This window comes from Prionailurus bengalensis, chromosome B1 (genome assembly GCF_016509475.1).
Source record: "Prionailurus bengalensis isolate Pbe53 chromosome B1, Fcat_Pben_1.1_paternal_pri, whole genome shotgun sequence".
In the NCBI taxonomy this organism is placed as follows: Eukaryota; Metazoa; Chordata; class Mammalia; order Carnivora; family Felidae; genus Prionailurus; species Prionailurus bengalensis.
In genome coordinates, this window is record NC_057344.1 from 14,062,840 (window position 1) to 14,134,928 (window position 72,089).

The 72,089-nt window shown below is 46.7% G+C and overlaps 1 protein-coding gene across 2 annotated transcripts; it reads right to left on the reverse strand.

Annotated features, from left to right (window-relative positions):
- Positions 1 to 1,239: 1,239 nt before the first annotated feature.
- DCTD (dCMP deaminase) lies at positions 1,240 to 27,747 on the reverse strand. Of its 2 annotated transcripts, XM_043558121.1 has the most exons (6): positions 27,628 to 27,747; positions 26,025 to 26,139; positions 25,503 to 25,638; positions 5,345 to 5,461; positions 3,947 to 4,043; positions 1,240 to 2,627 (listed from the first exon to the last, which is right to left on the reverse strand). In XM_043558121.1, the coding sequence occupies exons 2-6, from the start codon at positions 26,130 to 26,132 to the stop codon at positions 2,549 to 2,551; spliced, it is 537 nt and encodes a 178-aa protein (XP_043414056.1). In that variant the 5' UTR covers positions 26,133 to 26,139; positions 27,628 to 27,747; the 3' UTR covers positions 1,240 to 2,548. The 2 variants fall into 2 exon arrangements, with proteins under 2 accessions (XP_043414056.1, XP_043414066.1); XM_043558131.1 differs by lacking the exon at positions 3,947 to 4,043.
- Positions 27,748 to 72,089: the final 44,342 nt, after the last annotated feature.

Here is a 72,089-nt window from a genome sequence, read left to right on the forward strand (position 1 = left end):
CATTATATCACTTTCGTTGCTGGGTCTTGTTGGGCTTCGGAAGTCTTTAAGGACAGACTCGTTAAAAAAAAAAAAAAAAAAGAAGAAAAGCATAAAATGTGTCAGGGAAATGGAGTTCCTATAATTTCACTCACAAATTTTGCCTTTTAAATGTAGTTCTCCTGCTGACAGTTCAGTGAAAGATGGTTTCCTTATTGTCATTTATTAGCCGTGACAGGTAGCAACACTGCTCTCAGATATAGTCTCCCTTTGCCACAATTATCTAGTAATGCCCGCAAGGCAGAAGACTGCTCAACCCTCCTACCTTCTGGAATGCTTTTCCCAAAGGCAACAGTTCAAAGCAAACCTCTATTAACTGGAACACCGATATCTGCAGAATTCTCTGGACAGGAAGATCCCACTACTCCTATAGTGATACCAGACACGAAGTCATACTTGCACTCCAGTCGCCAGGAAATCAAGGTCAGCAACCAGTCTATATGTGAAGCCTTACACACCCACACGGAGAGGATCACCACCACATAAACCACCTAACCACACTGGATAGACGTACTTCCTTCTTAGCAAGGATCTTTCCTTGTTAAACCCGTCCCAACAGGGGAAAAAAATTTTTTTCCCCTGCTAAAATTCAATGTAACCAATGGGGACAAGATACAGTATCGAAACGAAATAAATTAGATGCACTACTGGCTTATTAGTCTGCCGACATATTTACAGACGTGACATAAAACTTACACTCTTCGCTAACAGGGCTCACAACTCATAATGTACAGCCACCTACAAATCTAATGTATTTTCTATCTTTAAGTATCTTCAGTGATTTCTTTCTTCTACATACCTTTTGTTTCATGCATTTTGGAGCAGAAGGCAAGTGGTTTGGGAGAGATAAGAGAAAAAAATGGAGGAGAGAAAAGAAGAGAGATTTAGAGAATAAGGTGAAGAAGACAGCAGGAGAAGGAGAGTGGGAAACAGAGGTGTCACGGGAGGGGGAAGCCTGGGGCCCATCGGATGGCCTGCGTGAGACGAGGGCACACAGAGAGGTAAGTGAGCCTTTCTTAACACCTTCAACTTGGTCCATAAGGAAGGGTCGCCCATCCACCCTGGGGACAGCACCCTTACCTCCAACTGCTCTCCGAGCATGAAAACATATGCCGTGTGTTTCACAGACAACACAGAAATGACAGAAACGGAGAGCTAAGGACACGATTACACTATAAAAACGAACATACTTCAGTGTGGTGGATTTTAATAAGATTTTAATAATATTGGTAAGGAGCCAAGTTACAAAGACGTCCTGGAATACAGAGTACAAAACCTCAGAGACAAAACAAAAACTCGTGAGAACACAAGAGCGCTTGAAAACGGTAATAATCTCCAGGATAAAGAACCCATTTTTCTCCACAAAGCTACCGAGTGTGTTTAATAAAATCTAAAGGAGAGTAAAGACAAGGTGCACAGCCACGCCCCCAAGGCCAGCCACGCCCCCGAGTCTGGGAAGACACTGGGGAGGTGTGCTGCTGGAGGCTCGGCGGCCAGGAGCCAGGAGCACAGAGGAGCTCCCGTTACCAGCAGATCTGGACTATAAACCGACTGGAGGCAGGCTGGCTTTCCTCCCATCTCACTTACAGGGTGGGAATTCACTTATTCCCCGGTTGGAGAGCAGCCTTGGCCACGAACCGTGTTGGCACGTGGGGGCGCAGCGACTCTTCCCACACGATGGAGGAAGCTGGTGCGCGCACCACCTCGGTCCCCGCAACCCTGATGCCCCAGCAGGCGCGGTCTCGGGGGCGAAGAGGGGAGACAGGCTGTCTCCTCCAGGAACAACTCATTGTTCAGAGAAGCTAATGTAAGAGCGCTGCGTGATGAACACACTGAAATTAAGAAACAAGAACGGGGATCCCCACCCCCCCAAGAAGAATGTGCCATTACACTGCGGGCTGCAGGACAGCAGAAGCGGAGGAAGTGTCCCCCGCTCAGGTGTGCTCATCATTTCTCAGGACAGATGTGCTATCCTGCCTAGGGTTTTTGGGTGGGTGGAGGGGGTTTCAACTCCCTGAAGCAAATCTTCCGCATTAGCTACCGTCATGTGGGTCCTATTTTTGTCTTTTTTTTTTTTCTCCAAGGGCACTACATGTTCTGCTTCATTGGGGCCAGATGTTCAAGTCAGTGTGTCTGATCATCCTGCCAGGAACACGACAACAATTATTTATTTGTCCTTCCAGCACCCGTAGCGGCGAGGACCAGCTGTGAAATGCAGGGGAGCCACCAGCGTCCTAAGCAAACCAGGACACGGAGCGGGAGGCCACTCCTGCCCTGTGCGACAGGCCATCTACAGGCTTCTTTACTTTAAACCCTAAATCGATAGTTTAAACAGATGCAGATTCCACGTGACAAGAGAGACAGGAAGATTTGAGGCTTTATATTCTTTAGATGTCTACTTTTGCTGTACTGACCATTAAAAAGTTATGTGTAACTTCAAGATGAAAGGCATTAGCAGCTTCTTAGGAGAGGATAATCCCAATCTTTTGGAGATTTAATGAGATGTAACTCACTGAAGCTTCTGGCTCGGTCTGCTGTTAATTGAATCAAAGTCAATGACAATCTTGCTGCACTTTGGTGTGAATTTCCTAAACATAAGAAACAAAATATATAGAGATATTATCCAGTGAGTAGTTTAAAGCAATTTGTTTACTTTGGCTTAACCTACATTTTCTGTGGGGAGGAAAAAATTTCCCGGGATTCACTTGGTATCTTATCTCTATAGGAGCCAATTATAGTGCACCATACTGAGAGGGACACGAACCAGAAAAGACTAAGACAAAAAAAGGAATACATGGGGTGGCTCGGTCTGTGTGTTCTCCAGCCAGCTGAGTTCATGAATTATCAGGGAGTCAAAGGATTTCTAACAAGTTAGCTGCACAACATGACACCCGATTACTAGTTTTCCCACCAGATTTATCTTCTTCCTAGGAAATTTCTGCAGCCAACCTGGAATCGCTCAAAAGCAAAAAAAAAAAAAAAAGAGCAAATTTTCCTTTGCCTCTTGTACATAGCAAAAAAACCCAGCCGGCTTTAGGGTGGAGTAATTTTTAAAGTCACATTTTAAAAATGCAGAAGTAAAATAAACCCGCTATATATTTTGACTCATTGATGTACCTTCTTAAAACAGTTAACAGGACAGTATTTGCGGACTGACTGTATTCTTTTAAAAACCAGTAAACAGTGAATATCTAATTATCATTATTATGCAAACAATCTGCATGTAAAGCCTCATAAGGCAAAGCAATTCAAGAGATCCGTCACATCTAACCCCTATCCCTGGTGATGAACAGAAGTATGTTACTAATTACAGCACCCCACTGCTGACCACCAATACTGCAAAGGAATTGCTTTGAAAGCTTTCAGTCTCAACCGAAGTTTCTTACCATGAATCGAAGGTGGTAGAACTTACCTGCAAGTAAACACACCTCCCAATCTTTGCCCAGCAAAGATAAGCATAAAGGTCGAAATAACTTCAAATCTCCATTTAAAATGTTGTTGTAAAAAGCATTTATTTCTACATGGTGTTTCAACCTAGCGGGTTACTTGCGTCCTAAATTTTCAATGCCAGGGTTGTTACATTTGCAAACTTCACAGAAGTTTAACGTTAATATGGTAAAACTTGTGACGGTTCAATTTTCTCCCTACTAGAATAATTTTAGTCCAAACCCCAGAAAGCTACTAATATTTAAGGGCAAGATCATTCCTCAGGTCATCGTCAGATACTTCTGTCACTGCTCTTAAAAATCTACTCCTAAAATAACGTTGGGATCCTTGGCCCATCGCACGTAAAATGATGCTTCCAAGTGTGGAAGTCAGGCATCACAAGTAGAAATGAAACATCAGCGAGCTCAAATGTTTCTTCAGTAGGCCTTCGACGACCTTTACCCCAAGCCCTTCTGCTTACCTGAAGGCCACCCCAGCCATATCAAACAGGAGCCTCGCGGCTGTGGTCTCATCGCTATCGTGGTACTTATCAGATATGAAAATAACTTCTTTGATACCTTTGACACCGAAAGAAGCCCCATTAGTAAATGCACAAATAGATACGGCAACAGAACGCAGACATATACCGAGCCCTGTCGTGTCTACGATTCATCACCTTTTCCCAGTGTGCTTACACACAGTGTCCAGTTACTGAAATACATATCGGCCACTTTCCAATACGGCAGACGATGTTATCTTTAACCTGCCCTCCAGTCTTTATACATTTTTTATTTTTTAACACAGGCAAAGTAAAAACCTGTCAGGTAGTCGAGCTTTGGTCAGGTAGTCGAGCTTTGATCCGATTAACAAAGTTTCTTTACTGAGGGCAAATACTCTTCAGTCGCAAGACAACTTCTGTCCGCTCAAGAGGCTGATGCAGGGGAATGGACATGTTGGCGAAAATCAGAGGCAAGTGCCATCATGGTTTCCACGATGGTTCTGCAGACCAATTCCAGCCAGCTCCATGGACAGCAGATTTGTTTTCTTTTCCTGTCCCGCAGGGCAGGGCTAACTGGAGGGCACCTGATACACCACCCTGCTCCTCCTCCAGCCCCTGAAGGGACCACAGGAAGCTGGGTACACGCGGGCAGAGGAAAACTCCACGACGTTCTTTAACAGGGGCCGGCCTCTGAGTCTGATATCACCAGACCTCTTCTCCTCAGAGACCCCCGGGGCTCATGATGAACAGCCCCTTTAAACCACACATCTGGCTAACATGATAAGTCTTTAAATCTCAAGCTGAGAGCTTTATGGAGATAAAGCGTGGCTGAATCTTAGATGTGACAGAATGAAAAAGGTGAACTATTCAGAATACAATGGTGTAGATTTATGGTAACTGTAGCGTAAGGAAAACTTAAAGTTGTACCGTTCGAGCCTTATGACATTTATATGCGGAGATACGTTTAGGTCCTAAAACATCTACCATATATTAATACAAATTAAAATTGCATACGCAGCCTCCCAGCTGACCTTGCTTCTGACAGAAGTTCATTCCTCTCCCTCCCCCTAATCTATGCACACTATGTCAGAGAACAGTAAATTGACGGTAACTATATGCAACGCCGGTGTGGTTTTTTAGCAGCTTGCAGTTCAGGTTGCAAACTAAATTAAAAACACGCTAAGAATCGCAGAGGATACAAGTAGTCTTAGAATACCTGGCACCGTTCAAAACCAAAACACAGGAAATACCTTGCAAAGTTGATAGTGCAATTAATTTCGGTCCAAACAATAACAATTTAAGACCAAGCACTTTTGCAATGAGCCGCCGATGAGCGGGCAGCGACGCAAATGTGACAAATGGAACCGGCCCAGCTCCTACCTGCCTGGATGATGAGCTTAGCACATTCATTACAGGGAAACAAGGCAACGTACATAGTACAGCCTTTCACGTCGGCCGAGTTTTTGTTCATGATGGCATTCAGCTCGGCGTGGCACACTGCGGGTTCGAAAGAGAAAGAAAAGAGAAACAGCATAACTCACGAGGAACGTACCAACGCTGCCGAAGCATTCCACTCGCCCCTCTGAAGAAGACACATGGAACAGACTCGATTTTTTAAAAAGTGATTAGAAACGGAAAGTACCGAGACTACCAAATGAGGGCCGCGTGGTCTAACAGGTTGGCTTTTAGCAGTAAAACCGTTCAGGGGGGGCTGCAGCCCTGGGTCTGTAAGCACCTGGCGCGGCCAGGAGGGGCCAAGGTCAAGTATCTCCACCCACCCTAAGCACGGCAATAGCTCATGGCTCCACAAGACCCTGGGGTATGGAACTGCGCACATAAAACGGCTCATTTGTGTGTTGCTACTCACATGCAAGGATATTCGCGGTGGCCGTTAGGAGGGCAGGGTGCGATTTTAAGAGCAAGAGAACCAGGAAGTGAAGCTGAGTATTTCTATCCCGAGGGATCCGCTTCACCCCATGGGTCTCGGCCCACATACACACAAGAAGAATGCCGGCAGACAACCAGCGGCTTTTCGTTCAGAAGGAAACATTCATCCACTTAATGAAACGTCAAGTTCTTGCCACACTGGCCCGTTCCGGCAGCGATCCCCAAACAGCGATCCCCACACGGGCCTGAGTTCAAGGGTGAAGGGAGCACCGCCTCTCCTCTCCCACACCTGGAAGCCCACCCATCTTCCCCAGCCGTTGGCCAGGTGCTCCCACCTCCTAAGCTTCAAGGTGCTCTCTCCTCAGGGGAGCACTACTCCCAGCCCTGATTCTGTTTAGAATCCCCTGCCCGCTCAGTGAGGTGGCCGCTTTGCCCTCTTCTGTCGTTATTCAAGTTTCTGGGTGCATCGCTCAAACCGTATCATAATCTGCAAACCCGTCTGCACTTGTCTGGGGTGTGGCCTGCCTGGGATGTGGATTTCTAGGAGAATCGCCCTCATGATCCTCATGTGCAGACACGTTTCAGAAACACTGCGTTGCAGAATCCTCTGGTAACTCCAAGGGGACTTAACACACACTAAGCACACAAGCGGTAAAAGAAATAAATGTCTGTTGAACAAATTAACGACAATCTGGCCGTGGTCCAAATCATACAAGACTGCCAGAATTAGAAATATGGGGGCCCTCCAGGGGGGCCCCCCACCTTCTCCAACCCACCAACCTCTACACTTAACACCCTCTTCTGGGAGTACTGAAGCTTCAAATGAAGAGCAGCCTAAGCTCGTGGCTCTTGTCCGCATTAGCTGTGACACACTCGGTCCCTGAATTGGTATTAATATGGCTCAGCCATATTAATTATTCTGGCTCAGCCAGGATAAAGCCCCTGGCCCACCTTCCGCCCCGGGGCCACCCGCTTTTCAGGTACCAGTAGAATTGCAATGCCCGCCTGTGCCCCTGTCCTGGGGCCCTCTCAGGAAGCATTGGGAGGGCTCCTTTTAGTCTCTGAATGCCACGACCGAGGGGGTCTTGGTCATCTGTGTGGAAATGAACAGTTGCTGGGCATTGTAAGGAATTCTAAAAAAAAATAAATAAATAAACTGCGCTTAATCAGATCACAGCCCATTGGAGAATAATCCCCGCTGGCCACAGAGGGGCCCGGGCCACCATCCCCGAGATGCCACGAGAGAGAAAAGAAAGGCTCCCAGGCTCAGTGGCTGTGAGGACACTGGCCTCAGAGAGGCCCCTTTTGGCCCCCATTTCCATCCCTGGTGACCGGGTTGTTCCCAGGCTGGGATTAACAACGGCTCCCTGTAAAAAACAATTAGTTGAAATTGTTTCTTTTATTTCCCCCTCGAGGGCAGAGACCAGTCTTCTAGGTTCTTTGTAACTCCCCCAGAGTCCAGTGCGGTGCCATGAACATAATGGGTGTTAAATATTTATTGAATGAATAAAGGAGGAAATGCAGATTCCAATTATTGACGGTGACATTGGGAAATGCAGGAAGGCCTCTTAAATTCAAATATCAAAACTATGCTTTCCCATCTAATAAATATTTTTTGATGGTGCTGGTATTAATATTCAGAACTACAGAGTTTCCGAGCCTGTTAGGAAACACTATTCTAGTGCTTTCGTTTGAATCTCTAAAAATGGTCACAGTGACTCCAACTGTCTTCCTCGAATTCATCTGAGCAGTTTGGGGACAGAATTTAACATCGTGTGGTCTGGATTCATTAATGAAAATTACCATAGGAAACAGGTTCTCGGGGGCGGCCTCCGACATCCCTGGATAAAGGGTGGTCTACAGAAAGAATACACGGGGTCACAAACAGACTTCCTTTCTCTCAGCTACGAAATCACAAGAAGCGACATACAAAGCTTCTTGTTTGTTGGAGAGATGTGAGGTCTACTGGGCTCTATGACACTCAGGAGGCCCCCGAAAAGGGACCATTCCAAGTCCCCAAACCCGCGGATCCAGAACTGGACAAGACGAACGCAAAGCTCCAGTGTTCCATCCACACTTGACTTCCCTCGCTCATCCCTGTGCCCCCTCAACTTCGGTCCTGACAAATGCCCCCTCCAGCCTTCCCCCCAGAACCCCTGGCCCGCCAAACCTATCTGGTGAACACCAGCTTCCCAGGCTGAGGAGGGAAACCCCGGCCCAACCCTGCCCGGTGATTTGCAAACTCCTCACGCCTGTCTGTCTGTCTGATCCTGAGGTCTGAGACGTTTCTGGCCTGGCACTGGCCTCTGAGGTCCGCGCTCCACACGACCTCTGCGGCTCTGACGCTTGGCCTCCCGTCCAAAAGTGCCCTGCGTTTCCCTGCAAGACTGACCCATCGACGAGGCACCATCTGGTCAGGACTCGGGCCCCCACTGCGTCCTCACTGAGGAACGGGCAGACTCACGTGACTGTCCGTCGGATTCGTTTACGGTAGGCTGGTCAGAGTGGGGTCTGAGGACTCCTTTCACCACCAAATGCCAGGTGACCCCCAAATCTGCCTCGGGCCACAAAGAGCAAGCTGGCCTGTGAAGGGCTGGCCCCAGGGCTCTGGCCAGCCTGACTGCAGGCTGAGAACCTTCCCTCTACTCTCCACCTCCCAGGCAGGGGTGGAGGAAGCGGGAGCTTTGCGGTCAGCACCAGGGTCAAGGCCCAGCTGCCCCTTGAAGCTGTGTGACCCTCACCGAGGCATGTGCGTGCCTTTGGCTGGCAGGAGGAAGCGACGCCGAGAAAGTGAACTGCCGAGGAACTAAATAAAAGCGAGTTTTGCAAGACCAGGTAATCTAGTTTTTAGCCGTTTGCTCTTGTGTCCAGTTTCCTCCCTCCGTCTACTAGAACAGCTGGTTCTTCTCCAAGACAGGCTCTCGATGGCAAATCACGAGGCCCCGCTCCTGAGGCCCAACGGCCTCGTCCCCGCGCCACGTCTCTCCGTTACAACCGTGGCCTCGGTCTCCACTCTGACCGGGCCATCTTCTCAGCATTTTCCTTTTGAGATGAAACTGTCCTGTCTACAAGCGCTAGGCTAATTCGTTTTTAAAATTATCATCTCTTGGGGTGGCTGGGTGGCTCAGTTGGTCAGGCATCTGACTGCGGCTCAGGTCATGATCTCGTGGTTTGTGAGTTCAAGACCCACATCGTGCTCTCTGCTATCAGCACAGAGCCCGCTTCGGATCCCCTGTCCCCCCCGTCCCCCGCCCTTCCCCTGCTCTCGTGTGCACTCTCTCTTTCAAAATAAATAAATGTAAAAAAAAATAATAATAAATAAAATAATCATCTCTTCACCCAGTAATGAATATAAGCTCGAGTTTTCACTAAATCAATCCTTTTCAAACTGTAGGTCAAGAAATAAGTTTACTGAGTTACAAACAGCTTTTTCATCCCTCTTTTTAGTGAAATGTTTGAAAGCAGAAGAGATCTGAATGTGTCCATATGACAGAGGTTAAGTGCTGTTCCTAAAAACTGTTTCAGGTGTGTGTGTGTGTGTGTGTGTGTGTATGTGTGTGTTTCAGGTGTGAGCTATGTGTGCTGGGTTGCCATGTAAAAAGTATGTAACTATGGAAACCTGTTGACCTCTGTAATATGTTAGTAACATTTACAATCATTGGGGGGGGGCGGTGGGAGGGGGGAAGGCCCTGATTTATAGAATCTGCTGATTTCGGGGGTGTGAATACTCCCACATGGCCAATTTCAAGCTCCCGACAGACAGTTGGGAAGATAGAGCGCTCAGATGAGCTGGGGAAGAGCCAGCTCCCACATACGCCCCCTGGACGGCCTTATCTTCACCAAAATGCAGTCTCCCTCTGGTTGCCATCTCCAGATGGGCCTGCTCGCCAGGCCCATCCTTACGGCCAGCTCTCCGCTCGAAACCCTCTCGGATGCGTACCAGGCCCTATGGAGTCTCTTATGTTTCTGTGGGTCCTTTTCTTTCTCTTGTCTTTTGGGGCCTTTCCCAAGGTCCGGTCCTGCTCTTGGATTTTTTTTCCTGTGGTCACTAAGAATCCATGCATTTGCAGATTCTCAGAGGGCGGATCTATCGGTTAGTAGCCTAGAATCTGCATTTCCAACCCACCTTCTCTCGGCCTTTGCCTCAGGTGTTCTGAGGCTTCTCCGTAACTCTTCTCACTATGATAAAACACTCCACAGATATCTGACAGCAACAAATGAAAGAATAAATCGATCTTTTCCCAGTGCCAGCATTTTCATTGTGTTGCCTGGGAATAACGACGTCAAGAGTTGCAGAGGTAAGAGCAAAAACCAACCAGCCGGGAGAGGTTCTGTTCGTGACCTTGAGATGAACGTAGTTTTTATACTCATAGCAGGAATAGGACCAAGTATCCCAAACATACACAGGCCCTAGGAGGTATTCCTAAGATAGCTCAACTGTCCAAAAAAAAAAGGACAAATTTTCCAACTCTCTACCCAGAATTACTCATCTCTGACTCAGTTATAAGCAGAAGAAACCTCCAAGTACAAGTATATTTGATAAGAACAGAGGATGACACACAACCTTTCAATTATTCTCAACATTGTTGAAAAGGAAAAGAATCAAATGCTGGAAAATATCAGATTAATGCTTATAAAGTTCTTGATTGCCAGAAAGAGAACCTCTATTTCAGGTAATTATAAGACAATTCATATGCTGTGGTCTTTTTTTTTTTTTTCTTTTCTATTACTAACTGTCAGAATTCAGAACTGCATTAACCTTGGACCACTGAGAAGAGATTGTATAATTAGAAAACTGTATTTTTCAAATTCCCTCTTCCTAGGGCTTGATTAATCCTCACTGTCTCATGTAGGCGGTTCTCTAGAAGTTTGACAAATTAACAGGATATATTCCATCCTGGCTCGATGTGAGAGACTCACCATTTTATAGACTTGACTTTCATCTCATGTGAGACTAAGACAATATCTGTTTTAGATGGCAGTATTATTAAGGTTACTTCAATAAGTTTAAAAAAAAAAAAAACCACAAATAACGCTAACCAAAGGCTAACTGCTGCACAAACAGTGTAGCAGCACTAGTGTGGCCCTGGCCTCAGCTGCTCTCCGTGTGCTACCAGGGTGTGAGGGGAAACGCTGGGCTGGACAGAGGTGGGAGTCGGGAAAACCAAGGTTCTCTTCCTGCTGGAGAAAGTCTCCAGGTTGGTTAAAACTCCTCGTTTTCAGTGGTCCAGGTTGAAGCAGATGACTTGGTCGGGCCTGAGGGGTACTCTGGCAAGGCTGACCTAGAACGTGGGGCAGGCTGGCGTGCGGCCAAGGCTGACCTAGAACGTGGGCTCCAGTAGGGGCGGGTCGGAGGTTCACACCGGGAACACCTGCTGCCCCTCGGCAGGTGCCCGCGGTGCCTTCCGCTGATGCTCTCCAGCATGCACTGCAGGAGCCTCAGAAAGTCTCTGGGGAGCAGCGGGGGGGGGGGGGGGGGGTCCGCCTCTGCCCCGACTGGGAGGGCGCTCGGGCGAGGCGGCCACCCACACGACAAGCATGGGGCAGTTCGCTCACTGCCAGGACACAGGGTCAGGACTCAAGTGCCAAGACGCGTCTGCACGTGGCCTTCCAGGCTGAAAAGGTGGCAGGCTTCACCCTGCAATTAATAATTGACATAGGGGCACTGGGGCTGAGCGTCCGACCTTGGCTCAGGTCATGATCTTGCAGTTCGTGAGTTTGAGCCCCACATCGGGCTCGCCGCTGTCAGCGCAGGGCCCGCTTCGGATCCTCTGTCCCCCGTTCTCTGCACCTCCCCCGCTAGCACCCTCTCAAAACTAAATAATAAACATTAAAAAAAAAAAAATCATTGACATGAAATGGGGCACCCGAGTTCAAAGCTGACTTATGCATTTTAAAAAATAACTCAATGTTAATTTTTACAAGATACTCCATTTCCATCCTGATGATGAAGCTGTCGTTATTTCTTGGGGCACCCAGGTGGCCCGGTCGGTTAAGCGTCCGACTTCGGTCATTTCACCGTTCGTGGGTTCGAGCCCCGCGTCGGGCTCTATGTGGACAGCTCGGAGCCTGGAGCCCGCTTCGGATTCTGTGTCTCCCTCTCTCTCTGCACCTCCCCGACTCATGCTCTGTCTCTCTCTCAGGAATGAGTAAACATTAAAAAAAAATTTCTTTAAATCCTTTCTTGAAATGACGGTCTAAGTGTTTTTATTTCAGGGGTCCTATAGCTATCAGAGTCACTGAACCCCGGCACATCTCTCTGTCGGGGCTCAGGCGCCCTCTTCCCTGTGCTTGAAGCCCCACAGCTTTGAAAAGTCCACCGAGGGGTGTGGCATGTACATCCTCCTCTAACAGATCCATTTAGGGAACTGGGGCTTCTGGAGCTAAAATGGAATTTCAACTACTTATTTCTTAATTATTGAAAGATACCCTGACAGGGCCTCATACATCACTGCCAGCCTCCAAAGGACCCATCCTTCACATCAATAATTTAACAACAGAGTAGCCTCTACATTTAAGCACCCCCCCAACCCACCACCACCCCTACAATATCGCCCCCGAACGTTATCAAATGCTCACTATTACGGCTACCCCGAGATCCAGAGCGAGCATCCCGAGAATTTCGTGCCCAGGCAAGGCCAACTCTCTACCTTATCTCCCCTCCGTCAAGTTTCCACACCTGAAAAGTAGCGACCGGACTCAGCACGAGAGTGCCCGACGGACTGGGGACAGAGGTGGGGTGAGGAAGAGGGAGAAGCGAGTTAGAAGCCAGTTCATCAGTGCCTGAAGCCAGCCCCAACCACCCAGGCCCACCCACCGCTGGCCCACAGCCTTCCGTCCGCCACTTTCTGGCGAGTTCCGAAGCCCAGCTCGCTCTTCGGCCTCTCAGCCAGAACGCGGCCACCCCCAGCCGACGGAGCCTCCCTTTGTACCGGGAGGAAACAGTTTTAAACTGAAGCCATGTGGTGTATGCGTGTCGCGATGCGTTCTGGTCGCGGGCAGGGCACCCACGGGGGCAGGGCACCCGGCCCCGGCCCCGGCGGAGCTCAGGCCCGGCCCGGCGGGGGACACCCAAGACACATACCCGAGCACCCAGCAAAAGGCTGCAGGTGCCAGGGAAGGCGCACCGAAGAGGTCAAGTGGTGGGAACGGCCGGGAAACGAGGGGTTAAACCTGCAGGCTGGTCAGTGGACGGGGACCTGAATCTGCGGGGAACAGTGCTTCCGTGGGGAAAAGTACCTGGCTTCCGAATGGCATTTCAGAACAGAGTGGGTCTAAACCCTGGGACTGGCCTACACGGGTGTTCCAGTCCCGGCGTCGCTCAAGGACAAACAGGAGTAACAGTGGCCTCCTCCCGGTCTCCCGGGGTTACAACAAGACCCACGTGAGGAGAGCGGCAGGGAAAAGCTTTGGGAACTAAAAAGAGCACTGTAAGCGAAGCCATGTGCCCCAGAGGCAGAACTGGGCCTGTTTCCTGAGGACGGACGGCCTCAACCCTGGCTGGTCCCCAGCGATGAAGATGCGTGGGCGTCAGGTGCCCGGAGGAGGGTCTTCCGGAGCGGAGGTGACAGGTGATGGGTGACAGGTGACAGCCCGCCTGCCTCACCTGTTCCACTCCGTGTGCTTAGACGCAAACACCACTGCCCCCTGCACGCCCCCCTCCCCCGCCGCGCAGTGGAACGGGGCCTCACAACCTTCTGGCTTTGAGGGACACACGATTCGAGCCGAGACACGTTCATTATTCCAGCGTGAAGTCTGAGGGTGGGAAAAGGGCAGGTAACAGCGACAACCCCGAGCCTGGAAAACGTCCTGAGTCCGTTCTGCTAGGCCCGTGCCCAGAGGAGGTCTCGGCCAGAGGAAAGGAATTCTGGCCGAGAAGACGGACGTCAGTCACTCACTTAGAAGGCGGCCAAGTCCTCGGGCGTCCGGTGTCCCGGTCCTAGAGCCGCGTTCACACCCATCCCCGCCGGCACACCTCCTGGGGCTGGACCCGAGGCACCCGGTTCTTGGAGCCATCGGCAGCCTCTGCCGTCCCCTTGCCTCCTCCCTGCACGTCCCCTCGGCCACTCCTCACACGCTGCCTCCCCCACCTGCTCGTTCTAGGTCCCTACACCTCTCGTGGAGCCTCAGCCTCCCGGCCTGTGAAATGGACAGCAAAAGGCCCGGCATCACAAGGACGAGCGTCCGTGAAGAGCACCGCACAGAACCTCTCCGTCCCCGGGCTGCTCAGCTCGGAGACGGAGAACGGACGTTCCTCCCTCTCTGTCTCTCCTACTCTGATCCCCGTCCCCTGCCTCTGTCCTCGCTGCCTCTCGCCAAGGCTGCTGGCAGCAACTCATGGCACCCAGGGGAGCCACTTAGCCCCAATGGTAGTGCTTAGGGCTAGAGAGAGTTCTGACTGTGGTGTTTCCATTATTGACAATAAAGCCCCCAGAACTCTAATTACACCGCTTCCCCATGTGCTAAGGGCACACAATCAGGTCAGAGGGAGGAGGGTGTGGAAATGCCATCGGTGGGTAAGCCAGGCCAGCTCCCTTCCTGCGGTTCATGCGAAATACATGTTTGAGGCCTAAAAGCTACTGAAGAAACATGAATAGGAACAGACCGCTAATCGCTGCCTGACAGCTTTGTAATGCAAATATGCGCCACAAAGATCCAAAGCCTCCCTCCTGCATTAATGGCTTTCAAAGGGTAAACTGGGACTGAGCAATGAGCACTGGAATAGTCAGGATGTGTGTGTTCTAATTAATTCCAGCTCTACGAGGCCCGCCTCAGGCAACTCACTGATGCTGTTTCGGCGTGCAGAAAATGGGGCTTAGCCGACCTGACTCAGGCTTCTGAGATGAGACCCGAGCTGGAGACCCTGCCCTACTTTTCCCTATTCTGTGCTCCGCACCGCGTTCTTTTCCCTCCCCCCCCCCCAGCGTCCAAGCCCCCCCCCCCCCAAGCGCTCACCCCTCTCCTCCCTCCTTGCGGCTGAGAACCTTGCCGCATCCTTCACGGAGCTGGGACTGATCACACTGCCACCTGCCACCCACGGACCTCTGTCAGCTGCCCCGCTCGGTGTCCCTCTTCTATCGCTCATCAGTGTGCCCGCAATCTCTCTCTGCTGAACCAGCCCACGTGCGTGCTGCAAAAACTAACAAGACCTAGGCCCTCCCTTCGTAGAAACCCTTCTCTTGGCCCCATCTCCCATGCGGCTGCCACTCTAACGTCTTTTTTTTTTATGCTCTTATTTATTTATTGTGAGAGAGAGAGAGAGAGAGGCGAGGAGGGGCAGAGAGAGAGGGAGAGAGAGAATCCTGCGCTGACAGAGCGGAGCCCGACACGGGGCTCGATCCCACGAACCGTGAGATCATGACCTGAGCTGAAACCAAGAGTCGGGTGCTTAACTGACCACTGAGCCACCCAGGCGTCCCAAACAGCCTGCTTTCTTAACAACCATCCCAACCCCCTCTCCATACAGGGCCCTGCTTTCCTCGCCTGCTTTTCTTCCTTCAACAGGCTGTCCCCTCCCATCCCCACCACTCCGTCAGCGCTGCTGTCTCCAATAAGACCTGTGTGTCGCTGACCCCCGAGGACGTTTGTTAGTCTTCAACGCACAGCTCCCTCCTCCTTCGCGGGGGCTCCGAGAGATCCCTGCGAGCAGGCTCCTTCCCCCCTCCTCCACCCACCCTCCTAGTGTTGCAGTTCTGAGACCAGCCCCGGGTCCAGCCTCTGCACACGCTCCCTACGTGCGCTCACGCATTTCCATGGCACAGTGTCACCCGAATGCCACACATGCCCACACTGACGTCTCGGACCGAGACCTCTGTCCCCACTCACACCCCCAACTGACACTTCTACTGGGAGGTCTCACAGACACCTCAAACTTCAGGGGCCAAAGCTCCCCGCATACCTAGGTGCTCAGGCTAGGACTGCCCGGGGGAGTCAGACTCCCTCTCTGAGCCCCGTGTCACCCAGCCCTCTCGATGCTGCCTCCATTCCTCTCCATCTCCTATCCCCCGGACCACCCACAGGTCCCCCCCCACACCAGCTTCATCTTGTAAGCCCAAACTCCTTACCTCCGCCCCCTGCCGGCCCCCAACCTGGCCTCCGTACTCTGTGTGGCCCAAATTCTTTCCCTCCCACAGAAAGTTCCAAGCGCCCTCCTGCCCTCTCGCAGCGAATGTCCTTCCCAGCCCCAAACACTGACCAGCCGACCCTGACCTCCGGGAACCCATCGAATCCTTCAGCTCTCAGCCTAAAGGTCACTTCCTCAGAAAGGAATAAGCAACAGCATCTGTTTATTTCATTAACGTCTACCTCCATCACTGTTAGTCTGCCAAGTCCTTGAAAACAGACCTGGTACGTTTTTATTTGCTGGCGCGGGGTGCTGGCATGGGACGTGCGGAGAGGATGCCGGGCCACAGGTCAACGTCCACCGAAAAACGTATTGTGATATAAAATATAGTCGTGACTTTTGGGCGCCTGGGTGGCTCGGTCGACTGAGCGTCCGACTTCGTCTCAGGTTCATGATCTCACGGTTTGTGGGTTCGAGCCCCACATGGAGCTCGCTGCTGTCAGCACAGATCCTCTGTCCCCCTCTCTTTCTGCCCCTTCCCTGCTCGTGCACTCTCTATCAAAAATAAATGTTTAGAAAAATAAATAAAATACAGTCATGATTTTTAAACCGGAAACAAGTGACTTGGGAACTCCCCCATCACCAACAGACAACTCAAACCAATAGAAGAATGGATGATTCCTTAGTATTTATTTCAGCTCCTAGAAAGTTGTAACTCGCTCGCATAAGGAAGAAGGACAGTGAGAGATTCTGCTTCCCTTTTCCACCTAAACCCAAAATTAATGGCATTCTGAACAAAGTCTTTTAATTGCAGAATTAAAAAATTCATGCTCAGTTATCATATTCAATATTTTAAATTTACTGTGGCATCTATCATTTGGAAGAAGCACAGAGACAAAATTCACACCTCCGCTAAGTGGCCGGGACGACCCTCCAGAGCGCGAGCTGAGGGGAGAGTGTGTGAGCCCTCCCGTCTCCACTGCCTTGCTCTCACCAAGACTCTGCATTTATCACGGGATTTCCCGATGCCCGGCAAGCACCCACGTTTCAGTAAACGTGGTCGCACAGACTCACAGAAGGACTTCTGAAGTCCTTCCCTTCCATCTGGTCTAAGACTAACCTCTTCTCTCATGCAGTTCTGTACCTGCCTCCTCTCTTCATCTATTTTCCTGCACTCCGATGTGGGGTCCTTTTCTTCACTGCTCATCTTCCAACCTTTCTTCATCCAATGTCTTTGAATCTCCAGGTTTGTGGGGTAACCTATACTCTTCGACTGCCCCCTCCTGCTTGTGCGTCCTGTCTTGTCCCATGTCGATTCATCTTAGGACTGGAGCAGATTTCCAATCGCTGGAGGGACAGAGTGAATAAAGCCTGTTTCTCTCCTTATTAATTTGTCCCCACACATGATGTATATTCTCTCCATGTCACGGCCTCCAGCGGCGTTTTGCAAATCTGCAGCTTTCCCCCAGTATGGCTTCAGAACCCCCTGGGACCCTGTGAGCAGAGAAATGGCACTCTAATCCAATGTGATCCAAGCTGTATTGTTGAATTTCCTTAGAATTCTAGCACTGAAGGGGTCCTCAGTGACCATTTGTTTCATAAAGATACTGAGAAATAAACAGCAAGTAATATAGTAACATCCCCACAATCACTGGGTATAAACATACCACACCTAGAACCTAAGTTCCAGAAGCCTTGTCCAGGACCCTTCCCCTTGAATCTGACAACTGCTGTTTTAAGCACTGTGGGGACTTTCTCACCTAGTATGTGTATTAAAGACAAATATAATTGGGGCGCCTGGGTGGCTCAGTGGGTTAAGCATCCAACTTCAGCTCAGGTCATGATCTCACCATTCATGGGTTTGAGCCCCGCGTCGGGCTCTGTGCTGGCAGCTTGGAGCCTGGAGCCTGCTTCGGATTCTGTGCCTCCCTCTCTCTCTGCACCCCCGCCCCCCCTGCTGTCTCTCTCTCTCAAAAATAAACATTGAAAAAAAATTGTAAAGACATATATAATCTCATCTAAATATAAAACAAAAGTCCTATGAAGCAAATGTAAAAAGCGATACAAATATCCGCAAAAAATCTCCAGGAACCAGGTTTCACTGCATATTTCCAGGAGAAACAATATACACATATTCCATTTTGGTACCAGTATCAACAGGGTGTAGGAAAGAAAGATTCTTGATGAAAAAAATTCAAAATAAAATAAAACCTTAGTAATTCAGATCGATTTCAGAGAAGATCAGCCCAAAGCAGCAAAACGGATAAAGAACAGATCAAGAGAATAAAGACGAAGGCAGCTCATCATTGTCAGGTCCCCCCTGGAACCCCACTGCATGGTGGCCCAAAGTTCTAGACAAAGACTTATCGGAATTAAAAAATTTGAAAAAGTTGTATTTATCACAAGGAATAACGGTGGGGGGGGGGGGAGGGGGGGGCGCCTGGGTGGCTCAGTCGGTTAAGCATCTGACGTCAGCCTGCAGTTTCTGAGTCTGAGTCCCGCATCCGGCTCTGCGCTGACAGCTCAGAGCCTGGAGCCTGCTTCAGATTCTGTGTCTCCCTCTCTCTCGGTTCCCCCCCACCCCACCATTCGTGCTCATCGCTCTCTCAAAAATAAATAAACATTAAAAGAAAATTAAAAACAACAACAAAAAAAGGAATATCCACTTGCACTCAATTAATGGGCTCACGTACGTAAAAATCTAAAACAGACTGAAGGTGACCCTGAAATTTTATTGGTACTATTAAATTTCCCAACAAACCGTTTGTTTTGAGCGACGGTACCAAGATAAAACTTCAGCCCACTTCCCGTTCGTTAACTTGGAAATCACTACCCTTGGATTTTTTTTTTTTTTCAACGTTTATTTATTTTTGGGACAGAGAGAGACAGAGCATGAATGGGGGAGGGGCAGAGAGAGAGGGAGACACAGAATCGGAAACAGGCTCCAGGCTCTGAGCCATCAGCCCAGAGCCCGACGCGGGGCTCGAACTCCCGGACCGCGAGATCGTGACCTGGCTGAAGTCAGACGCTTAACCGACTGTGCCACCCAGGCGCCCCAACCCTTGGATTATTTAAGGTTTGAATACAAATTTCCATGAGGTAAACTGGTTCTTTGTAGAACAAAAGACAAATGCCGTGTATTTTTATGAGAAGGTTGGATGCCCAGAGATGAGCATTTTAGCTTTTCTTGCATATGCTTCTCAGGACTTAACCTGTTCCTATCTATACATGCTTTGTAGATATTGCTAGCGAAATAGTAATCTCTAGCTCTTCAAAAACAATTAGCCCTGAATCTATAGATTAAAACACGCAGATAAATGGGCTCCCGGCTGGCTCAGTTGGTGGAGCACACAACTCGATCTAGGGGTCGTGAGCGGGAGCCCCACATTGGGCGTAGAGATGACTTAAAAAAAAAAAAATAAATAAAATACATAGACAAAAATCTAATAAACCAACCCCCCCAAATCATGATTTATTCTTAAGACCATTTATAAACAGCTACACCTGAACGTGAAATACGCTTCCATCAAGCTGATTAATTTCCAGGGGGAGCCTCCGACATAAGCCGTTATATTTCTACGATTTGTCTCAAGCATCACACAATGAAACCTGAGTTGGCCCCTTGATTCATAAAAATAATCTACTTTATTTCTTTCTGGGGTACAGGCGCTCAAAGGTTTCCCGTTGGCTATTCGTTATTTGGTACAAAAGGTCCTCCCGGAGCCCACCGTCAGGGCCACGGCTGCGAAAAGGCCGAGCAGGGGAGGGGCGGTGGAAAGCCGCGACGTGAAATTAGAATTCTGTAGGAAAGGAAACAGCAACTCATCAAACCCACGGATCTGCCTAACAAAACCGGAGGGTGTTCAATTTCAGCCGGCTGAAGGAACAAATTTGATCTTAATTACGAAGAAGCTCTTACAAGTTTTGAGGAAGTCACAGCTTAAGAAGGATCAGCCGCCTAACTTCTTGATAAATTAGTTTCTCAGGACTAACCTTTTGGATGCCGAAGAAATACATCACACGCGTGGCAGTCAGGAAAATGTCAGTGTTCAAGGGGGTAAGGTAAATGGCTAAGTAATCACTGAAATGACATCTCTGCATGCTTAACAATATGCTAAATCTGAAAAGTAAAGACTAAATTTAAATATAAAATTTAAAGAAGCTCCACCATGCACTGGCAAAACCGATCAAAGTTGCCGGGCTGAACGATGCCTTTAATTAACTCCTCCCCAACATGATATCCTTTTCTGAGTTTTCCTACGGAAATATGAACGGACCCTGGAAGGAGCCCCACGTCTCCCATTTCTGCCCGATGCATCTCGAGTGTGGCCACCACCCACTCTGGGCACATCAGAACCACGGTCGCCTCCATGATGAGCAAGTGGGATGCGGCAGGCAGAGCGATCCTGGCTTCTCGATCGATTGGGACAGAAGAGGCGGCCAGGCAGAGAGGCATACCTGCACATCCCTTACCAACAGGAAACGACACAACAGTAAAACACAGGCGAGCTGGATGAGCACCGGAACTACGATTGAAAATGGGAAGCCTGGTTTTTCTTTGAACTGTTTATTTATTTATTTTGAGAGAGAGAAACCCAGAGTGAGCAAGCGGGGAAGGGGCAGAGAGAGACAGAGACAGAGAATCCCAAGCAGGCTCTGCACCGTCAGCACAGAGCCCGATGTGGGGCTCAATCTCACGAACCATGAAAGCACGACACTCAACCAACTGAGCCACCCGGGCGCCCCCCCAAACGGGAAGTTTTTAACAATGGCTCTCAAGGATGAAAGCTGTTGATTCCACTCCAACTCTCTGGTCTGTAAACTGTCGTCAAAATCCACTACGAAATCCCAAGGAAAGTGTGCTATCTGCATTACCATGGGTTATTTTATAAAATTGGTATTTTGATCAAATGTGCTTGGTTCTAATGAATTTCACGAAGAGAAAGGAACTAAAAATGTCAGCTGAATACTTCATCCTAGGTTTAGCAACCACCCCCTCCTAAAAATAAAAATCTTCCAAAGCTTTTTTATACGGTTAAATTAGATAAATCTGCGGCCTCCCGGTTTTTTTAACTGTCACTCGTGCGAAAAGGTGTCACTTTTCGCGCCGACTTCTTCCCGCCGCTTAATGTTACTGACATCACACTACCTTTTGGGTTTTTCAGGAAAAGACTGAGATAAAAGCAGTTTCCGTGGCAGGGGGAATCTTCATTTTCCATATTAACACTACATTATAATCAAATAGTTTCGTGACGTTTTGATCCTGAGGTTAGAAGAACAAAAACGCCCCTTAAAAATGCCTCTCCGGAGACACAGCCCGGAAAACGCTCCGTCCCTCTCTGTTACAAGCATTCTACGCTTCCCTCCTTTCCACAAAGGGTCAAGCAAGACTAACGGCTTCTAAACTTCCAGAATTAATAAGGAGAATTAAGTTGTATACGTTCTTGGTCAACCCAAGCTCCCCTTCGGAGAAATGTTAAAGCAAACCATGTGCCTTCTGCCTCATGCTAAGCACAGGCCGCCGCCACCTGAGCTCCTGACCTCCACGGAGTTACTCGCCTAAGCCTCCGCGCACTCAAGTGCATAGTGAAAAGGAGAGAACGGGTGATCCACTGTGTTCTGACCAAAGCAACATTTCAGAAGAGCTGAATTCCTGGGCCCCACAGAAGAGACAGCTGGGTAGCAAAGAGCACCGACCTCAGGATGTCTCCCTGTCTGTGTGGCATTACAGAGGTGATTTACATTTCTGGGCCTTTCTTTTCCGATCCACACAAGACATTAGGCTTAGACTCTGTAGGCACAGGAGTCCGAAGCACTCCCCAGCTTCTGCAAGGGGTCCAAGTATGTTCCACAGACAGCAGAAACATCACATGTAGCACACATACACGCTTTTTCCAAACGCACACAAATGCTGTTTAATAAAGTACAGAGTAAGGCAAAGCATTACTGGTATCGAGTAGCTTTTGTTATCCGTGGATTTTCTTACCCAAAAGATGTTAATGATCTCACTTATGTGTGGAATCTTAAAAAAAAAAAAAAAAAAAAAAAAGCTCACCGATGCAGAGAACAGATTGGTGGTTGCCAAAGGTAGGAATGGATGAAACAGGTGAAGGGGGCGTAGTCAAAAGGTAAAACTTCCAATTATAAAATAAGTAAGCCCTGGAGAATGTAATGTATAGCATGGTGACTACAGTAACAGTGTGTTTCATATTTGAAAGTTGCTAGAAAGATCTTAAAAGCTCTCATCGCACACACAAATTTTTTGTAACGATGTAAGGCGATGGATGTTAACGGGACTTATTGTGGGAATTGCTCAGCCGTGCATACAATTATCAGCAAATCATTGTATCGTGCACCTGAACTCTACTATAACGTTATACGTCAAATATGCCTCGGTAACAAAGAAAGATAGGGATAGTTTAACTAGCATTATACAGGGGTCCTGGAAGTTCTGTTGACATTTAAAAGAGGGTCCTCATATATTGAAAAGAATTAGGAAATCACTGGTCTAGAACTCTGGATGATCTCTAAAGCTCCTTTACAGGGATTAGCACATAATCTATCTTTCTCAGAGAGCAGGTCAGCCACTATTAATAGTGGTGAGGAAAGAAAGGGTTAAGCCGACTAATTCCAGACATTGTCACTTAATTTCAAAATTAATTGAAGTCTTAAAACGGAAGGGAAAAAAAGCACTTGCGTTTTGGTCAATTATCACCAAACGTTTCTATTACATCCAAGGCTATCCAAACATGTATTTCTCTGAGGCCTGAAACCCCTTGAAAAAAAAAACAAGTCTGAGCATACAGTTCATAGCCAGCCATCACTATTTAGACTTAAAGCCCATCTTTCCGTGTATTATGATGGTAGTAATACCAAATGCCTTTTAAAAACCATTTAATACCTTCTACGACTTTTATGGTACATCAAATTACAAGCCTACTCTTGTGAAAGGAAATTGTCTACATCCTCGCATAACCACGTGTCAAATGAATAATTGAGAAACAAGGGCAAAGAGCTTTGAAAACCTAGAGGTATCATATGGATAGTAAAAAAAAATAATGCAGACAGACGACCTCCGCCCTGAAATTCAGCAACTATTCAGTAAAAATTACAAAAAAAAAAAATCAGTGAAGTTGGACAAATCCCTATGTTGATTTTTTTTTTCATTCCTTCTAGAAAGGAGCTCTGAAAGGTACTGTCTCCAAGTTAGACAAAAGGCAGCGAGCGTCTAAGAACAAATACAATCGGCTACTTGAGAGGTTTCTGACCACTGGGAAGTGAGGGGCTGCAAACGTAGGCAAAGCTTTGGGCTTCTGGGTCACTGCCACAAATCTGCTGGGGCTCACAGGGACTCAAGAAGGCACAGGTCCTGAGGGAGAGCAGCTCAGGAACCAAGCAGGACCCACCTACGCCTACGCCTACGCCTAGCCACCTTTCTACAAGCCACCTCCCTGCGACAGACTGACACCTAAGAATTCCCCCATTCTGGGGCACCTGGGTGGCTCAGTCGGTTAAGCGTCTGACTTCGGCTCAGGTCATGATCTGGCGGTCCGTGGGTTCGAGCCCCGCGTCGGGCTCTGTGCTGACCGCTCAGAGCCTGGAGCCTGCTTCGGATTCTGTGTCTCCCTCTCTCTCTGACCCTCCCCCGTTCATGCTCTGTCTCTCTGTGTCTCAAAAATAAATAAACGTTAAAAAAAAAAATTTTTTTTAAAAGAATCCCCCCATCCGCCAGGAGGACTGAGGCTTCACTGTGTGGACCGGGTGACATAGTCACTGTGCTCGTCATGTTTCAGCGCAGACCTTGAACACATAGACCTTTCTCACTTTTGCAGTTTTTTAAAATGTTTTTGTTTATTCATTTTTTTGAGAATGAGAGACAGAGTGTGAGCGGGAAAGGGGCAGAGAGAGACGGAGACACAGAATCCAAAGCAGCTCCAGGCTCTGAGGTGTCAGCACAGAACCCGACGCGGGGCTCGAACCCACAGACTGTGAGATCATGACCTGAGCCGAAGTCAGACGCTTAACCGACTGAGCCACCCCAGCGCCCCACAGTTTTGCGGTTTTTACGTGGGACGTTGAACTGTACTCTGAAAAATTACCGTCACGTGTTACCTATAAACAGCTGATCACTTCCCTTCTCTCTTACCATCGAAAGCTTACAGAACCAAAATCAGGATAACAAAAAGTTTCTCAAATACGTTAGCACATTTATCTTTTCACTAGAGCTCCACTCGGCTACAGAGCTAAGGCTGAGAAAACAGGTCTACTACCTTCCTGGGTCCGGGACCCTCCTCTCCTCCAGGGCTGGAGTGAGAAGGACAGACTGACTATAAATCCCCCAATCACTCAACTGTGTTTCATTCCTGGAAAACCCTGACTGCTTTGCAGCCCCCACCCCCACCCTACCCTCATTCCTCTGTCCCTTCCCCACCTCCAGTCACATTCTTTCTTTTTCTTTGGAAAACAGAACAGTTGCCCGGAAGCAATTTAAAAAGAAACTCAGGGGGCTTATTTAACGTGACTAAGGTCCAGGAATATCCGTAAAAATATATAAATGAGGCTAATGTAGACTTAGAATTCTTCATGAGAAAACCCCAGAGGACAGCCTACTATGGACAAATCAACAAAGCAGAAAGGTCTGACATTATTCCTTGACGCGGGTTTCCTACAGGCACGAGCTTTCCCATTTGAATGGCCTGAGTCTACTTTCCTCCCAACGGAGGTGGTGGGTTCCCTTCCAGACATAAACACAGGTCCTCATATTACGAAAAATCAGCAACCAGCGTTCGCAGCCCGATTCGCCTCTCGTATAGCATTGGTTGTCCGGGGAATGAAAGGAAAAGCGAGTGAAGCTGTGGCCTGTTCCCGCCCCCCCCCCTCCCCAATCTCGAAAGTGGTTCTCCTTGGGGCTCAGATACGCAACAAATTACAAGAAGCACCCTTCCCTAATTGAACGATGAAAACCAGAGCTGGCCAGGCCATGTGGTTCCATGCGTCTGGCTTGTGGTCCACCCTGGGAATATAAAGCCCCCAGAACAGGAAGAAGAGACGGCATCATCCATTTGCTGATGCCCCGCTCACAGTCATTTCCTACTTCCCAGAGACGAGCTTGAGATTTCCTCCACAGGCAGAGGGGCTGAACGAAGCCTGCTTCTCCTCAGAGCAAAGCCCTCACCAGACCTTGGTCTGGTGGCTTTGCTTCCAAGCAGCCAGGAAAGCATGGGCAGGGCCAGCGTGCACATCCCTCAGCTACCTCTCCCGGGGGCTGTGGCCCTCTGCAGAAGCCCACCATCCACGCTCGGGTGTCGCCCAGCCTGGCGGGCTGCCAGCGAAACATACCAGGCCGGCCACAGGCAACAGATCCCTGGACCTCAGGGCCAGGCTGTGTACAGACCACTAACAGGCCCCCATGCACTGACTCTTTGGAACGTAAGGGTCGGGGGCAGGAAACGGAGGTGGTTCAACAGGATTCTTCTTCCGTCCAGCTGCTGATGACTGAAAAGAGATGATACTTTCCGACCAACTATCGTAGCTGAGCACCACCAAGGCTATGGCACCAAACGGAAGGAAACACAAGGCAGGCCTTACCGTAAGGGTACTTGGTATCCAGCTTTCTCTCTGCTGTCCTTCTCCAAGGCAACACGTCATCGCTGCACCCATTTGGCATTCCATTATACCCGATGCCGACAATCTTGTTCTCTGCGTTCACGATGCAGGCTCCGACCTACAGGGAAACGTGTCCAGACACTGGTGACGTCCAGTGGCCCGTCGGCCCCTGGACGGGCAGTAAATGAAACCACAAGCTTGCAGAGCTCCAAAGCGAGCATGCGGCTTCCGGCAGTGTGGTAAGAGCTCTATCTCCTTGCTCGCTTTCTCTGGCAGCTCCCATAAGCCCCAGGAAGCACCCCCTAACCCCAGAGCGGGCGCAAGAGGCGGTGAATGATGGAATGTGAAACATGAACGCACCCAGGGAGGCAGCACAGGAGACAGACTTCCTCTGCCTTTCAGGCGACAGGCATCCGTGGGGTCTTTCTTTTCCTTTCGTCATGTGTTCGATTTGCAGGGATCTCTGTGCCAGTGAGGGTCCAAACATTCTCCCAGAACACTCACCTGCGAATTTGGATCTTTGCTTCTCTGCGCCGATAAGAAGGCCACTGCCATGAAATACTCAGGCCATTCCAGGTAGTCATCACGTTTCCTGCAGGGAACTTCACTCATGCTGGGTCTAGACGGAAAACAACAGTTGAGAAAAGCATTTTGGCAAATCTGCTTTCCAGTTCAACGCAACCACATTTAAACTTTGGGTCTGCAAAGTTAGACAATTTCAGTTACAATCAGAAATCACGGATCATGGGACCGCAGACAGTGTCGGGCCTTAAGAAAAAAATAAATTAGGTTACTATTTCAGAAGTTTGGATTCACGCCTAGTTTCACAGTCCCAAATATTACACCTAGTCACTGCTTTCTCATAGGATCGTTTTCCACTTAGTACAAATGCCTGCCCCACAACTTGTTCTCTCCCCGATGAAACAGAGCCAGCACAAGAGAATGGGAGGGAGAAAGGAGAACATTTATTGATCACCTAATATATTTCAAACACTGTGAAAGTCAGACACATCATCTTACTCACGCCTCATTCTAGCAAAGGTAGTAACATCCCATGTTACAGACACGCAAGAGAACTTATCCTAAATCACATAGGATTATTATCCCTGCCTGTCAAATCCCACGGGAGCTGTCCCAGCTCTGATATTAACCGGATTAATTCGTCCCTTTTCTTTCCCCTTGGTTTCCCCAGCTGAAACAGAAGTTATCAACCCTGAGTACCGAATCAAATGAGGAGAAACTGACAAGTGTCGAGCCCTATGACTAAGGCAAAGTTTTAGTAACAGGGGCTCTACTCAATCCGGGCCAGGCACAAGCTGTTCTCCAACAGGCCTCCAACAGGGGGCCTAAAACTTCCCGTGAGGGGTGGGGTGCTTTCAAGGGAGACCAAACAGGGCAAGGAAGGAGGGCAACTCAAGAACTGAGAAGTCTTGAGCAAGCCTAGGCGTCTGGGCTGAAGGAAGCTGGGAATTTCCCTGTATCTGGGCGGGGCGGCGCGGCGCGGCGGTGCCTAAGACTGGGAACCATGATTATCCCGATGATGTTGCCCAAATTCCGAGAAGGCTGTAAACCCTCTCGACACCGAGCGATGCTGGACCGCGCCGGTTTGCCGCCGGCCTTAAGGGTTAGCATCCATAACCGCTGCAGGGTGGGCACCAGATCGGTGCCAGCCTAACAGGAGGTGGGAGGGGCAGCAGAGGCGAGGGACGGGAACGTAGTAGCCCCGGGCGCTTGCCCCGGGTCGGCCGTGACGCTCACTGGAGCCCCGGAACCCAGCTGCGGAAACACGAGGGACGCCACTCCAGGGCCGGGAGGAACTCCCGCTCCCCCGCGCACCACCACTCCCAGATTCCGTTCCCGGACGGAAAGCAGGCGCCCCCCCACCCCCTCGCCATGTGGGCGCAGGAAGTGACTGCCAGTCTCGGCCTCCCAGTACCACCCTCCCTCGGTTTCCTGGAAGGAGAAAGCTGTGGGGCCCTCCCGGCCCGCACCCGCATGAGGTTCACCCGGGAGCCGGGATAACCTCAGGGCTCCCCGCCCCGAGCCCCGGCCGCGAGTCCCCCACCCCCGCGCCCAGGCCGCGCCGCGTGGCGCGCAGGCCGCGTACCCGCAGGGCTGCCCCCGCCGGTCTGCCCCCGCCGGTCCTCCGCTCCGGGTCCGCGAACGCAGGCCACCGCCGCCGCCGCCACCGCCCAGCCGCGCGCCCCGGGAAAGGAAGTCGGGAGAAGAGGCGGGGCCGCCGCGGGGCCGGAAGGTGACAGCGGCCGGGCGGTCACGCGCTCCGGGGAGGGGGCCTGGCGGGCGCGCACCTGGCTGGGTGCTCCACGGCGGGATCGCCTCCGCTTCCCTGTCCCGGCCCACGGTCTGGCCGTGCGACCTTCGGGACCCCGCGCCCTAAACACTCCTCCCGGGGCCGGCTGCCTCCCTTCGTCGAGGTGGATGCTTTGGGGTTTGCCCCTGACTTGGCGCCGGCTCCGGGATGCCCGAGAAGCCGCCCCGAGGCCGCTGGGCTGGGGGACCCGCGGGGTCGCCCCGCCGACCCGCGCCCCGTGCTCCCGGAGCCTCTCTGCCCGCGTTCGTGGTCCCCGGCTTGGGCCCCGCGAGGTCCCGGCTGCTCCCGGGGCTCCGACTGCATAATCTTTGCATTTTTTCAGATCTCTGATGCTGCGGGGTTGGGTCGTTTTCGTTGTGGATGGTGAGTTTGTTTTTACTCACCAGGCTCTACCGTCAACTTAAAAGCTCTCGCTGTAACTATATATTGTTTGTAAATCAAAGACGCCCCGAAAGAGCACGGAAGTGCAACGAAACTGAAAAGGGCAGGGAGTAAGGAGACGTGGTTTTGGTCTCTGGAGTGGGCCTGCTGTGTCGCCGTGTCCTGGGGAAAAAAGGTAGCGCTTCACAGTTTCCTACGGGAGGGGTAGGGCGGGACGCTATGCCTCGAGGCACAAATGCCTCCAGGTTACATTTGCATTTGTGCTTTGCTTGGCCAGCTTAGGGTTTCCTCTCCAACGGTGTGGAAGGGCCAAGTGCGCTGAAGCCTGTTAGCCCTTCCCGCCCCACCGCGGTGCGCGCACATCTCCGCCTTCCCCCACCGGGTTGGCCCAGTATAACTGTGCACTGTGTTACAGCTGTTAAAAAAAGTTCAGAGGTACAGAGCATGGGTCAACAGGTAAGACGATCAGTGGCATTTATGAAGCTCCACGCCCCAAGGAAGTAAATCTGATTTTCTTGAACTTCATTATTCTATTCAAACGTGTAGCCTCTAATCCTGGAGGAACACGGGTTCCAGCACAGAGAATGACAAAAGAACCCTTTCTGTTTTACACACAAAACCTGAGGATGTTGTCAGCACACCATAAATAATAGCGACTGTAATAATCACGAGTTCTGATCGGCACATCCCAGATCTGAGCCACTAAGCCAAACAAAAGCTTGTTAACTTTATTAATTTACCCTAACGGGGCAAGAATGATGAGAATACACAGTTGGTTCTACCTAATTTCTCACTCCCGCAGACATACCGTTCTTCATCATCATGGGCCAGCCTGTAGATTCAATAATTAAATTATGTACGGCTTTTGGTGGATGCGGGGAAAGCAGAGAAAAATACTTCATGGTTAACTACAGATTTTTTTGTTTGTTTGTTTTGATAAGAGTCAGGCTTGAAAGAGCTACACAGATTAAGATGATGCTTTTTAATGTCAAGTTAACTTTACTTGGCTGGCTTGTTGCCACTAAAATGCATTCTATACGGAGCCCTTGGTTCCCCTCCCCCCTCCCAAATCCACTGCTTGGTCTTTGTCAGGCTCATCTACAGTCTTCGAGTCTTCGTGGATTCATTTCTCTTCTTAGCAATCTCCAGCCAATACATCACCAATTGCTGCTGGGCCTTCAACCACAATATCATTAAGCTTTCTTCCTTCCTCTGCTCTATAAAGACTGTCATACATAATTTAGTTACTTCTCATCATTCTCCATTTTGGTCAGCTCACACACTCCCCTCTGCAATAAATTCAGGATCCTGCTTGCTGCAAACACATTACCCTGAATGTTCCTGCATTTCACAGCAAGTCTCTGGCCTTACAAGATGACATCATTCATAACACAGGAAACCCTCCTGATTCATAGTCTCAGAACTTGAAGTTTCAATTATTCTGCACCAACAGCCAACCCAGGCAGCCAAGGAGGAAGAAAAATGCATTCCTTGGTTTGTCTTGCTCATTAACACCTTGTAACTCCAAGCGTGACTGTAAGTGTTAAATCTCTCTTGCTAATACCTTGTGTTTTGGTTTATAATTGAGGATCTTTCTCCGCCTACCACAGACCCACAGGCTCACTCTGTTTTCAGCCACCTCAAGAGCCAGGAGAGGGGGCTTCCCATAGGGGTGAACACAGATGTTTGTTAAGGACTCCTGTCTCAGGCTTGGTGTGGCTCCTCTGTTTATGGGACTGTGGGTTATCTATGCCTGATCTATAGTATAACCTGGAATATATTACAGTACCTCAAAAGTGGGGGATCCAGATTAAAAAGATAGAATTCGGGGCACCTGGGTGGCTCGGTCGGTGGAGTCCCCGACTTCGGCTCAGGTCATGATCCCATGATTCGTGGGTTTGAGGATTCGAGGATGTTGTCAGCACTCCATAATTAGTAGAGACTGTAATAATCATGAGTTCTGATTCACCACCGTCAACGCAGAGCCCGCTTCGGATCCTCTGTCCCCCCCCTCTCTCGCTTCCTGCCCCGCTCATGCTCCTTCTCTCTCAAAAATAAATAAACATTCAAAAAAAAAAAAAAAGGAAGAAGAAGAAAAGAGAAGGTAGAAGTGAAGGCGAGATTCTTTGGGGGCTGCCTCAGATGGGGCTTTGATGGCATTCATGAATGTCTGCTCTATCAAGATACTGCTTACCACTTCCCCCCGCCCCCCCACCTCTTCTTGCCCGAGAAAGGATGTGGCTTGCAACCCAGAAATAGAGAGTCTGGAAAGCTGCCAGTGTGTGCATCAGGGTTATCACGGGAGAAGGGCACAGGCCTTGGACTCAGACCAGAGTCTGAACTGTAGTTCCATTTCTGATTGCCCAAATGACTTTCAGAAGGGACTCCTGTTCTCGGAGTCTTTGTTTTCCTCATCTGCAAATTCGGTAACATTCGATCATTCAATCTTTTTTTTTTTTTTTTTTTTTTTTTTTACTAATTGTCTGCGTGCTCAGTGTTGCGAACACCAACAATAAACAGGATCAGCCAGTCCTTGCCCTCACGGGGCTTACCCACTTGTCTCAGAATGTCGTTGCTGGCTCAGTGAACACAATAAATGTTCTGATGAGGGGCAGCTGGGTGTCTCAATCGGCTGAGCGTCTGACTTCGGCTCAGGTCATGATCTCGCAGTCTGTGAGTTCAAGCCCCCTGTTGGGCTCTGGGCTGACAGCTCAGCGCCCGGAGTCTGCTTAGGATTCTGTGTCTCCCTCTGTCTCTTCCCCTCTCCCATTCACATTGTGTCTCTCTCCCTTTCCAAAATAAATAAACATTAAAAAAAATTTCTTTTAATGTTCTCATGGAAGTTTCCTTTTGGGATATCTTGGTTCTTAATTCAATAGTCCTGAGGGTCAAAAATTGTTTTTCATAGCTCATCAGCTTAGATGCAAAGTACCACAGTTCCTGTTTTTCAGAGGAATAATTGTTTATATTTCCATGAAGCAGTCCAAACTAGAGAGAACTGTTTAAACCTTATGCAGGGGAATGACTGGAATTATCTGCTAAACCAGAAAGGGAGTCAATGAAAATTCTAGAAAAGAATTAAATGTGTGTTCTTGTCAATACACACATTTTTATAGGTGTGTTGGCACATGAGGTCAGGGGCGCCTGGGTGGCTCAGTCAGTTCAGACATGATCTCACGGGTTGAGGGCATGATCTCGCGGTTCGTGAGTTCGGGCCCCACATCGGGCTCGCGGCTGTCGGCACAGAGCCCACTTTGGATCCTCTGTCCCCTCTCTCTGCCCTTCTCCTGCTTGTACTCTCTCAAAAACAAACGACCAAAAAAGAACATGAGGTCAGTCGCTCATGTTCAACGGAAGACACACAGACTGCAAAGTGCTAGAACATTAATATCAAAAAAAGTCAGGATTCCCAAACAGGACTTTTGTTATGAGTCAATGCACCCAATTAGCTTTATCATCACACCGCTTCAAAATTATAATGAAGATCAATGAGGAAATGTTAACTTGGCATATGCCCAGAGCTGGGTGCTTTGCTATATTGTAGGTCAGTAAATGTTAGTTGACCAAATGAAGGAATAGACAATAATTGCTTTGTGCCAAAAATTTCGGAGCATCCAACACGTAAGGAGAAGTCTTCATCTGTAAACCCTACTCACTCCTCTATCTGCTGCCTTTTTCTCCTTGCATTTAATGGACCTGAAAAGACATTGGATAAGTGAAGCCTTGAGGCTGGGGGATCAGGAACGAAGCGTGAACAGAATTGTTTCCAGGACACGTCATATCTCAGGATTAGGATTTCGGTCTTGGCCTGCAAAGAACCATCTCTAGAATCAGAACGAAAGGCGGCCCGGAAAGGCCGTCGGCTTTTTCCCGGTTCCGACGGTTCTCCCCACGACTTGCTTTTCCTCTGCAAAGCTGAACTTGTAGCCTCTTTCATACATAACTGGTTGAAGTTGATGGAAATTACATGTCTTATCACTTCTGAAAAGAAAAAAAAAAATAACCGAAAATGTAAATCTGAAAGAAATGGGCAATTTTCTTGTACCACTTTATATTTCTGTGTAAGTTACCAAGTGCCAATCATTCTTACTTTTTAAAATTCAAATTTGTCAAGCAGCCTGTAAGCTTTCAGTGTTGTACAAGAAAAGATAATGCCTCGTGTGGAACAGTCACTTATGCTAGTTCTGCAAAAGTGCCTGCCAAAAGAGAATTTATCAGATTACTGGTTTTATAGAAATATTAACGACCTCATTAAGTTGTCCCTCTACTGGGGGGGGGGGGGTCACTGCGGAATCTACTGAAAGGTAATCAGCAAGGCGTTATGGCCCTGGATATAGAATTCTTTATTGACGTCAAAGCCCCTGCTCCTTTCTTTTTTTTTTTAAATTTTTTTTTCAACGTTTATTTATTTTTGGGACAGAGAGAGACAGAGCATGAACGGGGGAGGGGCAGAGAGAGAGGGAGACACAGAATCGGAAACAGGCTCCAGGCTCTGAGCCATCAGCCCAGAGCCCGACGCGGGGCTCGAACTCCCGGACCGCGAGATGGTGACCTGGCTGAGGTCGGACGCTTAACCGACTGCGCCACCCAGGCGCCCCAACCCCTGCTCCTTTCATAATGTGTATTCGAACTACGAGAATCATTGTAAATGAAAGCCCGCGTGAAACGGTTTTCAGAAGTTGATGGCTATCACAACCTGCTTGACGTGTTGTGTCTCCCTCAAGCTACCTGGCGCGCTCACAGGGGGTAAACTTCTAAAACGCGAAAGCAAGAATTAAATGAATATTTTAGCAACGTGGTTCCCCGTGTACGTGTGTATGAAAGGTAACATCTGTGGTCCTGCCGTGACAACAGTCGATGCCGTCAGGTGAAACGTTTGTCTTCCACAGAGCACGAACAAACAAAATAAGGAAGCAAGCCTATCTTACCTGCAGAAGTATTGACACCGTTCACAGTGAGAGATTTTGCGATTCGGCGCGGGAGGTGATGGGGAGCAACGTGGCGGGCGCAAGGTCAGAGGCTTGCAAAAGTCTCATTTTTTTTTTTATCAACCCCCGTCTGCGACAGCATTTGATCGACAACCCGGAGGCAAGGAAGGGTGGAGAGCTGCCAGCCACGAAGCATTTTTGAGACCGTTTGATGGCAATGCTATCTTCAAATTAGCCCTGGACCGAGTTAAATATCAAACGAAGGGAGTAGAATGACCCTCGCGAAGCATCCTTCGGAGAGGGAGAGCGATTTAATAGTTTGGTGGTTACCGTAACTGCTACCCTGCACGAAAAATCAATACCTACACTGTGTTAGAATCACACCAACCACTCTTGGAGCCGAGCCATTTCACTGAAGAATAAACCCAGATTCGTTAAACCAGAAAGTCGGGATGTGGCGGAAGGTCAGACACAAACACACCCTGGGCTCTTTTGTCCGGGAAACGCAAGAAGATGTTCTATTTTTTAAACACATGGAATTTACAGAGCTGGAAGTGACCTCAGCAATCAGGAGTCCAGCCCCTTCTTTTTTTTTTTTTTTTTTAATTTTTTTTTTGAACGTTTATTTATTTTTGGGACAGAGAGAGACAGAGCATGAACGGGGGAGGGGCAGAGAGAGAGGGAGACACGGAATCGGAAACAGGCTCCAGGCTCCGAGCCATCAGCCCAGAGCCTGACGCGGGGCTCGAACTCACGGACCGTGAGATCGTGACCTGGCTGAAGTCGGACGCTTAACCGACTGCGCCACCCAGGCGCCCCCAGCCCCTTCTTTTTACGGAGAAGGAAATAATGGCCCAGGAAGGCGATGTGGCCTGCTCCCATTCACACAGTTGACCTGCTGAGATTTCCTCCCTGCCACACTATTTGGGCCCAGCCTTGGAGCCTCAGAATCAAACCACAAATGTTTACTAAGAGCCTCTGTGGAAGGCACTCCGCTAAGCCTTCAGGAAGCCTAAGAAAAAGCCCAACCAACGTGGGCAGAGAGAAGGCAAAGCCACATAACAGGTTAAGCAGCATTCAGTGGTCAAGCAGCAGTGAGAGGCGTACATCGACCAAGAGCTGTCCCCAAGCAGAGCAGGATTTGTCTTCTCCCTCGAAAAAGCCCTTTCTTCCCACTGGAGAAATAGGTGATGGACCCTGGGGCACCCCTGCTCCCTTCATCGTGGCTTCCATCGCGTACGATACCCTGTGTGGAGCCCAGTCTCCTTTTCACAAGTGCAGGATCCGTTGAGAGCCTGCGCGGACGTAGAGAAGCGGTCACATCTCACCCTCGAGCAGAAGCATTTGCCCTAACTATAGTCCCGCACCACCGAGGGAAAGGATCGCATCTGGAGAAGCGTGGGTTTCTTTCTAGAGCTGTGGCTCGGCCCACACAAGGAAGAGCGAGCGTCTTCTCTTTGCATTCACTAAATATTCCATGGTAATACGTCCCCAGCGTGATCAGAGCCCCCGAGAACCAAGGAGTTTCAGGCAAATGAAAATACATACGTGCACGCAAGACTGGGCTCTCTCTGCTTTGTCCCATGTAATTCAATCCTTGTTGGCATCCCAGGGATAACATTACCTCTTAGATAGACTTAACTATCTTCCACCCACACAAAAAGCATCGCATGAAATAAATAAATAAGTGTGCGCGGGAAGAAGACCCTCTAGGATTTGCAGAGCGAGGCGCCTGGACCTGGCGAAGAGACTGATAGCTCAACACTAAGTCTGGCTGCTGAAGGCCAACAGTATCTCCACAATAACTCTCACACCCCCATGTAAACTCCTTATCTTTGCCTTCCACTCCTTTATATTTGCATGGCTCCTTTCATATTCATGGCTCCCCTTGAAACCCACAGGAGTCTATTTCTTGAAAGTCTTTGTTAATAGCCCATTCAAATGGTACGCATTGGCAAAGGGTGAGATAGGATGTTTACATTTTAGGGGGCCATCTCCTTCCCAAGCCATCCATTTGTTGGTAACAGCCTGCCACAGTTGTAGCCAGAGTCTATGAGCCAGGGCACCCGGATCGCGGAGCAAAGCACCCCTTCTTGTAAAAAAAAAAAAAACGGTGGCAAATTCTATTAGCGATTTCAGCGGCACGTTATAAGCAGGTTATTATTAGACAGAACTGACATTTCACATGCAGAAATATTCATCACTTGAAAGTCAAGTGTCATTCAAAAGAGGGAGAAATTATTTGGAATTTTGAAAACATCAAAGAAGTCCCCCGCAAATCTCTCCTTATAAACACCTCCGTGGGCTGAGGGAACAGGGCTAGAACCGAGGCCTTTGATTTCTCTTTGATGCAAACAATAATACCAGAATGAAATGGCTTTGCGAAACGCTCAGAAGCAGTGGTCAGGAAGGTAGATTCTTCTATCTCCAAGGCCAGACCCCAGCGCCGCTGACAGGCCGAAAAGTCTGTATTATTCATTCACAATGCGCACCACAAAGTACTCCCCACCGCCCTCGCTTCCCCAAACAGAATTTCCTCCTTTTGCTGTAGAGACAGATACTGCAGTAGTAACTGAGATGCTTGAAGAGTTTTTCACTGCATATGCCTTTAGAGGGACACATTTGGCTCAGCGGAAGCTACACGTTTTTAAGAGCACAGTAAGAAATAGGCCAGAAAACATCAAAGCTTTATAGCTTTTTAGAAACCTTGATGGTCTTGCTGGTATAACTCCCTATGATATGGTTCAGTTGTAATAACAATGGAAAGTGTATCGGTGCAAACTGCTGATGAAACCTCAGAAAATGTAGCCAAGGGTCTTTTAAACACATTCAAGAACTGTTCTTTTGAACTGCGCCTCTTAGCCTTGGAAAACCTCTTCGAGATTTTAAACAGGGCGTCGGATGAACCGCAGAGGGAGAACCTGAAATTATCTCGTGCACTGGAATCAATATCAAGCAATATTCTCTCTTTGAGAGAAATTCAATCTGACAGAAAAGAGACGGAACAATAAGGAGACCGGGACCCTGGCTAAAACGCTCGCCTTAGAAACACGCGGCAAAGCAGTACAAATTAGGTGATGTCACCAGAGGCAGAAAACCAAAGTGACAGAATAAAATGTTAGCTGGGCTTCAGAATACTTCATTATCACTACCACAGGTCACTAAGCTTCACAAAATGCATCCATCAGCCTTGATAGCCATTTGTAAGCCACTGCTGTAGCTAGATGGCGGGGTGACTGAACGCAGCGGGGAGCCTGGGGTTCAAAGGGAGGCCTGGGTGCCCAGACCAAGGTTTGTTAGTCTCAAAGTGCTCTCTAGTGGCCAGAGGGACATAAAACCCCCGACGCACAGGAGGTACTTTGGGAGAGGATTCAGAAGCACACGGTTGTCTTGGAAAGGCCAGGCAGACCCCTTCCGGAGCAGATGGCATCTCCCGGACCCGTGGGAACGTTTTACAAGCAAACGTGCCTTCTCCCACTGTGGTGTTGCCACCCGTACAACAGTTATAAATTATGAAACTCCGCTGTGTCATTTGTGTACCGTGTGTTAGACGCGGATCAAATTAACGGGGAAGCCTTTAGGTTTGAATGAACCCTTGTGCGCTTCTGGGAGGTTCGTTAAGGAAAGGTGTTTATTTCTACACGGAATACGAAGTACATTTCGTCTGTCCGTGCGTCTAGCTCTGCAAATGCTCTGTACCGGGCTTCGAAACCACCCTGACTGGAGGAGTCACTGTTTTGGGGGGGGGGGGTGAGATGAGATTAAAGGAACAGGTTGGTTGCAGGGAATTACTTCTCAAGCACCTGCGTATTCCAGGCGCAGACCCGTTTTGTATTTCTAGTGCCCATTTAATCCTCACACACAAAAATAACCCTCTGATGTAGGAATCATTATCCTTTTTTTCCCCCCCCCCAGGTGAGGCAGAGGTTGACAAACTTTTTTATAAAGCGCCAGAGAGGAAATCCCATCTGTGTTCCCCCCACAACTCTGCTGTCGCAGAAGCCGTCACGGACAGTATGCAGACAAATGAGGGTGGCCATGTTCCAACAGAACTGTATTTACGAGCACTGAAATGTGAATTTCATGTCGTTCTCACAAGTCTTAAAATATTGGGTGTCTTTTTGTTTGGGGGGGGGGGCTCGTTTTAGCCGTTTGATGCCGTTTAGCATCATCACGTCATGATCTCGCAGTCTGTGAGTTCGAGCCCCGCGTCGGCCATATGATAAAACGGGTAGTGAGCTGCGTTGTGCACCGGCCAGAAGATGCTGAGCCCTGCGATAGGGAAATTGAGTCTCAACCCACAAGTGTGTAAATGGCGGCATCAGCAGCCAAGCCAGCAGCCTGTCTGCAGTCTTGTGCTGAACGGGGATCAGCCGTTGTGCGTCCATTTCTACCGTATCAGACCTCTCCCTGCAAACAACACCAGAGTAAAACTTTGTGTGTGTGTGTGTGTGTGTGTGTGTGTGTGTGTTGAGAAAGAGAAGAACCAAAAGAGAACGTCTCCAGGAAATGCCAAGACAGAGACAGAAAAAGGAAGAATAAAACCAGTAAGGGAAGCCGATTAGGCATTAAGAAACAGGGACAGTGCCCTTTCAGGAAGAACGCTTTATAAATTTGATAACTCTGATGAAGTCAGGGAGTGTAATCTCTCACTGTGAAGTCAATTCAGATGAGAACCTGCATATGGATATAATCTTAACAAAGAGAGATTGAAATAATGGAGACACCTAAAAAGATAAGACTTTATGGACATTTCTGACTCACACAGAAGGCACAGTTCTTGAATTCAAAAGACTTGATAGCATATAGGGACCACATAAGAAATTCACGGGAACATAAATAAAAACTTGCAGGTGTATATCCAATCACCTTTACTGGTCAAGGACATGTAACAAGAGTTGCTTCTAGAGGCGCCTGGGTGGCTCAGTCAGTTAAGCGTCCGACTTCGGCTCAGGTCATGATCTCACAGTCGGTGAGTTCAAGCTCCGCGTCGGGCTCTGGGCTGACGGCTCAGAGCCTGGAGCCTGCTTCGGATTCTGTGTCTCCTTCTCTCTCTGCCCCTCCCCCGTTCATGCTCTGTCACTTTCTGTCTCAAAAATAAATAAAACATTAAATCAATCCATCAATAAATCAAAAGTTGCTTCTCGGAGAGGGACCTTGGGGAGCACAGGTCTCCTGTTTACAAAGGTGTCAGGCATTAACTCATTTGTAGTCTGAACAACAATTTCAAGCCACAAAACCCAGGTGAATAAAACCAAAAGGTACACTTTCTGGTTTTTCCAGAATTTAGAGTAAATTCTGTCCTGAGCTCTAACGCCGTCTAGTGAGAGAAATGCGGACTTGGTCACTGCAGGTTTAAAATCAGACCGGCATTTCCTGCGCCCTCTCCTTCTGTCTAGGAGGCGACACTGCCCTCCAAGTGTTCGGTGGAAGAAATCTTTGTAGCCTCAGAGGGAAGGTGGGTGGCCCTCGGTGGGCGTTCCGTGGCCCCCTCCCGTCTCCAGTGGTGGGCATAGATCCCCACTGGTCTCCACGGTGATGGCCTCCAGGAACCCTGTGAATTCCTCATGCCAGCGCAGAGGCTCTTCCTGGGTGGCCACCAGCCCCCCACCCTGCCAGCACTGCTCAGGCTTTCCTGCCCAGCCGTGCCATGCAGCCCCCCTTCCTCCCTGCGGCCCAACCACGCCGTGCCGGCCCTGTGCTGCACGACCCGGGACCCCGCTCTCCTCCCTTCACTGCACCGGGACACAGGCACAGACCCCGCTGTCCCCAGACCCCCAAACTTACGCATAAGCACACAGCTGGCATAAGGTGCAGGAGACTGACTCACAGCACCCGGGTCACTCACTTCCCTTCCAGCGCTCAACATGGAGCTCTTTGTAACCTCCCCCCCAGCATCCACACCCCCCTCCACCACGAGAACTTCAATTCACTCATCAGAAGTCTTCCCTATCTATTGTCAAGGTCAAGATCTTAGCTCCGGAAGCTTTAAATTTCCTTTCTTCCCCTCTCTGCATTGCCAGGAGCCCTGCCCTGACAATCCGAAGCCCAGTGTCTCCGGAGAAGAGGAATGTGACTTTTTAAAAAGGTGTATGTTTGGGTGGGGGGGAAGGGAATGACAGGAAGAGGCGCAAAGGAACATTTCACAGTACCGTCCTGCCACACCGTCTAAAAAGTACGTATTAAGCGTCTATTATGTACTCAGCATCTGGTTAGGCAAAAGGACCGTCTCTGCCCATAAGGACATCCATCCTGGTGGGAGTGGGGGTGGGAGATGATGGGACAAGAAAGTAAGTTTATGTATCACCACGACCCAAGAGAAGAACTGTGAAGTGTGGGGAGAGTGTCCCCATCCATCAGGGGAAACACCTTCTAAAAACCCAGAGACTGGAGAGAGCTTGGTGTATATTCGGAATGAAACAAAAGGGTGCCCAGAGCGGCCGAAGCCGGGGTGACCAGGGGAGAAATACAATAAAGGCGGTGACATTGGAGAATAGGGGCAGTACTCAGATCGCTGCGGTGGGATCTGATTATTCTGAATGTGGTGGGAACCCAACAAAAGAAGGGAAACCTAAGAGCACAGGAGAACTCCCCTGCTGCACAGAGAACAGGGTAGAGGGGGAGCAGACAGGTGGCCGTCACTGGAGTCCAACAGGACGTGACGGGATGGCGTGGGCTAGACGGCGGTGCGTGTGGAGGTGAAGGGACAGATCTTAGACTTTGTGGGGAAAAGTAGAGAACTGGGTACAGAGGTTAGGAGGATGAGGAATTAAGAATGACTCCCAGATTTCTGGCTGGGACGACTTGGTGGGATGAAGTCATCATCTTCTGAGACAGGGAAACTGGCTGAGGCATGAGGGTGGTGGTCATCGGGGAGTGTGGCCTTTGAGATGCCACCAAGACATGGAGAGGAGATTCCAGAACAACACTCTCTGCCTGCCCCATGCTGCCCAGGGCCGCCACTCTGCATCTGTCACAGTAGGAGCGGTAGAAACCTCCGGGCGCCGAACAAGCATGGGTCCGCTCTGAACAACCCAAAAGGTGATGGGTGAGTAAGGTGCCCACAAAGGGAGTTGCTGAGTGGAAAGGGAGGGCTTCACCAACATGCTTCGCAGGTAGAAAGATGCCAATAAGGGAAGGAAGAACGTACAAATTGTGGGACATATTGCCAAGAGCATTTGTAACAAGCGTGGGGTGAGGAGGGCATCCACTCCCAGGGAGGGGCCCAGCATAGGTGCCAAAGTCCAAGCAGGCTGAGGAGGGTGGCAAGCGCGGTGGGTGCAGGTCGAGAGGCAGGGCGGCCTCAGGGCAGGTTGTCAGAGGGAAGGAGAGCCACCACGGTGGACAGGGGGGCAGCTGGCATTGAGGGTCAGCCCAGGGGAGGGGAGGTGTGTGCATGGCCCAGCATAGGTGTTGAAACCCAGGTGCGGTGAGGAATGCACCCGTGAGGGGGCGAAAGGGAACTGAGAGTGACACGAGGAGACTTGTTCTTTGCAGAAGAACTGATCAAATAAGTAAATTTGTTAGAAATACTAGGAGCCTGGTTTTTCGCCGTGAGACAAAGGAATTACAAACGTGAGAGGGGAAACTGGATGAACTCTAGGGTCCTGAATAGCAATTAAAGATACCACTGTGAGGGGCGCCTGGGTGGCTCAGTAGGTTACGCGTTCAACTTCGGCTCAAGTCACGATCTCGTGGTTCATGAGTTCAAGCCCCGAGTCGAGCTCCGTGCTGACAACTCAGCCTAGAGCCTGCTTCTGATTCTGTGTCTCCCTCTCTCTCTCTGCCCCTCCCCTGCTCGTGCTCTCTCTGTCTCTCAAAAAAATAAACACTAAAAATCATTTTTAAGTAAAGATATCACTTTACTTTTAAGTAAAGGTATCATTTTAAATATACAGATATAGAGATTAGCACAAATAGAGCCCAGGGTTGTGCTCTTGAGGTGTCCCTGCTCCCAGAACCTCCCAGATGACAAAGCTTGAGAATACACACACACAGACATGCTATATTAATTTCTACATCCAATCAAATCAGGGATAATTTGACCATCAAAATAAGTAACAACAGTAACATAGTACAGACCATTGAGTGCAACAGAATACTACCAGTCCATACTGATCCAAATTCATTCATTCGTTCATTGAAAGCTTATAGAGATAGAAGGTATTCATATAATTTCAAAGTATCTTCTCCAAGAATATTTAATCCAAGGGAAAAAAAAAATGTAACTTTACAGTGAAGAAGCCCGGTAGACGCCACCTTAATCAAGGGTTCAAAGTTAATATGACCCATAATGGCACACATCAAATTCATGTACCACTTGAGAAGATTCGAGGAGAACACAGCATTGCCATCGTGATAGTTCTGCCAAAGACATACGACCTGGGTCTAAAAGCGATCGAACATGAACAAACGCGGACTGGGGGACTTTCTACAAAGTAAATGGCCTATAATCTTCAGAAAGTGTCAAGGGCAAAACATTCAAGGACAGACTGAGAACTGTCCTAAATTGAGAGCGACTAAAGACACATATGCTGAATGCAGTATGTGCTTCTAGACTAAATCTTTGGGACAGCTAGAATGGAGTCTAAAGTTGAAATGGTAATACTGTGTCCGTGTTAACTTCCTGATTTTGATGGTTGATTTTACAGAGGAATATCTTTGTAGGAATCCACTGAAGTGTTCAGGGGTGATGGGGTGACCTACTCTCAAATGGTTTATAAAAGTTCTTTGTTCTGGGCTTGAAACTATTCTATGAGTTTGAGATTAAAGTTTATTTATTTAGAGAGAGGCAGAGAGAGACAGAGAGAGGATCCTAAGCAGGCTCCACGCTGTCAGCATGGAGCCAATATGGGGCTCCCTCTCACATCCCTGGGATCCTGACCTGAGCTGAAATCAAAAGTCGGATGCTCAGCCAACTGAGCCCCCCAGGAGCCCCAAGATTAATTTAAATTAAAAAAAAATAATAAAATAAAAGTATGCCTGGAAATATAAAAGTTCAGGAATAGCCAAGACGTTGCTGAAGAAGAACAAAGTGAGAGAAGTTGCTTTACCAGATGTCAAGGTATATTTAAGTATGGTAATTAAGATCACGTGGTACTTATCAGCACCAGGGTAGATAAATGGGCTAACGGAACAGAATAGAGAATCCGTAAACAGGCTCACCGATAAATAGAGACTTCATAAATTACCAAGTTAGCCACCGCAGAGCAGCAGCGGGGAAATAAATAATGCTGGGTTCACTGGAGATCCATGTGGAAAAAATTAAAACTTAACACTACCAAACACATACACAAAGATTAATTCCAGGTGGATTGCAGAACCAAATGTGAAAAGGAAGCAAGACAATCTCTAGATCGGTGCTGTCCAATGGAACTTTCTATACTGTGCAATACATCAGCCACTAGCCACACGTGGCTGTTGAGCACTTGCAATGTGACTAGCGCAACTGAGAAACTGTATTTTTAATTTAATTTGATGAAATAGTCATACATGGTCAGCGGCTGCTATATTAGCAGAGATCTAGAAGATAACTAGATACCACTTCATAATCCTGTGTTAGGAAAAACAATGTCTTAAATAAGACATGAAGAGTACCAACCATAAAGAGAAAATGATACATTGTACTTAATTAAAATTAAGAACTTCTGGGAAGTCTCCCCAAGTGAGATGAATCAGTCACAAAAGGACAAATACTGTATGATGCCATTCATATGAAGAATCTAAAGTCTCAAAACCACAGAAACAGGAGAAAGGTGGTTGCCAAGAGCTGGGTGGAAAGGGGAGGGGGGTAGTATTTAGTGGATACAGAGTTTCAGTTTTACAAGATGAAAGAATTCTATTGCATAACAATGTGAATATACTTAATAACAATGAACTGGACACTTAAACATGCTGAAGATGGTAAATTTATTTTTTTTAAGTTTATTTATTTATTTTGAGGAGGGTGAGCAGAGAGGAAGAGAGAAAATCCTGAGCAGGCTCCGTGCCGTCAGTGCAAAGCCTGAGGCGGGGCTCGAATCTCACGAACTGTGAGATCATGACCTGAGCTGAAATTGAGGGTTGGACACTAAACCAACTGAGCCACCCAGGTGGCCCATGATGGTACATTTAATGTTATGTGGTTTTTACCATGGTGAAGAAGAAGAAGAAGAAGAAGAAGAAGAAGAAGAAGAAGAAGAAGGGGGAGGAGGAGGAGGAGGAGGAGGAGGAGGAGGAGGAGGACTTTTGGTCTTCATTAACAGAGTGGGAAAGGTAAATTAAAGTCAAAGAAAAGCAAAGTATATAGTGGATAGAAGACTTATAATCGGTATATAAAAAGAATTTCTATGAATCTACGAGAAAAAGATAGTCCAAAACCAAAATGTACGAGACAACTGAACAGACACTTCACAGAAGGTTATATCAAAACGGCTGGTAAATCCGTACAATGTAGGCAACCTCATCAGTTATCAGGGAAATTTAGACCACATAGGGAGTTGCCCTGAATGCACAGGAACTGGCAGCTCTCCTCCACTGGGTGGTGGGAGTGTCTGCTGGTAGAATCACTTTAGACGACTGTCTAGACTTATCCACTAAAGCGGAATATATGCATCCGCTGCGACCGGGCAATCCCACTTGCAGGCATACACTCACAGAAGCCGGTACACATGTGCCCCCAAGAAACAGGTCTACAGTGTTCATTCTCACTCTCATTTGTAGCAGTCAAAATATAGAACCCAGACATCCATCAACAAGAAGATGGTAAACATATGGTGTGATCTATTCACGCGGCCGAATAAAAACCCCCGAGCCGTGGACGAGCCATTGACGCCCATCACATGGACGGATCACGCGAAGAGCATGTTGAGGTGGAGGGCCTCCGCCGCCGGTTGTTTGGCGGTTGTCTCACAGCTTCAAGCCCCTCCTTCCGCTCTGGGCTTCCAGGGCTGGGGGCTGGGACCCGGAAGCACAGTTGTGCTCAGCGAGCTGGCTCCCCGCCAGGTCCCGCCACCAGGGGGCGCTAGAGGCAGGCCACAAGGCTCAAAGAGGAAACTGGACCTGCTCCCCGCTGCTGCGTCAAGTGTTTCCACTTTTTGGTTTCAAATGGTCGTGGAAGAAGCATCGCTGCATTGCCTCGGACGTGGGCGCTTCGGTCCCCCGCACCCCGCCTCTTGGTCTGCCAAATGATAGCAATTCCGACTTGCTTTCCCTGCTCCCCTAGTCCTAGAGGTGGCAATCCCATCCCGAGGTTGCCGCCTCCATGCCATCCTGGGGTGCCTTTTTGCCTTCTCAGTCCCCCAACGCCAGCAAATCTTAGATGAAACGAAATGACCCCTGTTGATACAGCCGGTGTGGTTTCTGTAATCGGACGCTACCAAACACAAAATAATAGCCTATGATTCAATGTGCATAAAGTGCAAACACAGGCAAAAACTAGCGGCACCTTTGTAGAGGCAGGAGGGCGGGGCCCGGAGGAGGGGTGTTTCCAGGGTCGGGGGCAGTGTTGCGTCTGTTGACCTGGACGGTACTCACACGACTGTGTTCCTGCCTCGTAAGTCCCTGGGCGATTGATTCATTTCTGTGTTGTACCTTTCTGCGTGTGGCTTCTGCTTCAGTAACGTTTTCCTATTATTTTCTTATTTTTATTTTTTAAGTTTAGTTATTTATTGAAAGAGCTTGGGCAGGGGAGGGGCGGAGAGAGGGGGAGGGAGAGAGAAGCCCAAGCAAGCTCCACACGGTCAGTGCAGAGCCAGACTCCGGCTCGAACTCAGGAACTGTGAGATCACGACCTGAGCGGAAATCAAGGGTTGGATGCTTAACCAACAGAGCCACCCAGGCGCCCCGCCCCCATTTTTTTTTTTTTTTTTTAATTAAACTTCTTTAAGTGTAAAGGAGATTCCTGAAACGGGAAAGCGACAGCCTCTGTGACATTTTCTTCTCCTTGTGTGGACCATTGGCAGCCGTCAGGATTAAACGGGGTCGGCATTTGAAATGCAGGTGACAGAACCTCAGAGGTTCTAAGTCAGCAGGTCTGGGACGCCCCTCAGAATCCAAAGTTTGCTCAGGCTCCCTAGGAGCATCTCACACACATGCCAAGGTTGGAGGAGTGCTAATCCTGGCTGACCCGAGCCTCTTCCTATCAGACCCAGTAACTCCTGCTAAAACTCTATGAAGCCCAGCGTTGACTCTATTTATCTCCAAATTCCTGTTGACGAGGAGTTTCTCGTGTATTTATTTTAATAAGGTTGCAGTGTAGAGAAACATCTCATATATTGGAAATAATGGGACTTCGCTAATAACCTGCATCCTCTGCTGACCAGAAGACTGGAAGTCTAGAAACTTTCAGGAGATCTAGGTATAAGATTGACCCAGATGATGGGTGATTTGATGGGCCCTTTGAGAATCTGCTGGAAGCTCTGGAAATAGGCGCGGAAGCACAGTTCGCCTACAGGGTGGATTGTTCTCAGAAGCCCAGCTGTGAGCCTCATAGGGACCCATAGACTCGCGGTTAAGAACTTCTGGTAGAGACTCAAAGCCCACCACTCCGAATTCTTTGCTGGTCTGTTTTGGATGCCTCGGAATGTGGAGAAGCTGGCAAAAGAGAAGTCAGCAAGGGTCAAATTCTAGTTCCACTTCTAACAACTGTAGGAAGGAACCTGTTCCCATTTCTTAATTTCTGTTCCAATGTCTTCTGTTGAAAAATAGCATTGGTATTTGTCCCACTTTCTTCACGGAGCTGTTCTGAGGCTCAGACAAGATGTGGAAAAGCCTATGCGTTTTGCAAAGTGTAAGCATCACATGCATTTACTCAACACATGATGCGGGTTCTGTGTGCAAACAGTTGTCAAATAGTTATACAAATACAAGGCACTATCCATAGTCCATGGACAAGGGTGGGTGGCCTCAAGATGTGACAATACAAGAAATAGGTGAAGCCAAAAAATACGGGACAATTGAGTTTGTTTTTTTTTAAGGGAGAGAAGGGAAAAAAACCTCACAGATAAAAATCATAGAACTGAAGGTCAACAAAATTCACAGTAACCACCGTTGTGAGGGCATTTTTGTACTCTCCACAGGGTTCTGCAGAGAAAGCTCTGTCAGCATGCCCTCAGGAACCCTGGTCGGGGGACTTTGAACTCTTTGGGCTCCTCCCTGTGTGTCTCCGGTCTACTTTCCTGTCTTTGTTTCCTGCCCCCTCCACCTGGAAACATCCTCTTACTTCAGCTAAAGCAATGGGTCTTTGATGTCTTGACTAGTCTAGATTATTATAAACCATGGTCTACATAATGTGAAAAATCCGTGCTAATTCCTCACCTCGTGTAGACACAGCCTTCATCAAGGGGTGCAAATCCTTTCCGTCGAGAGAGAGCGTAATTCCCCCCCCACACCCAACTGAGCACTAATTAATTGACCGACAGCAACAATTTTAAATATCTCTGTCGTATTGGTCTTGCCCAGATTCTGCCTTCTGCTCTGTTTGATACTCTCGGGTCTCTGGTTTTAATATTTTTATAAGTTTGTTTGAAAAGGTCGGAGTAGTAGTTCTTCTAGAAATTTCCAAAATTTGGGGCACCTGGGTGGCTCAGTCAGTTGGGCGTCCGACTTCAGCCCAGGTCACGATCTCGCGGTCAGCGAGTTCGAGCCCCGCGTCAGGCTCTGGGCTGATGGCTCGGAGCCTGGAGCCTGCTTCCAATTCTGGGTCTCCCTCTCTCTCTGCCCCTCCCCCGTTCATGCTCTGTCTCTGTCTCAAAAATAAATAAACGTTTAAAAAAAAAATTTTTTTTTTAAAGAAATTTCCAAAATTTGCATATGCTACTATGGGAAAGAATGATATTAATATAACCAAAGCTAATTGCTTCGTGCGTTGGACAGATCTCACACAGCTTCAGAAGAATTTGCATGACATCGTTGAATTCAGACCTGCATCATCAACGGAGAAAATAACTGAGATTCTACCAGGGTTTTTCTCTGACAATGACAGATATTGTGTTGAATCCATTAGTGCTTGAGTCCTCAAATAGAAGATTATGTCGGGGAAAATAATGACTTTAGTGATCATATGAAAACCAGGGTGACATATGCCGGGTCCTATTTTTAGTATCAAGGCTTGAAGGCAAAGAGGACATTAATAGATGTATGTGTACTTTTATTCATCATAAAGTGACATTCGGTGACATAATCATTGGGCTCACCAAAGCTCCCTATTTCCAGAAGAGGGGAGACACTCTAGGTGTGACTCAAAAATAATAAAATTGATTGATTGTTGTGGAGTCTGTCTTGTTACTTTATAATCAAATTACAGCCTCTCGAATTGGTCGACCTTTGTCTTTGATTCAACTGTCTTACTAAAAAAAATTTGCCACGTTCGTTGCTACCATACAAGTTTTATTTTTTTTAAGTTTATTTTGAGAGAGAGAGAGAGAAAGAGCATGAGCAGGGGAGGGGCAAAAAGAGAAGGAGAGAGAGAAAGAGAATCCCAAGCAGGCTCTGCACTGTCAGCATGGAGCCCCTTGCGGGGCTTGAACTCACCAACAGTGAGATCATGACCTGAGCTGAAATAAAGATTTGGATGCTTAACTGACTGAACCAGCCGGGAGACCCCAAGTTTTATTTTATTTTCACCATTTAGAATCTTGAAACATATTTTGTCCAATGGCCAGCCAGAGCTCCCTCATAAGCTCTACACTTTCAGTTAACCTTAAACTCTAGAAATTATAAAATGAGTTATGCAATCGACATACGTTGGAAACATCTTAAATATTTGAAAACACCACCACACCACCAGCACCATCATCATCATCACTAAGATGTTCTGAGTACTTCACATGTATTGTATCAGTTAAATAGCATAAGAACTCGGGAGAAATCTACCCATTTCCGTTGGGAAATTGAGGTTATAGAAACCCAGTAACTCAGCCCAAGTTCAAAAAGATAGTAAGCAGTGGAGTCAGAAGTTAGACCCAGGCGTTTTGATGCTGGAACCTGCCATCTTGCTATGTTGCCTTAGTTTCTACATTATGCTATGATCAAAAACTAATGGACATAGAGTACATAAATATAATGTATTTGAAGAATGTTTAATAGAATGAGAAATTTTCATCATATCTTAAAGAAAATAGAAAAAATTCTTGAACACTCACACTGCGTTTGACATTGTGGTAAGTTGTTATATATATATATATATATATATATATATATACACACGATCTCACTTAATTGTTATCTGCACTGGTGGCATATTTAATTTTTACTATTATCTCTATTTTAAGAGTATGGAAACCGAGTCAGAGATTTAAGAATCTTGGCCAAGATCACACAGGTAATAAATGGCAGAACCTGCATTTGAACTTAGATTGATTCACTCCAGAGCCCACGTATTTAAGCCCACGTATTTATAGCCCACTATGCCTATTGATTTTAGGACACAAAATCATACACAGTATATAGTGTCCATTTGGGCAATGGAGACATGTGCACACATACATGTGTGGACACGTGTAGGAAGGAAAAAAGACTGGAAGGATATACACAAAATATTTAAAAGTGATTGTCAGCAAGGGTCAGATTATTGATGATTTTCACTGTCTTTGTTATCCGTTTGTATTTTTTAAAATTTTTCTTTAATGAGAATTTATTTTAATTGGTGAAAGCATTATTAACAATATACAATGAGTGTGTTATTTGCGTATGATGCACTGAGCTCTCTGGAACCCCCACCCTGTGATAAGCCAACCTCTCCTTCCATCGTAAGCCTCTTCTTGCAGGTTCACCCCATTTCCTGTCACTGAAACCTTGAGCTGACCTTGAGCTCCTATGCCCCAGGGGACCGTTGCCACTCCAGACCATCACTCCCCCTCCCTTGAGACTCACAGCACCTGTTGGTACCACTCTCTCCTCCACTGAATGCTGCCATTAGCAAAGCTGGTCTCTTTCCCCTAATATGTCCCTTCCCGTTGACCCTCATGATCTTTCTCGACAGCTTCAACATCTACATGGATGATCCACCTAACAACCTGGCCCATCACTTCCTTGGCTTCCTGTGACCAAAGAATAACCTTTTCCTCCCCACCCCCCCCAGTGCTGTCATCCCCTTACCTGACTGAATACACATCACCAAAACTTGTATCACCTTCAAAACAAACATTACGTACACTAACCCCAACCTCTTATCTTCTATGACATTTGACCAAGAACTCCCACCATATCTCACATTTATCACGACATAAAATCCATTGACTTCTCCATCCGCATCCACCCTTTCCCTTCTTCACATTTCTTCTGATTAGGCTCCATGGCCCGTCACATTAATCACCTAGCCTTTCTCTCCCTCCCCGACACTTGCCTGAACAGACCCAGATGCCCACCAGCCCCAAGTCTGCACCCGGCAGTTGAACTTTGCCAGATACACACAACTGGGCAAATTCACTTTACTTTAGAATTTGTGATCCCACACCCCAGGTGGCCTCTCATTGTAACCTACCTCCCCGATGATTGTTTTTGCTCCTAAGATTACTGTCCCGGTTTCCAGGAGAACCATTTCTTCTCTCTTCTCAAACCTTCTACCTTCCCAGTTGTTTGCTCGTATCTTTCATCCACCTACTTTACACTTGGTTAAGAAAGTAGGAGCTATCGGGTAGTTATTTTATCTTCCCACCATCAGATTTACAAGCTCCCTGCCCCCATGCTGTTGTTTCTCTTTCCCGTCTTTTAGCAACTGAGGACACACAAAGGCTAATCCTCCCGTGTCTTTTCTGGATCCCATCCCTTCTCAAGGAATTTGCTCCTTAGTAATTCCCTCTTTCTTCTGCAATTGGTTTTGCATTTTTCCATCTTTTAACATTTCAGCCCATGCCAGGCAAGGCCAAGACTTAGGGATCTAATTATGGCATTGGGCGGACGTCCTATAAAACCAACACATGCACACGTACACATACATGAACATAACACCTAACATGTAATTTTCTGAGTTTCAACTGACTTGTCTTTTAGCCCTGAAAGAGCCATAACCCAGATTTGCAGTAAGCATTCTTCATGAGGTTCTTATAAACTGTGGTGACCTTAACGTATGGGATAAACCTTTTAAAATGTATTGTCCTCACTAAATTATTTAGGTTCAACGTTTAGGTGACAGTTTTGAGAACTCAGGATATGTTTCCATCATATCGAAAGTATTCCTACCCTCTGGACACCCCAGGGTAATTTCTGACATTATGACAAATATAAAAACCTGAACGACTGACCTGGGTGTATGATGGCTCCTTAGCTCTCAAAAGAACCCATTCTGTCATATATTAGAGTTCATTTCTATAACATAAAATTTCACACTAGGGAATCTCAGGAATAGTTGCTATATATGGTTCTAGGCTTTGCTTTTAAGCACAACAGGAAAAAATGTCTCTGGTGTTACCAGAAGAGTACAAGAGGGAAGATGCACCTTGATACTGGTGGCCATAACTGTTAGTTGTCATATCTACAAAATATGACTATGTATATTTTGTGGAATGTATTTATACTTACGTATTTTTATATTTAGTGGCTAATATAAATAAAATATAAATAAATATATATTTATGTTCACAAACATACAAATAAGTAAATTTAAATTTGTCAAAAAACGATAGTGAAATTATGGTACAGACTTCTTCCGTCTTCCTTTTCACTGCTGGTTATCTCCCCTTTTGAAGACTCCCCCTCCATTGGCTGCCATGATACCCACTCTCTTTCTCTTCTTCTGACCTCTCTGTCTACTTGAGAGTATTCTCCTCTGATGGTTCCTCTTCCTCCAGTCCCTGCTTACACACTACCTTTCCCTGGAGACTCTAATCCCAGAGACTCTACACTCTCTCTGCGGATCCCACTCATGGCTTTTCACTGCTGCTGATGACTTTCAAATGTCTTCTTTGAGCCAGAGTCGCTCTTCAGAACTTCAGATTCAAGGATGTGTCTTCCTGCTGGACATCTCCACTCGTATGATCCATACGCACCTCGAGCATGACACGTCCAAAGCTCACACAACCCTTCCCCCCAAATACATCGTTCCTTCTGCATTTCCTTGCTCAGCAGATGATATTCTGCTCCCGCCATGAAATGTTGGGGGTTATCTGAAACTTCTTTCTCTCTGTTGCCTTAAAACTAATTGTTCAATGTCTCCAATTGAAACTATAGCCAAAATAGCTTTTAAATGTTTCTCCATCATCTCTGTCTTCACATTTGATGAGTTGATGGATGGCTCAATATTTCTGTAACATTCCAAAATCTTCTACCTCTTTTAGGGACTATTTTGTGGATCTACCTCTTACCTTATTGTCAGAAGGATTTTCTTAATATGCACATAATATTCTGTCCCTTCACTGCTCAAAATCCTTTAATACCTCTTCTTGTTTTTTTTTAAGTTTTTATTCTAATTCCAGTTAACATATGGTGTTGTATTAGTTTCAGGTGTACAATATAGTGATTCAACACTGCCATACAAAACCGGTGCTCATCACAACAAGGGTCCTCCTTAATCTTCATCACATGTTTTCCCCCACCTACCTCCCATCTGGTAATCTCAGTTTGTTTGCTATAATTAAGAGTCTGTCTCTTGTCTCTTTTTTCTTTGGTCATTTGTTTTGTTTCTTAAATTCCACATATGAGCGAGATTATATGAATACCTCCTCTTTACTCTCAGAACACCCATGCCCCTTAGAATAATCTACAAGGTGTTTTCTGATCTTACCTTTTGCCTATGCACACCATTGTCCAACAATCGTATACTGCATTTAATTTCTAAATCTTGCTCTGCTGCTTTGTACCTCTTTGCCTTTGCACACACTGCTGTCTTTTCCTGGAGTGACTTTCTTCCATTTGCTTGCCTAGCTGACTCCTACTGCCCCTAAGAGAGTGAACTCAAGCAACGTCTCATCTAAGACTGTCCCAGTCTGATTAGCTATCTCCCTTTGTGCTGACACACTATTCTGTTCATATATCTATCAGACAAAATAACACAGTGATACTGGTTTACCATTGGATTGTGAAATTCCTAAGTGTCAGACTCTGTCTTTTTAATCTCCGTATCCACACGGCCTCACAAACAACACTTGGAAACTAACAAGTTCTAAATGGAAATCTGTGTTAACAACTTGTATCAAAGAGTTTCAGTGCATTGGGTCATTCATGTAGGATAGTGGGTATTGAAATTGAACATTGGTGGTGATACCCACAATTAAACATCCATTTTTTTCTCAGCATCAGTGACCATAGATTTGTTGTCATGGAAAGGAAAAAGGTACATTTTAAAGTGGTCTATGGAAACTTGCCCTAATGACTATAAACTCTCTAATGGCATTGTGGTAGAACCATTAATATCAGATATTGTTCTGAATTCTCAATGCATTTTTTCCTCGCATGCGAAACCTATTTTCCAACACTCTAGGTCTTACTTAAGGTTTCTAATTTGCATCCAGCTGAACTGGGGCTGGCTGGAGATTTTGAGAGGAAATACTCTTTCATCATTTATGCAAGAGCCGAGGTTCTATAATCTTTATGAAGTTCACACGAACCACTAATTTGTGACAAGATCAGCTGACATTTTATAGATCATCAGAATCTTCCTCAAGGCAAAAATTTAGTCTTGCTTCTAATAGCCAACGGTCGCCAAAGTACTCATGTACCTGCTAACATTCATATTCCCGAACCTCACTGTACAACTTCATTGTACTGTATAGCAATTCTTTCTCCTGTTTCCAATTATTTTTGGTTATGAAGCTGTAAAATTATGAAAACATGAGGAGTAGAATCTTCTTTTAACATTTTCCTTGACTATGCTTTTTAATGGAAAAATGAAATTATTCGGCCAATATGGAACTTACTTATATCCTGCATTTCTTTTCATTGTCAGTCTGCTTCTTTCCAAGGGAAAGACATACTTTGTTCCTTTGGCATGGAAGACAGAGAATCCTAATTCCTCTGGAACTCCATTTTCGGAGCCGGAATCTTGTTGAGATTATAGTCCATAGCATTCCCTTTTGTTTCGTAAATGTGAGGGAAGGTTACGCAGGAATCTCCAGGATCTGAAGGCCAAAAGACACAATCATGTGATAGTTCAGCACCACAGACAGCGGGGCAGCACTCCACTGCCACATCAGATTTTTTAACTTCTCCCCACACAACCAACACCCAAATTGAAATCACATTAAATGACCTTTTAGGAGGTCAGAAGAAAAATATTAGAACTCTTACTTATAATCATTTTTTCTACAGAATTAAAAAGTTAAGCTTCATTACTGTTAAATATATGGATAGACAGGAGCACACGTGCATAATTTAAAAGTAAACATATATTAGGGATGTGTGATCAAAATACTTTTATTGAGATGTACACAATCAAATGAGTTTTCAGACTGTGTCTAGACATGATGGGGCACGACTGAAAAATTTGGCCATGATGAAGATATGATGAAAGGGGAATTTTAGGAAGAACAACCCCAAAGCAATACAAAGATTAGATATTAGATATTAGGGACAGTAGAAAGAGTAGGCTGGTGGCGCTGGGGAAACAGGAAGCCATTGCAGAAGATGTTGTAAAAGAAGAATCTTAAATGTTAGGAGTGAAAAAAAAAATGTCAAGGAATATGTAGAAATTTTGAGCTAGGCTGGCTGGAAAAAAACAAGGGGAACTGGTTGTGGGACTCGAACCACACTATAATCACCACACACAAAAAGGCCCACACAAATAACATAGAATTTACCGTATTATCTTCTGGAAATCCTTATAGTAGGAATACATAGCTGAATACACCACACCTTACAGGTTTGCTTCGTGGAGCACGGATTGCACTCAAACTTGTGAAAGCCTTATGAATTTTTATGTTGGAAAAAATAAAACAAATACTCAGACCCCTCTAAATAGTTTTATATCCACAAAATAAGAGGTAAATATTAGATAAGAAACAGCTATCAGTTAAGGAAATATCAATAAAATGGACACATATATAGTTGGTCATAATTATGATAAATTAATTTGCACTTCCCAGCTATCATACACTGGGAATTTTCCAGGTTATTCCTCTCCTGTTTTCAAGATGTGCTTTGAAATGTATTTCTTTTTTATTGGTAAAATGGCATGCAGGAATTTTTTTTGATGCTATTGAGTCTTATCCTCCAAATCTCTTCCGGATCTTTAAGTTGGATATGTTGCTTTCTGTTTCCTGGATCCCAATGTGATTCCAAAGATACAAAGTAATTTGAATGCTGAAGAGATAAAATCTTTGGGTAACCTTCAAATCACCTGAACCTAGGCTCTACCCACGAAAAAGTAGGGCTAAAATACCTGACAACAGTGTGCCTTAAATTTCTCCTAGACAATCTCTGCTGGCCTTTGTGCCAACAGAAAAGGGTCCTTCCTTTGTATAGATGTGGCCCCTGACATCACTGGGTGGATTTCGGTCTCCATTCTCACCACCGACCAGACGTGCTTGCCCAGTACACAACTGCTGTCGTGTTAAGCCCGTCCGTTGGTGATATTTTGTTACAGCAGCCCTACCAAGCTAAGGCACGCACCTCCACCCTGCCTTCATCTCACACCCCCGGCTGGTTGACGGAGAATAAAAAGCGGCTTAGTTCAAATATGAGTCAAGGCAGTCAATGCAGTCCATTGAAGTGAGCTACAGGCCGCACCTCAGATCCAATCAAGCGATGGTCCTAAGAGACAGTGATGAGAACAAAATCCTCCCAGTGGGCACTACCGTACCCAATGAACCCTTTCTACGGAGAGAAAAGTGGACCGAGGTAGTATATACATGGATGTCAGGCCTTGGTGAATGGTTTGGGCTCGCTTGTTAGGGCCATGGGAGGAATCAGTTTGGAAGGGGACAAGGAGGTCTAGGGGAGAGGCATATGGATGCACCTGTGGAAGAGGACGTGAAACGTGGAGATCCTTCCACTGCGTGGCAGTGCTTTCCAGAGGGCTGCTGCTACAAAAAAGGCATGAAACAATCAGGCAGATGGCCAGCCTCTGTCCTCGCCACTCCATGAACAGAGCAGTCATCATCACGGCACAGATAGAGGACTATTACAGAATTGGCTCCCCCGGGGACACTTTTTTCCCATACATCTATGTCCTTGGCTTCCTCCCTCCCCTCCTAGTCCTGGACAACCTCTCTCTCTTAGTGACACACACCTGCAGAGGCAGATTTATGTACAAAGCTAGTGAGCTTACGTCCCAGGACACACAGGACTAAGGTTTTATTCACACTTCTGGATTTGTTTCTTGAGGAGGCAGGCCTTCCGACTTGTACAAGCTTTGGGTCCCACAACCCCTGGCTTGCCCCTACCTTTCCCGGCGGCTCTGTTTCACACCACACCTGCCCCTTTCCCCATCTCGGCACCCCTGATCTCGCCTACCCTGCTGTAATTTTTCTTTCCTTTGCTCTTCTCCATAGCACTCATCACCTCTGAACGTACTCTGTAATTTACTTCTGCTTGTTGCTTATTGTCTGACTCCCCACCCCCCATTAACATGGAGACTGCCAAGAGACGGGGATCTTGGTATTATTCCTGGATTCCATGTGCCTAACACAGCGCCTCGCACATGGCTGATGCTCAAAAAATATCAGGGGAGAAGAAGGCAGAGGGAGGGAGAGACAAATGGAGAAAGGGAGAGAGAAGGGAGGAAGGGAGGGCCGTGGGAGGAAGCAACTGTTGAGTCACCGCAGTCACAGGACTGAGGGGGCAAGGGACAAGGACAGCGCCCCGCCCCCGCCTAGAGAATAGACCACAAGTTCATCAGTCGCGTGCGTCAACGGTGATCAACAGTGATTGCCGGCGGAGCACAAGGAGCCGGCAATGAGCAGGTGCACAGGACGACCAGCAAAGGCTCAGAGAGCAGCACGAGAAGCTGAACCTCAGGACCTGAGGCCTCCTGTCCCGGCCACCACGAGGTCACTGAGTCCACCACGCCCAAGGCAGGAGAAGGCGGAAGGGGAGAACCCGGGATTCCTGAGCCCTGACCCGGAAGAAAGTACTTACACCGGAAGAGGAAGCTTTAATTGGCAACTCTTTCCTCCCTGCCCCCACGCGCCTACCACACCCATCGACTGAAGGTTTGAGCACAAAATTCTATGGGCGATGGAAACAAATCCGGTGTTCTCTGCAGGTCTCCGCAGCCGTATGCATCTTTTTGAAGATGAAGTAAAACCAGAGGTAGAACTACACGGAAGAACCGGTGGCATTTCCATATGCTTCATTCCGCCGGTCTGCACGTCCGGTTTATTAACTGGGATGTGGATGATCCCTAGCTGTGAGCATGGAGGGGGTGAGCTTGGGGTCCTCCTGCGTGGCCATCTTCCCAAGCTCTTTCCATGTGCTTTATTCTGAAAGGTCTGAGCATCCACAAAAAGGAGGTGTGCCATCAGTATTTTGGTCAGTTTTATAAAACGGAAGCCTTTGTTGGTGTTTCTAATTTCATGTGTGCTGACTTGTGACTAATGACAGCCTCTACCAAAATAAGAGACACCTGCTGGTTCTTCCCGTGCACTAAAAGTGTCACGATACTTTTTAAAAATCCTGCTTTGCATTAGTTATTACATCATTTATAGCATTTTGTAGTGCCGCCTTATGGCATGTAGCTTCTGCTATATTAAAAATTAGATTTCAATTCGTTGGATTTTAGGGGCCCCTGGGTGTCACCGTTGCTTGAGCGTCCGGCTTTGGCGCAGGTCATGATCTCGCAGTTCATGAGTTCAAGCCCCGTGTCAGGCTCTCCACTCACAGTTCAGAGCCTGGAGCCTGCTTCAGTTTCTGTGTGTGTGTGTCTCTCTCTCCCTGCCTCCACTCACACTGTCTCTCTCTCTCTCTCTCTCTCTCTCTCTCAAAAATAAATAAACATTAAAATTTTTTTTTTAAATTCATTGGATTTTAAAATATTTTGTAAAACAAATGAACAGAATAAATAAATACACCCTTTATTTATGGTCACATTTTTACTCCAGTCACAGGATAAGGGATACATACTATGTACACACACACACACACACACACACACAGCCTGAGCTTTAGATGTAGAAAATCATCCTCTCTGGCAAATGAATACACTTATCTGACATTCCACAAAGCGGGGAACACAAAATATTTGTTTTCCTGGAGTAAATGAAAACCCACATTGCCTAATTCCCATCCGGACATGGCGGGAAGCCTTTCTCCCCAGATGAGGGCCAACCGCTCAATAGAAAATGCCAGTGGAGTTCATTGTGATGCAATTCTACCCATCTGTAATTTCCATTCCAAGAAACACACACTTTCATCCGTTCCCAACTCTTCCAAAAGATGCGTACCGTCAGCGGTAAAAGGAAATATCTACAGATTGTCATCTCGTTTTTGAGAGCCATTCAGAAAGAAAGAGACGCACTACAGGCTTGGGACCAGGAACAGATTGAATTCATAAAAAAAAGGCACAAAAGCCAAACTGTTCATCTCTGGTACATGAAAAATTACCACTGTTGTTGTTAAAGCCATATGTTCTAGGTAAGGGGACAGCTTTTGTATTCGCTCTGACATTTGTTCTGAGGAATGTTAATGTACTTAATGCTAGTATGTGCTTAGCAGCAATTTGCAAATTTGAAAAGTAACCCAGAGTTCAAAAAATATGCGTAAGGAAGATAAGAAACTTCATCTGAGATATTTCTCAATTATCATTGTGTCTGAATGTTAGAGCATAAGTGAAGACCTGTGACATTTGTCATTATTTCACAGCTTCAGGTATGCAGATTCAACCTTTAAAAGTTGGTTCCCTCCCAAAGAAGTTAAAAAAAAAAAAACTTAAAAAATGTGAAGCTGCTGTAAGGTGAAATCAGTGGGGGCTTTGGTCACTGGAAGTGGCAGCGATTTGCATCTTTCAGCTGAGACTCTGCACAGTTTCTCGGCCCCAGGTTTAAAAAACAACACTTTTTATTGATGTAAACAGTGAAAGCGTACATGAGGTACAGCAATGTGCAGTAGATAGAAAAGGGTACAAATCAGACCCGTTCATCTTGATAAATTAAAGCCAGGTGCACACAACTATGTAACTTCCCCACAATAAAAGGGGACCAGTTCGCAATGGTTACAATTAGCAACTCAGGAGACAACAGATGCTGGCCAGGATGTGGAGAGAGGGGAACCCTCTTGCACTGCTGGTGGGCATGCAAACTGGTGCAGCCGCTCTGGAAAGCAGTGTGGAGGTTCCTCAAAAAATGAAAAATGGAACTACCCTACGACCCAACAATAGCATTGCTAGGAATTTATCCAAGGGATACAGGAGTGCTGATGCGTAGGGGCACTTGTACCCCAATGTTTATAGCAGCGCTTTCAACAATAGCCGAATTATGGAAAGAGCCTAAATGCCCATCCACTGATGGATGGAGAAAGAAGGTGTGGTTTATGTATCCAATGGAATACCACTTGGCAATGAGAAAGAATGAAATCCCGCCATTTGCAACAACATGGATGGAACTGAAGGGTATTAATGCTAAGTGAAATAAGTCAGTCAGGGAAAGACAGATACGTGCTTTCACTCATATGTGGAGCTTCAGAAACTTTATGGGAGACCATGGAGGAGAGAAGGGGGAAAATAGTTTCAAACAGAGAGGGAGGCAAACCGTAAGAGACTCTTAAATACAGAGAACAAACTGAGGGTTGATGGGGCGGGGAGGGGAAAATGGGTGATGGGCACTGAGGAGGGCGCTCGTTGGGATGAGCACTGGGTGTTCTACGTAAGCGACGAATCACGGGAATCTACCCCCAAAATCAAGAGCACACTGTATACACTGGATGTTAGCCAACTTGACAATAAATTATATAAAAATAAAAAAATAAAATGTATAATTCAGGGGAGAGAAAAAGGGGACCAGTTCTCCAGAACCCCCTCTCTTTGCCTTCCATCACTATTCCTTCCCTCTACCCCAAAGTTACCAATCGTGCCGACTTCTAACACCATAGATTTGTTTTGTCTATGTTTGAATTTATAAATGGACTCACGTATATATTTGCATAGGAAAGACCCATAAGTAGACTGATATATTCTGTGTTTGGCTTCTGTCTCTCAGCAGTATGTCTGAGATTAATCCACCCTGGTGTAGAGAACAATAGCGTGTTTATCTTCATCCCTGACGGCTTTCCATCGTATGAGTATGCCACAATTTATTAATCCCTGCTATCGTTGATGGGCTTTTTGGCTGTTTCTAGTTTTAGCTGGCTAATGCTGTTATGTTACTGCTAACCTATTTTGACACACGTGGGCATGCTCTTCTGTTGGGTCTATACCTGTTAAAAAGAGAACCACAGGCCCAAAAGGGCATCACTTGGGTGAAACTCCCAAGTCAGTAAGCCAAGACTTACTACCTAAACTATAACCTCAGTTTCACCCCCCCCACACACAGAAATGTAACCTTTAACCAGTTGCCATCGGACCTGCCTGGTCAGTGCCAGGAAATTTATTGATAGACCCGTGCCGTTCCCCTTAGGAGAGCAACCTTGCCTAAAACAATGGATTCTTTGCGAATAATTTCTTTTCTTTTCCCCGTTCCCTCTCTACCTTTAAAAACCTTTCCTTTCCTGTAGCCCTTTGGAGCTCTCCTCTACTTGCTAGAGAGGATGCTGCCCGATTCATTAATCAGCCAATAAAGCCAGTTAGATCTTTTAAATTTCCTCAGTTGAATTCTTGCTACGGAACCTGCCTCAGAGTGAAATTGTTTGGTCATGCGGTACGTATAGACACGTTCAAGTTTATATTGAAGGCCAGTCTTCCAAAGTGGTGGTACAAACTCACACTACCACCAGACATCCCTCACCCTCCCCTGCTAGTGTCAGCCTTTTTGATTTGACCATTTTGGTGGTTTATAATTGTATCCTACCATGGTTTCATTTTTTTTAATGTTTATTAATTTTTGAGAGGAAGAGAGAGAAAGAGACAGAGTGTGAGCGGAGGAGGCACAGGGACAGAGGGAGACACAGAATCCGAAGCAGGTTCCAGGCTCTGAGCTGTCAGCCCAGAGCCTGACGTGGGGCTTGAACCCACAAAGTGTGAGATCATGACCTGAGCTGAAGTCGGATGTTTAACTGACTGAGCCACCCAGGCGCTCCCCAGCGTGATTCAAATTGCATTTTCCTGACGGCTACGGAGGTTGAGTACCTTTTCGTGTATGTTGTGAATGGCCTGATCAAAACTATTGTTCACTGTTCTCATGCATTATCTCTTTTTCTTGATTTGCAGGATTCCTGTGTAAATTCCAGAAATAATTCCTTAGTTTGTCGTATGTATTGCGTATGTATTCTGTAGCTTTTCTGTATGTCTCCATAGCTTTTTAAACTCTTCTAATAAAATATTTTGACGAACAGAAATTCTTAGGGATTAGTTGTCTGATTTATCAATCTTACGACTTAGTGCAAAGTTGTTTAAGTCACAAAATGGATCTTGACTTTGATCAAATTCCTTTATGCATCTCTTAATTGATTTTATGGATTTTCTTTTTTATTCTTTTAACTTGATGAATTACAACTCAATTTTCATTTTGAAAAATTTCAAACTTATAAGATATTTGAAAGAACAATTCAATAAACACCTATGTATATTTCACTTCGATTCACCAATTATCTACATTTTGCCATGTTGGTTGCAACTACCTATCTATCATCTAATCTAACATCTGTTACCTCTCTATCTATCTATCTGACATCTATCAAAAGTAGAGCTCACGAAAAGTAGATTAGTGGTTGCCTAGGGCTAGAGAAGATGTGGAGATTCGGAATGGATAGCTAAAGGCGTTCCTTTAAGGGTGATGAAAATGTCCATTTTTAGGATTGTCTTCATGGTCACACAATTGGGTGAATATTAAAAAACACTGAATTGTACAGTTTATTTTTTATTTATTTTATTTTTTAATTTAATTTAATTTTTTTATTTTTATTTTTTATTTTATTTTTATTTTATTTTTATTTATTTTTTTTATTTTAAGTAGGTTCCACGCCCAGTGTGGGGCTTGAACTCACCACACCGAGATTAAGAGTCACACGCTCTACGGACTGAGCCAGCCAGGTGCCCCTGAATTGTTACATTTTAAATGGGTAAGTTGTGTCTCATAAAACTGTTACCAAAAAAAAATATTTGAGGGCATCGTGACCTTTCTTCCCTTAGATACTTTAGAATGCCCCTCCTAAGAACAGAGCTAAGATGTTTCCTAAGTCAATAAGCAGTGTTTTCTCAGTGACCCAGAGGTCTGGTGTTTCTGCTGGAAACACTCGCGTGTGTGTAACTATGTAAGCGGAATGGGGGGGTAACATCTCGGACATTCACAGTTTTAGAGGCAACCTTCCATACGCACACCTAAGACGTAATGTAGACTTTCCCAAGAGACTGTGCGAGCTGGGAATTGCCTTTTCCGGCACTCTTCAATACGATGCGCCTACGTGACAGCTCTTGCTAAAGAAAGGAGATCGGAAGTAACACGTACAATTTTCTTCTCACTTGCTTAAGAGAAAATCCCTAACCCTGGACGTGTCACTCCACTATTCTGTCAACTGAGATGGAGGAGCCTAGGCTGACCTTGGAAGTCATCTCCTGAAGAGGAGAAAGCTGCTGTCAGGCTGAGTTCGTCAACGATGTGCATGTAGAAGACGGTCACTTGCCTCCCCCGAACACATGCCCTGAACTGCCACTCGAATTGCTCTCCCGGGGTCGCTGCATTTTCTGTGCCCTTTGCTGCAGCAGGTAATAGTACCCTAACTGATGCGGTAGTTTCTGGAATCACAGGGGGATGAAAGCTGTTCTCTGCTTTCTTCTGACCTTCTTTCATCGAGTGTGTAGCTTGGAGATATAAACCCCTCACCTGAAGTTATGGCTTCCGATATTCGTCCATCAGCGGGACCACTCCCCTCGAAAGCCGGGAGGATTTGAAGCAAGCTCCTTGGCAAGAAAAAGGACGTGGCTGGCTGGCACCCACGGGCACCTGATGGGGGGCTCAGACCTTTCAGTCTTCTACCCTAGCATGCATGCACCTATCAGGCAGGAACGCCTCCTCCGTATTTGCAACCTCATCATCTGTTTGTTCTCCCACACAACCGAGAGCCAGCAGCTGTCACTCTTAACTGTGACAACAAGGCCAAAGTTAATTTTTCCAAGCATATCTACTTTGTTATGTAAATATTGGTCCTGGTTCTCAATATTTCTTCTTTCACTGTTTTCGCTTAATTCTGCGTGTCCACGGGCAGATTTGGTCTACGTGCACAAAGCTGACTGAGTTCATTCCTATAGCACCTGTTACTTGGCAGGTTTCCCTTGAGAAGAAGTCCTCATGTCTGGGGGTTTTTTTCTGTCCTATAAAAGGAACCTCCTGTTTTCCCACCAGCGTTTGGCATAGGCCCAGAGGCATTTTGAAACCATCTAAGATTTTCACGGAGAGCTATTTTAAAAATATCTGAGCCTGGACAAGAAGGGCGGGTGCTTTCAAATATGTGTTCTTATTACTAGAAAGTTTCTAGCGTTGCTGAAATTACATTACAGCCCGAAAATCCTTTTTATTTGTTTTTGGACGAGAAAAGGATTAGATAGAATCCAATAGAAAGCCACATGGAACCATATTTCCTAATATTAATATTCTGTGGGGGAAAAAGGTGACATTAGAGAGGAATTCGTTTCTGCTAGACTCACGTTTTTACATAAATGAATGCCTGATTGCATAGTTGTCACCGCAGAGCTTTAGGGAAGCGATTCAAAAACATAGCCAAGATTCATCTTGCTTCCTTTTCCAGTATGCCCTAAACAAATGGTAACCTTGGGGCTCCCGGCTGGCTCAGTTGGGAGAGTTGTGACACTTGATCTCGGGGTTGTGAGTCCCAGCCCCACGCTGGGTGTACAGATTACTTATCTTTTTTAATATCTTTTTTTTGAGAGAGAAAGAGTGAGTGAACACGAGTGGGGGAGAGGGGCAGAGGGAGACAGAGAGAGAGACAGAAAGAGAGACAGAAAGAGAGAATCTTAAGCAGGCTCCACACTCAGGGCAGAGCCTGATGAGGGGTTCTATCACACGACACTGGGATCAGGACCTGAGCCAAAATCAAGAGTCAGACGCTCAACCAACTGAGCCACGCAGGCACCTTGGGTGTAGAGATTACTTAAAAATGAAAAAAAAAGTTTTTTTAATGTTGATTTATTTTTGAGAGAGACAGAGACAGAGCACGATTTGGGCAGGGGCAGAGAGAGAGGGAGATGCAGAATCCGAAGCAGGCTCTAGGCTCCGAGCTGTCCGCACAGAGCCCGATGTGGGGCTCAAACCCACGAACAGTGAGATCATGACCTAAGCCGAAGTGGGGCGCCTAACCGACTGAGCCATCCAGGCACCCCAAAAGAAATCTTTTTTTAAAGAATATAATATTTTTGGGGCGCCTGGGTGGCGCAGTCGGTTAAGCGTCCGACTTCAGCCAGGTCACGATCTCGCGGTCCGTGAGTTCGAGCCCCGCGTTGGGCTCTGGGCTGATGGCTCAGAGCCTGGAGCCTGTTTCCGATTCTGTGTCTCCTTCTCTCTCTGCCCCTCCCCCGTTCATGCTCTGTCTCTCTCTGTCCCAAAAATAAATAAAAACGTTGAAAAAAAAATTAAAAAAAAAAGAATATAATATTTTTAAAACCATTAAAAAATAAACAGTAACCTTGAATCATAATTTCACTACCAGAGACCATAGAATTCCATCAAATATCTGTAGCACCAACTATGTCAAAATCATCAAGGTAAAACCAAACGTTCAGTTTACCTATTTCAGGCAACGATCGACAAATACAGTTCCTCAATTTACAAAAACTTATACATACTCAATGCCTTCGAGTCTTTTCTAATGCTCAGGTGAGAAGAAGGCACATTTTGCTTTTTCAGGCTACATTTTAGAGTGAAACTGAAATAATGTAGGGCTGTCACTGAAGGGCAAATATTCATCCTTCCTTTCATCTGAGCAGAAAGCTCTGGGAATGGGCCTCAGAAGAAAAATTCTTGAAGACGTGTGGAGAAGCCCGAGAATGTATGTCTGTGCATCTCTATAAATATAGTTAAATCTACCCACAGCTATTGCATAAGCTGTACATTATATTGCATAAGCTGTACATTATATCACACTAGAGGCTTTTTAAGAGGTGATTTTTCACATGCATATAAGTTTAAAACAAGATGTTTTCTGCATCCGATAAGTTACTAGCCTCTGAGACCCATAAGAGAAGTTCCGAATTGACAATTTTCCTCCAGAAAAGGTATGAAAGAGGGACCCTGTCAAGCAATAATTTAATAATTTTCTCTTCTGTGTAACACTCAGTAAGCCCAGTTATTTTCTCTAACCAAGATCTATAAGTACAATAAAGGTAAATGATATCGCGTCCACTGAACATATTTTACATATATTCTGGCTAAAGACCAAACCCAATCTAATTTCCACAATAAATGAAGAATAATTGGAAAAGTCAGGCATCTGAAAGCCCTATTGGTTTTTTATTTTAAGGATTAAAGGAAAATTTGTATACGAGACCGTTTTAATAAGGTCTACTCAACACTAAAAATTGTCTTTTAAAACCTGGATATGGTCTGAAATGTAATAGGTGAAAGGCAGGTCCATGAAATTCATGAACTGTGGAGATAGCTCTCTTTAACTGATAGGTAGTCACACAGGAACCCATTATTAAATTAATCATCGACCCCGAGAAGAGAAAACTAAAAAAACGAAGTAAATATATAGACCGAAATATGACCGACTGAGGCTGAATAATTTTGTACTGGGAACTACTCACCAGCTCTGCCCACTCCAAATATCAAACATCAAAATCTTTCCCATGATGTTCAACCAGGATCCTCTCCGCCCAGAGGTCTTTATAAAACAAGATATCAGAGCACTTCTATAACCTAAGACCCAATGAAGTTTATGAAAAGATTCCATAAGGATGTCATTACCTCAGGGCTCCATCGGTGGAGCGAGCGACTCTTGATCTTGGGGTTGTGAGTTCAAACCCCATGTTGGGTGTAGAGCTTATTTTTAAAAATTAAATCACATTTTTTAAAAAAGAAAGAATGTCAGGGGCCCCTGGGCGGCTCGGTCGGTTAAGCATCTGGCTCTGGATTTCAGCTCAGGTCATGATGTGACGATTTGTGAGTTTGAGCTCCGCGTCAGGTGCTACGCTAACAGGGCAGAGCCTGCTTGGCATTCTCTCTCTTTCCCTCTCTCTCTCTGCCCCTCCCTGTTCACTCTGTCTCTCTCTCTCTCTTTCTCTCAAAATAAACAAACTTTTCTTTTCGTTTTATTTATTTTAGAGAGAGAGAGAGAGCACAAGTGGGAGAGAGGGGCGGAGGGAGGGAGAGAGACAATCCTAAGCAGGCTCCACACTCAGCGTAGAACCCAACGTGGGGCTCGATCCCATGACGCTGGGATCATGACCTGAGACAAAATCAAGAGTTGGAAGCTTAACCGACTAAGCCACCCAGGTGCCCCAAAATAAATAAACTTAAAACTAATTTTTTAAAATAAAAAATTTAAAAAAAGGGAACGTCATAACCTCAGTCTGAAGTGAGAATTTTGTACACTAACTATTAATTTGAACATCATTATGTGCCACTGTGAAGGTTCAGTTGTAAGTCCTCTTAACACCTGCTAGGTGCACCACGCTGAAAATCCAGGAATGGGTTTTCTGTTTATTTGGCCCAGTATCTACAAAAACACTTCCACTAATATACGTAGTGGCGAAAAGCTGAAGACTTACGCCCTTATCAGGAACCAGACAAAGATGTCTTCCTTCAGACATCCTTTCTCACCATTTCTATTCAACATTCTTCTGGATGTCCTAACCAGTGCAAAAAGGCAAGAATTAAAAAAAAAAAAAAACGCATACAGATTGAAAGGGGACAGTAAAACTGTCTTTATATGCAGGTAACAATCACAGACGGAGAAATTTACAAAAACGCTACTGCGGCTAGTGAGTTAATGTATCAGGGTCACCAGATACAGCCATACATCAAAGTGACTATATTTCTATACTACAACAAACAAATAGAAATGAAATTTTAAGATAATACTATTTATGAGAGCATAGAGACAGGAAAGACTGGGGGATAAATTTAACAAGATACATATAAGACATACCTTACACGTATTAAAAATCTACAAAACACTACTGATAAGAATTAGAAATATTAATACATGGAGTGATCTACTTCTGTTCATGGATTGGATACTGTTAAGGTGTTAATTCTCCCCAAACTGATCTATAGGTTAACCACCATACCAGTAAAATTCCCAGCAGAATCTTCTTCTGGGATCCTGACTCTAACACACATATGGAAATGAAAGGATTTGGAAGAGCCAAAACTATTTTGAAAAAAAAAAAAAAAAAAAGAAAAGAAAAGAACAAATTTGGAGAACTTATCGCCCTGCTCTCAAGTTTCACTATAAAGCTACAGTAATCAAGACAGTGTGGGTTTAGTACAAGGATAGACATTTAGATCAATGTTACAGTTACAGAGCTCAAAATTAGAGCCATGTGTATTTATGATCAACTAATTTTAAAAAAAATTTTTTTTTCAATGTTTATTTATTTTTGCGACAGAGAGAGACAGAGCATGGACGGGCGAGGGGCAGAGAGAGAGGGAGACACAGAATCGGAAACAGGCTCCAGGCTCTGAGCCATCAGCCCAGAGCCCGACATGGGGCTCGAACTCACGGACCGCGAGATCGTGACCTGGCTGAAGTCGGACGCTTAACCGACTGCGCCACCCAGGCGCCCCTTTGATCAACTAATTTTTGACAAGGGGGCCAAGGTAATTCAACGAGGGAAAAGATTATCTTTTCAATAAATCATGTTGGGACAACTAATTGTCTATATTGGGAAACATAACAAACCCAACGTTTACCGCACGCTGCGCACAAAAAATCCCGTTATGGGCTGAATTGTACTCCCCCCACGACCAAATTCAGGTGCTGAAGTCTTAACCCACAGTACTTTCAAATGTGACTGTATTTGGAGATAGGATCTTCAAAGAGGTAATTAAGTGGAAATAAGACCATCAGGGTATGATGACCCCAATATGACTGGTGTGTTTGTAAGAAGAGGGGATCGGTCAACGACACGTCAACAATAAAAACTTAAAAATTCCACACGTGTGCCCCCAAATGTTAATTACTATGAAATGTATTATACCAAAAAATAGAAGCTGTCTGAATTTCTTTTAATATGGGATTATGGAAAGTGAACTTTACAAGTTGTGCAAATAAATAAAGGGAACTGGAAAAAAACAATAATTCTAAAAAAAAGGAGGAGAGGGAGGGGGAGGAGGACGAGGGGAAACAATTAGGACACAGACACCAAGGAAAGACCATGTGAGGACACAGGGAGGAGACAGCCGTCGACAAGCCATGAAGAGAGGCCTCGGGAGGAGCTGACCCTCTGCCAGCACCTTGACCTTGGCCTTTAGGCCTTCAGAACTGTGAGAATGTAAAATTCTGTTACTAAACCACTCAGTCTGTAGTTTGTTATGGCAGTTCTAACAAACTTATAAAGATCCCTAAAAATAATCTCAACCATTAATAAGACTGAATCGGTGGTTTAAAAGTCTCATCGCAAACAAACAGCAGGCTCAAAGGACTGGTTCCGGTTCTACCCAATAGTCAAGGCACAGATAATTTCCATTTCTTCCAAGGAATAGAAAAAGAGGTTGTGAGGCTAGCCTGCAGAAATACAAAAATTTTGAGCAAAATATAAGCAAACCAAATGCGACGATGTATTAAATCCCCGTTGAAGGAAGTTGAGAATAGAAAACAACTTGGGGCGCCTGGGGGGCTCAGTCGGTCAAGCGTCTGACTTCAGCTCAGGTCATGATCTCACAGCTTGTGAGTTCAAGCCCATGTCGGGCTCTGCGCTGACAGCTCAGAGCCTGGAGCCTGCTTCGGATTCTGGGTCTCCCTCTGTCTCTGCCCCTCCCCTGCGTGTGCTCTGTCTCTGTCTCTCTCTCAAAACGAAACAGGCATTAAAAAAGTTTTAAGTTAAGCAACATCAGAAACAAAACACAAATGTCCGTGTCTATCATTTTGAGCAAATGAACCCATCACAGAATCAGAGACCCTGGACGGTACCTAGATTAGTCAAATTTAGAGAGAAGGTGAGTAGAATCGTGATCATCAGGCACTTGGGGGCGGTGACGGAATTACGAAAGGAAGGGGGAGTTGGTGCTTAATGGGTAAGGGTTTCAGTTAAGGAGGATGAAAATTTTCTGAAGATGGACAGTGGTGACGGTTGTGCAACCACGTGAACGTGCTTACCTGTATGTTTAAAAACAGTGAAAATGATACGCTTTGTGTTACGCATATTTTATCACAATGAAGAAAAGGGGGGGGGGGATTTCTGTTTCAAATCTGAAGTCGGTGCAGAGGAAGACATTAGTGAAACAATAAATTATTAGGAAGAGCTCACTTCTAAAGAAACGGGATATCTCACCAAACCCCTAATTGTGTTTGCTCCCGCTCAAAAGCTCGGGAAGAATTGATGTTGAAATGGAAAGTGTTCCTTCCACCAAAGCCGTGGAATATTGCGAGCAACGCACTGTTATCTTGATCTCTGTACCTGAACAAATCTCCTTCTCCTGTTTGTTGTCTCCCTCTGATGTGTGCCCCCGGCCAGCACGCTCCCCGCGTGGCTGTGTAAACTCCTCGCCTTGCCCTCGACCTCGGGGGTGACCCGGCGTGTTAGTGACTCCTGGCTGAGGTAAATGATACAGCACGGTAAATAATGGCAGCAGCCAGATCTTTCCCCTTTTATCCACCTCCATCCACTGTGGAGTGTCTCTCCCCCACTCCCTCCTACCAGGTATCAAACACCCAGATAAAGGGGAAAGAAGTCATCTGAAGCATTGTGTGGCCCTGTCAGGAATCCAATTATTTATGGTCACTGGAGACATTTTCTTTGAAGTGTGTTAGTGAGTGACCTAAATGTATACTTTTCCCTCTACCGTTCACAGAGCTCTGCCTTTATTTCGCATTCAAAAATCTTAAATAGTCCTTTCCCTTCTTCAAGATAAAGACGGAAGTCGCTAGAAAACACGCCGCGCCCTGTCACGAGGCAGAAAAGGCACGGATATTGAAGGCCTGCCCTTCAGAGTTCATTTTGGCCTTTTTTTTTTTTTTTTTCCAATCGTTCCTAGGACAACAGCTGATGTCATTTTTTAAGGGACGGCTGAGCGGGACCATAATCCAAGGCACGGCCTTCGGCTCTGTTCCATCAAGGAAGTGACCCAAAAGAATCCAGTCGTGAAAACCACTCCCACAGTCCCCTGGAAGGGTAAGGGGGTCGACCCCTGAGCTCACAGGAGTCCAGCTTCAAATCTCACCTGGGTGGAGGAATCTTCAGGCAGACCTGAAGATTGGTTTCATTTTTTTTTTTAAGTTTATTTATTTTGCGAGACAGTGTGAGTGGGGGAGGGGCGGAGAGAAGAAGAGAGAGAATCCCAAGCAGCCTCCACGACGCCAGCGCAGAGCCCAATGTGGGGCTCGAGCCCACGAAGCCGTGAGATCTTGACCTGAAGCGAAACCAAGAGTCGGACGCCTAACCGACTGAGCCACCCAGGTGCCCCGATTAGTTTCATTCTGTGAAAAGCCCGACACCCACCCCGCCCTTGGTGCCCCCCTTGGAGGCTCCACGCGGGGCCCTGACCTGGAAGCTCCGTGAACTGGATCCCTGTGAGGGTTTGAGTCTTGGCCTTAGGGAGCGTTCCCACTTGGGGTGCCCCCCAACTGCTTAAAGGAAAGGAGGGGTGTTCATCTCCTCAAAGCCCTTTGCCCTTGTTGTGTGGGAGATAAATCCACGAGTGACGTTCCCAAGGAGGAGTTGAAGAGGGAGAGGTCAGGGTCGGGACCTGGCAACAGCCTCTTGTTACTGGCTTTGGCCTGTGCCCTCTCTGGATTCCATGTTCAGAAAGGTCGAGAAAGAGCGAGAGCAGCCGAGGCTCCAGATCATCCCCGCGTGATGGCCCCAGATCACCCAGTGCAACAGTGGCCGTTTCCACGGCCACGTGTGTCCCTCAGGCCTCCTCCCCTTGCTTGGTGGTCTCAACTTTTTTTTTTTTTTTTTGTCATTTTTGCCCCCAGAAGGAGCCTTTTTAGACAACTTTTTCCCAATTGCGCCCCTCCCTGAAATTTGAGAAGCACGGGTACATCGGACGTCTCTGTTTCTGTCCCCCATGTATGTGGGTGCTTTAACACAGGAGTAAGCTTTCCACCCCTTCCCAAGAGCCCATTTTTGCTTGTGTTGGAGACGCGGGCCCTCACTCCTCTAGAGAGCCAACTGCACCGGATGTGGCTTGAAGACAGAACGTGCTGCGTGGCGTCATGCTGAGGCCTGCCTGGCAGAGGGCATCAAGGTGACGCTGGGGCGAGACGCCCCGGGCATGGCACTGCAGGTTATATGTAAGCAACGAATCACTAAATTCTACTCCTGAGACTACTGTTACACTGTATGTTAACGAACTTGGGTCTAAATAACAATTTGGAGGGGCCCCTGGGTGGCTCAGTCGGTCCAGCATCCGACTTCAGCTTAGGTCATGGCCTCGTGGCTCGTGGGTTCGAGCCCCGCGTCGGGCTCTGTGCTGACCGCTCGGAGCCTGGAGCCTGCTTCCGATTCTGTGTCCCCCCTTTCTTTCTGTCTCTCCCCTATTCGCTCTCTCTCTCTCTCTCAAAAATAAACGCTTAAAAAATAAATAAATAAATAAATAAATAAATAAATACTTGGGGAAAAAACCCAATATATAATATTCTAGTTTATGGGGGCTATTTTGCGTTCTTTAGTCAGATTTTATTCTTTCTGGAGACCCGCTAGACTGAAAACTAATTTGCGGATGAATGTACCACGTGTTGCTGCTACAGCTGGCGTGGAAACGTTAACCACGCAGAGCTCGTAAACCCGATCAGACATCCAGAGGAAAGAAAAAAGTTATACACAGACTCAGACTTCGCAGTTCACTGAAACTTCTTTGCACTTGAGAAAATGGAGTACACGCATCCCTCGTTTCTCCTTACTTTCCTTCCCCAGTCAGGTTTCACCAGTCTGTACCTAAGGTGCCACATGGTGAGGACACCAACGAAACAGGGTTCTTTCTTTCCGAGCGTGGGCTCCACCAGGGACACCACTCAAGAATTTTACAACAAGCCTCTCAGATGACATTTTTTAAAAATTTTGTTCTTTTTCTTCACACTCAAATTAGTTAGCATATGATTTCAGGAGTAGCTTCCTTAGTGCCCCTTCCCCATTTAGCCCATCTCCCCTCTCACAACCCCTCCATCAATCCTCTGTTCTCCATATTGAAGAGTCTCTTCTGTTTTGTCCCCCTCCCTGTTTTTATATGATTTTGGGTTCCCTTCCTTTGTGGTCATCTGTTTTGTCTCTTAAAGTCCTCATATGAGTGAAGTCATATGATATTTGTTTTTCTCTGACTGACTAATTTCGCTTAGCATAATAGCCTCTAGTTCCATCCACGTAGTTGCAGATGGCAAGATTTCATTATTTTTGATTGCCAAGTAATATTCCATTTATACATATACCACATCTTTATCCATTCATCCACCGAGGCTCTTTCCATACTTTGGCTCTTGTCGATAGTGCTGCTATAAACATGGGGGTGCACGTGTCCCTTCGAAACAGCACACCTGTATCCCTTGGATAAATGCCTAGTAGTGCAATTGCTGGGTCGTAAGGTACTTCTAGTTTTAGTTTTTTTGAGGAACCTCCGTACTATTTTCCAGAGTGGCCGCACCAGCTTGCCTTCCCATCAGATGACATTTTCCAAGATGGCTGGCTTTCTCTGGTCTGCCCCACTCACCCCTTACTATCCACCTAAACGTCAGCGTTTTTAAATTGAGCCCAATGGCGGGGATACAACAAGGAAGGGGGAGGCTCTGGGTGTTTCGTGACGGCAACGGTAGGGCTTC

Bases quoted from the DNA above. Each gene is read 5' to 3' on its own strand.
- DCTD (XM_043558121.1), bottom strand. From the start codon at position 26,132: ATGAGTGAAGTTCCCTGCAGGAAACGTGATGACTACCTGGAATGGCCT. The intron at 25,639-26,024 runs GTGAGTGTTCTG...GTTTCCCTGTAG, and splicing joins GCAAAGATCCAAATTCGCAG to GTCGGAGCCTGCATCGTGAA. The intron at 4,044-5,344 runs GTAGGAGCTGGG...TCGGTGTCAAAG, and splicing joins TAAGCTCATCATCCAGGCAG to GTATCAAAGAAGTTATTTTC.